We start from the raw sequence: 54,103 nt of genomic DNA, 5'->3' as shown, positions 1-54,103 counted from the left end.
TGCCCTGACTGTCTTCGGCTCCCATCTCCCGCTCAAGCACCTTTCGGCTGTTTCCGCCAGTCCTCGGCCTCTTGTCTGCCTTCGGCTCTTTCCGTGAGCCTTCGGGCGGCCTCGGTCCCTCTCCTCCACGTGACACGCCTCCGCCTCCCGCTTCCCCCACCCATCTCGCCCTTCCTCCGCCTCAGCCCCTGGGCTGGTCCGGGCCGAGCGGCCATTTTGTGTCAATTCCTCACTGCGGCGGGGGCCGGGCAGCCGGGGCACCTAGGGCAGCGGGCAGTCTGACAGTCAGCCTGTCTCCGCGGCCCGTTCCCTCTCTCCTTAAAATCCTTTTTTTTTTCTTTTTTTAAACCCCCCTCTCGCTCTCCTCTTCTCCCCTTTCCCCCCTCGCTTGCTCCAATTGCGCGCGGCCCGGGCTAATCACACCCAACCACCCACCAGTGTCCGTGTTCCCCGGGTTTCCCGCCCGCGGGTGTTGTGTGTGTGTGTGTGTGTGTGTGTGTGTGTGGTGTCGGGGCGGGGGGCGGCTCTCGCCCCGATGAGGGCCCCGCGTCCGTGAGCGAGGGATCGCAGGGGCAAAGGCTGTGGAGACAGCAGGCGGCGAGCGGCCCGCCGAAGCCTAAGGCCGCGCGGCCTACGCGGAGGTCGGCGCAGAGGTGATTCCGAAACCGAAAAAATATATATCCAACTCCCATTAGAAGCCCTCAGAGCTGAAGTGTGTCCCTCCCGCCACGCCCAAGCAGTCCTTTTTCGTGCATTAACGTCCCCTCCCCCCCAAAAGGAACTATGGAGGCCGCGCCCGAGACCCCCCCGCCGCCGCCATCTGAGTCTCCGCCGCCGCCATCGCCGCCGCCGCCATCAACGCCTTCGCCTCCTCCGTGTTCCCCCGACGCCCGCCCGGCCACCCCGCACCTCCTCCACCACCGCCTCCCGCTCCCTGACGACAGGTCAGGCCCCCGGCCGGGCCGGGACAGCGTCCCCGGGGGGGAGGAAGAGGAGGAGGAGGAGGAAGGGGGGCGGCCGCCATGTTGGGCAGGGCCGCGGAGGAGGAGGAGGAGGAGGAAGGCCGCGTCGGTGGGTGTCGCTCGCTCGCTCTTTCTCGCTTGCTTTCTCTTCCGGCCTCATGCGTTTACCCCCCCTCGCGGTGTTCGCCCGCTCTCCCTCGCTCTCGCTCTGTCTTTTTTGGGCGCCATGCTGAGGGGAAGGTGAGGAGGCGCCCCTGGACCCCCCTGCGCCCGCCTGCCCGCCCTGGGAAGGGGGCGCCGGGGGAGGGGGCTGCGGAGACCCACAGGGGTCCTGGCCGCCCCTGCACCCGGAGCTGGCAGCCACGGGCCCGCCTGACCGTCGCCTGGCTTCGGGGGTGGGGGAGGGGCTCCTGGACCTTTTTGGGGGGACCCAGAGCCACAGCTCCGCTCTTAGGGGCTTGGATTTGGGGGGGAAATCTCCCAGCCCCCCGGCAGTATCCTTTCTCCTGGGATTAGGTGCCCTGACCCTTTTAGCAGGCACATAGTTGGGGGGTCTTCGTTTCCCCCCCATTTCATCCTCCTCCTGGCGGGAGGGGGGCGATCCTTTGGGTGTGGGCACTTTGGAATTATTTTTGGCGGGGGTGTTTTGTAGCTATTCCCTAGAGGGCAAGCTGGGAGGGTGTACATCTTGAGCCTTTTTGAGGAAAGGGAGCCCCTATTTGTTTTTTGGGTGGAATAAGCCCCTCTTCCGTGTTTTTCCTTAAAGGGAGGGGCTCCTCTTGTTTTTTCTAGGTAGGAGACTTGTCGGCGGGTCCTCGGCTTTTTGGGGGGTTAAGATTGTCTTGGAGGGGAGAGGTTAACCTCCCCGTTTGTCTCTTCGGGCTGGCCCCTCTTTTGTGGTGAAACGGGGGTGCTCCCAGGGAGCGCCCCGGAGTGCCCCCCCCCACCCCCCGCCCCGGGCCCTTTTAGTAAGTGCGAAGTGGGCTCCCCTCCCGATCCCTGCTCCTGCGGATGGTGGTGAAGCCCACCCCGCGAGGACACTGGGCGAGGTGGGGGGTCCCCGGGTTCCCTTGCTAGAACCCAAGGAGGTGGGGTGCAGACCTTGCCCACGTTTTCCTGGTGGGGCCTAGGAAGAGGGGAGGAGGGGTGGGTAAAGAAGGAAGGTGGGTCTCAGGCAGCAGGGAAGTGAGTGTGAGAGGTGCTGGGGTGGCTAGGGGAGAGAAGGCACAGAGCAGATGGCTGCTGGGTCGCGGCCCGGGGAGCAGCGCAGGACTCTTCCCTGGCCTGGGGTCCCTGCCAGGCACCACAACCCCAGCTCCCCTCCTCCTCCCCCCCTTCGTTTCTCCTCCACAGACCACACTTTGCCTTTTAAAAGAAATGCCACCCACATTCAGAGACACAAGTGCAGCAGTTTGGTGAGCTTTGACAAAAAAAATATTTTTTTCTGTTTTGTTCTAATTAAATGTATCGTCCTGGGAATCGCAGCCCATCGCAGCCTGACTCCAGTCCAAGGAAATAAACAGATTAGCAAAGGTTTGCTGGCCAAGCCCTGGTTGGGTGTCCGGGCCCCCTCCCGGGGCAGGTGCATTACTCAAAGGTGCTTACACGCTTTATTCGACCTCTAAGGAGTTGTCTTATGTCAGAAGTGTGTCTTACAATGGGTTGGGATGGTAAGTAGACTCTTTTATTGAGTAATTCAGTTATGTCCCTCTTAATGTCCCTTTCCTGCCTGCCTTCCTCCTTGGCCTGTAGACCACAGTGATGCTTGAGAGACGGACTTTATCTGTTCAAATCAGGATTCTAACCCGGTTGAACCCTTTTTAGACTTGCACATCCTTTTCAATGTTTAATTTTTAAAATTTAACGTACACAGTTTTATCCAAAAAAAAAAAAAGTGTGATACTGTAACATGACCAAAACAATGTAAAGGCCATCAGGTGTGTGTTCCCACCCTCGGCACCCCTCCTCGGTTTCAGTCTGTCAGCCCTCATGTTAGAACAGAAGTGGGTACTTCCAGTCTGTCTGTAGGAGACGGGCTTACTTGAATTTGCTTGTGTGATAGTTGGATTCAAGTTAATGTCTTCTCCCTTCCCTGTTCCCCCAATTAGTTCAAGTAGATCCCATTTCCTCATTTGACTTCAATGTGTCTTACGGTGTCAGACGTTTTAGATTTGAGCAAGTCATTTGTAAAGTTACCGTTTAAGCACAAAGTCTGTGAGAACCGTGCCAAGCCCCAGCCCGGCCTGCCTCCGCCGCTCCTTTGTTGCAAAGCACATGCCAAAAGGTGTGAAAAAGTTGACGCAAAGAAAAAAAACGTGTTGCACTCCCAGCCCTGTCCGCGGGACCACCGCCCGCGCCACCCCCCACTGCCCCGTCCCACGTGTCCAAGGAAAGCAAGCAGCCACAGACATGACTTGCAGAACCAAGCACTGTACTGCCCATGTGTTTAAGCATAAGTTTTTCCGTTAAAAGCCAAAAAAAAAAAACAACACGCTGAAGCTCCCCCTCCCTCCTGCTCCTCTCGTCCCCTGACACTGTTAGACTAACACACGGTCCTTAATGCAAAAGGCCCTGGGAGCTTCCAGTTAACCCACGTTCCGGGGAGGTAATGTGAAACCTGCACTGAGCAGGCCACTTGTGTGGGTTTTTGTTTTTTCTGCTTTTTCCTATGTTCACAACTTAACCGGCCTGAGGTGGTCTTAGGTATGTCACCTCAGTTGTGGGAGAAAGATGGCTGAAAGCCACAAAGGCCTGCCCCCCAAAAGTGTCTGAAGCACCAGGTCCACACACTGGGTCCGCTGAAAACTAGCTCCCAAGTTTCCCAAGCTTTGTAAGTCATCTTCCCCAGGGAGCTGAGAGCAGAAGTTGAATGTTAGCTGAACAGCTTATTTGAGAATTTAAAGAGCAAATGTTAAGGAAATGGGGTTTCTGTTGAAAGTCATAATTTTAGTAATTATTCACTGAATTAAAAATGTTTCCCCAAACATTTAAAAGAAAATTCTCAGGCCCATCAACCCAAGGGGTTTTTTTGTTTTGTTTTGTTTTGTTTTTGGTGCTGGAAGGATTCTCATCCATGAAGTCCAAACCCTAGTAATTAAATCAACTACACTCTGATAATCATTGCTTTTGGAATGTCACAGTACAGCACTTCTCCCCTCTCCAAACTGATGTGCTTGTATTAAAAATCAAATTAATGGATGCTGCAGAAAAAAAAGGGTGTCACCCAGAGTATCTAACAGCAGATCTTGTACATTTGTAACTTCTAAATTTTTGTTTTCTCTGGATGAGAGGTTTGATTTGAAAGCAAAGTGAGAAATCTCGCAACAGAAATGTGACAATGGGCCAGCGGCCGTAAAATCCCTTTCTTTTCTGCCCTCTTTGAATTGACTCTGGGACAAAGTGATTCCGGGGAGGGGCTTTTGAATACCCAGGTCTGTCCTGTCTCCCAAGCAGTTAGTGGTTTATGATTTGCTCTAAAGGTTTTTACATTTTCGCTTCTTGACGAGCCAGAATGGTCTTTGCGTAAAGCTACCTGTTTCCGGAAGCCACTGCTGAGGGCTTTCCCCAGGCAGGCGGGTTGTCAGGGAAAGCCGTGCAGTACCTGTGGGGGCTTTGCTGGCCGCCTGGCAAGTTAGGGATGGATGCGAGGGGCCTGCAGTGGTGTGAGATGAATGGTCTGAGGTGGAGCCTTCTAGAAGGCCTCCGTCTCTGTTCCCTGCTGGCAGATCTGTAACCCTCTCCTATGGGAGAGAAGCAGCCACCACAGGGTCCCTTTTGTTCACACTGGTTGTCTTACAGCTTTTTTTTTTTTTTTTTTTGTGGTTCTGGAATCCCTAGAAACATATTGGTGGAGGCCAGATCCGATTACAGTAAATACCTCTGTGGTGACAATCGCTAATGAAACTATTTTCAGGTCTCTGTGGGGTAGCTTTAAGTGAGACCATATTCCCGACAACCTAATTTGGGTCCCTGTGGATGGAGCGAGTGGTCCTGATCCGCCAGGGGAGGCTGAGTGATGCAGGAGCTCAGAGCAAACAGTGAGCTGATAGGAGAAAAAAATGGATGATTGCTGCGAGACAATACCAGTTGATATTTGCTTGTGTGGCTTTTTGGTTTTTGTCTTTTAGTTTTTATTTGAGAAACAGAGCACAACTTGCTTTGAGCCAGGCCGAGGCCAGGAGCTGCAAACTCCGTGTCTCTCACAGGGTTGACAGGGTCCCCAGTACTCGAGCCGTGGCCTGTCGGGTCTGCATCAGCAGGATCCGCTCAGAAATTGCTCATGGGCATCCCAGGTGTCTTAGCGGCTCCACCAGATACCTCCTCCTAGATGACAGTGAATGGCGTCACCCGTGGGGACGTGGGGGCAGAATGCCTGTCTGGGGAGGGAAACACTGAGATTCCTAAGTAAAATCAGAGAAAGGCCAGGAAGGCTGCTGGCGAGTGCAGGTGGCTGGCAGGGCGTGCTTGGATGAGCCAGGGTGGACAAGAGCTGAGAGCCGGGTGGGGGCTGCATTCCGCGGCGGGGTCTTGTGGGTCTCCCTACCCAGTCTTGGCCGTGTTATTGTGCTTTTGCTGGTTAAGGTGAATGCGGTTTGGAGGACATTGTACCGGGCGTCTCTGCGTTGGTTTAGTAATGGGTAGGAGGGAGGTGGGCACTTTCCTGGCACAGCAGCCACTCAGGTGGCAACATGTGTCTACATCCAGTTATTGGATTTTTTCCCCCAAGCAGTACACGGGGCATTTATTTGCTCCTTTCTCCTTCTAGACAAATTGTTCCTAATAAGGAATCTTTCGTTGAGTATGCCTTGCCGTGCTGTTTGTGTGTGACTTGGTGACTCAGCACCCTGTTTGTCAGGCAGTAACATCTTTGTGCACACTGGAGGTGGCAACAGGATGTGACGGGAGAATGGGCTCTGCAGCCAGATAAGCCGGGGCCCCTCCCCCAGTGCAGCGGGCAGCAGGGGCTGCATGCGGATCATGCCTGTTCCTCAAGGTCCGTGGGTCACGAGCTCCTCTGGGACACCCACACAATGCTGGCATTCAGGGAATCTCTTCGGTTTCTCTGCTAGGGAGAAATCCTAACTAGAACTTAGGCAGAGCGTTCTGTCCACAGAAGAAGGAAGGGCGCCTATGTGAAAGCGGCCCGGCCCCCCTCACTTCTCAGGCCCTGGGCAGCCTGCGGAGCTGCCAGCGGCTGGTGGGGGGGACACTCAGCGGAAGCCATCTTGGGGCACCATCTTGGGCCTGCTCCGCATCCTTAGTAGAGATGCTAAGCAGTGCTTCCATCTGCAGCGGCATGGCCTGGCACTTGCTGTGCTCAGGCTTTGTTGCCGGAGGCTGAGTCATTGCCACAGCCTTGGAAGGCCTCCTGAGTCCTGCCTGAGGCCAGTCCGAGGCACGAGGGCTGCCCCAGCCCGGAGTGACTGCACCCTTGGTCGCTGGCAAAGGCAGGTGAGGCTCTGCTCCTTTGGCAGCCAGGCTTGGCTCGTGCTTTGCTGGAGCAGGGGATGTCTGTGTCCTGAGAACCTCACTGGCTGGCCTAGGGTGGTGCCCGCCTCTGCTAGGCCGCCTCTTGCCTTCTGCAGTCTCTGGCCTGGAGGAAGGCATCTGCTGCCACCAGTGCCGCAGCTGTGGCATCATCCGCTTATTAATGGGCACCTGCAAAGCCGCCGCCTTAGAAAGATGAATTGTGAGATTTGACTCTGCGGCCGGCTCACTGGCAGGCCTGTCGGGACCCTGTCACTGTGGTTGGCCAGGCTTGTGGTTCCTTTGTCCCAGCCATCCCTGTCGGCAGGCCCAGAACAGGACACATGAACTAGAGCCATACAGAGTAACCTAGAGTGCAGCTGAGGCCCCACTCTCCCAGGAGCCTCTCTTGGGAGAGGCAGGGTAGGAGCCAAGGGCAGCTGCAGACAGGGGGCTGGGCAGAGTGGATGGGCCAGTTACCCATCTAGTCACCCAGGTTCTTGGTCAGCTTTCTTTGTCTTTCCTAAAGGTGACAGTGCCACTTGTGTAGGATCAGCGAGGCACTGGTTCTGGGTTGCAGAGCTGGTGTGCACCAGAGGCAGCCAATTTGAGACCCCAGCACGGTGTCCACATACTGCCCCGCATCTGGAGTGATGGTATCTGAAGGCCATTTACTGATGCAATGGAAGTTGGTAGAAAAAGCAGTTACCTTAAATGCTTCTCTGTGAAATTTGTGTTTGACAGCAATGTAGGTGGAGCAGGGAAGTCAAGGTCAGAACGGGGGAAAGCTACCGGAGGTAGGATAGGAGCCCACCAGGCTTGATGTCGTTGATAGCCAGCCAGCACACAGCCTCCTGGTTTGTCTTGGAGACTGCTGTGGGCAGGGCAGCTGAGCCAGGGACGAGCAAGGCCTGTGAAGCTCAGATTGCGGGCACTGCAGTGGCATGGCATATAGGCGCGTGGCGTGCTTCCCCCACTACCCTGTGGCCACTCGTTATGGTGGCAAGGAGTTCGTGCACAGGGATATTCCAGCTAGAGCTGGTCGTGGGGAGGGTTGGCATGTGTGCCGGCCAGCATGGCTCCCTCGTCCTTGCACCCCCCGTTTCTTCCAGGGGATGTGGAGGGGCAGGTGGAGCCTTCTGAGCGTTAGGTGGAAAGGACTGTCATTCAGGAGGGGTATGCAAGAAGTGGCTCTCCTCACGCCCTTCTGCTGTGTCCCCCGAGGGCGCTGTGGACCCAGTGTCGCTTGGCTGATGTCTGCTGCAGGTAGCTCGATTCCTGCCCTCCTGATTTCCCTGACAGACACTAGGGCTTGGGTTTCTTCAGGGTTCCGGGCAAGCCCTGCCCCTGTACAGGGCAGGAGAGTGCCGACGGGGGACTACAGTGACGTCAGCAGCTCTGGTGGGTCTAGAGCCATCCCCCTCTGACCAGCCCGGACGCCATGGATGAACAGAATGAGGTTGCGACGGGGAGACCCGAAAGGGGTCCAGGTTTTTGCAAGTTCCTGGGTGTTGATGAAATTGACCTAGGAAGAGTGTGGCTATTGAGACTGCTAGGCCAGATTTGGGGAACCTGCCCTGAACTGGTCCCCGCAGGACACTGGGGTAACCAGTTGTTGCATGCAGATACTCGCCACTCTGCCTAGGACGTCGTTAGTGGTGTGTGGAAAGGAAATCTCAAGGGTCCTAGGCCGTAGGGTTCTTTTCTTCTTTTGTAAGGTTTATTTGATTTTTATTGGAAAGTGAGATATACAGAGAGGAGGACAGAGAGAAAGATCTTCTGTCCATGGATTCACTCCCCCAGTGGCTGCAACAGCCCGACCTGAGCTGAGCTGATCTGAAGCCAAGAGCCAGGAGCCTCTTCCAGGTCTCCCAAAGGAGTACAGGGTCCCAAGGCTTTGGGCCATCATTGACTGCTTTCCCAGGTCACAAACAGGGAGCTGGAAAGGAAGCGGGACTGTCAGGATTAGAACTAGTGACCATATGGGATTCCAGGCATGCAAGACAAGGACTTTAACTGCTAGGCTAGCACATCAGGCCCCATAGAGGAAAAATATTAACACTTTGGTTCAATTTATGTTGAATCAGATTAGTTCCTCTGAACGGTAAAATTAAAACATCTTACAGAGTGAGTGACTAGACCTTGTCCAGTGTCAGAATCAGGCCTGGGATGGGAGCAGGTGTGAAGGGGCTGCCACGGAGCTGAGGAGCAGACGCCAGGGCCTGCACTGCTGGGAGTGCCTCTGTGGGAGAGAGGAGGTCCCATCCGGCTCCTCCAGCAGTAGGCTCGGATCGGTGGTTCACTTCTAATCTAGCTCCCTGCTAATGAACCTGGGACAGCAGCCGACCATGGCCCAAGGATTTGGGACGTGCACGTGTGGGAGACCTAGAAGGATCTCCTGACTTTGGACCGGCCCAGCTCCAGCTGTTACAGCCATCTGGGGAGTGAACCAGTGGGTGGAAGATCTTTCTATCTCTTCCTTTTTCTATGGCTTTTTATTCAGTAAATAAATAAATAATTATAAAAAGATTGAGCAGGAGAAATCTACCATCTACTGGCTCACCCCCAACATTTCTCTAATAGTCAGGACTGGGTTGGGCCGAAGCTAGGAGCTTCATCTGTGTTTCCTTCAGGGGCAGCCAGGGCCCACAAAGGGCTTGGGCCATCTTCCGCTGCATCTCCAGGTATGTTAGCATGGAGGTGGATTAGAAGCGAAGAGGCTGCAACTCTAATTGGCTGTGCTGCAGGATGTTGTGGTTTAAATTGCTGTGTCATAGCTGGGTCCTGATCATTGTGTTTGGAAGCTACCATTCCCTTTGTTGAGTCTTAGTGGCCTGTGTTGGCTTTCATCTTTGCATTTATGTTTTATAGCCATGTGGAGGAAGACTGGGCTAGGTTGGTGCACATTGCCTGTGGAATGCCACATTCCTGTCTTAAAATTCCAGTGCTGGGTCTGTGTCACGGTGGAGGAAGTGGCCGAGTGAGGCTCCATCCATTGGTTCACTCACCATGTGGCTACAGTAGCCTGAGCTAAGCCACGCTGAAGCCAGGAGCTTTCTCCAGGTCTCCTCTGTGGTTGCAGAGTGCCAAGTACTTGGGCCATTTTCTGCTGCCTTCCCCGGTGCACCAACAGGAAGCTGGATGGGAAGTGGATCAGCCAGGACTTAAACCGTTGCCCGTATGGGACGTTGACACTGCAGGCTGTGTCCTAACTCGCTATGCCCACAGTGCTGGTCCCAGTTTTATTAAAAAAAAAAAAACTTAATTTACTTTAGAAGACTTGTTTTATTTATTACAAGTTAAGAGACTCAGAGAGAGAGAGCGAGGTTTCATTTCTGCTGGTTCACCCCCACGTGGCCACAGTGACCAGGCTGGAGCCAGGAGCTGCTTCCTGGTCTCCCGTGAGCATGGCAGGCCAGATACTTGGGCCATCTTCCGCTGCTTTCCCCAGGCCAGTAAGAGGGAGCTGGATCCTAAGTGGAGCAGCTGGGACATGAACTGGCATCCCGTGGGGTTGCCACTCCACGGTGCCAGTCCCACAGGGGGGTCGTTGGGGTTGCCGCTCCACGGTGCCAGTCCCACAGGGGGGTCGTTGGGGTTGCCGCCCCATGGTGCCAGTCCCACAGGGGGGTCGTTGGGGTTGCCACCCCACGGTGCCAGTCCCACAGGGGGCCGTGGGCACCCCACTCTCCGCTTTCTGGAATACTGTTGCATTTAACCTGTTCTTGGATGCTCACTTGTTTTCCTCTCCATGATAGTAAATTTCAGGGTAGGAGTTTTTTTGTCAGTTAACCTGTTGAGCAAATACATTTTTTTCCCAGTGTTTTCTAATTGTGTTGAGGGTAGAGGCCAAGGATCAGGCCTCTGGTGCCAGTTCTGCCTCTTGTGTGATCCCGTGGCCACATTTCCTCTGATCTCCAAACCTCACTTGGCTTGTCTGTGAGAGACTTACTGCCCGTTAGGGGCCAGGGCATGCAGAGGGTGTGTCACGACTCTCCAGTGGCGCCCCCACAGGAGCCCTGGGACTGAGGTGGTTGAGGAGGAGCTGGCAGAGGGTGAGGCCAGAGAGGGCTGTGGAGGCGCAGGTTGGGGTGCTGGGTGTCCACGGCCTCAGGCAGTCAGCCCTGTGGGGCCTCCCAGCATCCCCCCATGCCAGGGTTGGCCACCAGAGCTGCCTGATGGAGAGCAGGCCGTGTGCCCCGCCACCCAGCCTTGCGGTGACTATGGCTCCAGTCACCTCGCCCTCTGGCTCAGAGTAAACTCCAGATCTCATCTTACCTGTTAAGTTTTTCAGTGTGGGTCTCTGACTCAAGGATTTAAAATCCTCATATGTTATACCACAGAGCTGCAGTTACTCCTAACAGAATTAACATCTTTCTCCTCAGGGTTGTCTGTGGCTTGTCCCATGAGTTTGGGCCAGATGATGAGCCATCCGGCTGTCTAGCTCACCCCGAAGCATGGGCTGTTGGTGCTGGTGGCTGGGCTAGACTGGTTGGTTTATGCCTACATGTGCTCGGGCAGTGGCCATGATGCAAGCACGTTGCCATGGAGACAATGTGATGTCACAGAGTAAGCTGTGACAGAGAGAATGCTGAGTCGTAGCCCTTTGCTCTTGATTTGTAGTTGATGGACCTAGGTAGTAAGGACACTGAAAAGCATGTGCAGGCCCCAGAGGCTTATTTCCAGGATTTCCTGGCTCTGAAAACCCTTCAGTGGGGCTCCCCGAACGGCTGCCTCACCGCATCCTAAACCGAGCCGTGGTCGCGGCCTCTCAGTCTGGGGCCTGAGCTGGTTTCTAAGGACGGCTCCGGGCCTTCACTCTGAGTACACGGCAGTCCTGCAGGGTCAGCCCCGAGGAACCTAGGCCGCTCGTTAAACAGTTGAAGAGGCGGGGCCTCCTTGTAATTTTTGTCATTTTGTCCCCAGTTAATGGCCCATTCAGAGCCTACCCAGGCAATTTGTTGCGAGCCTGGGCAGTTAATGGTCGTAACCCTGACCTTCACATTAAGCTAGCCGCCTCATGGTCTTCAGGTAACAGCCGCTGCTCCCACCAACTCTGCTCCAGGTCTCCTGTGGGTTCTGCCACTTTCCCCCGCCAATTGCCTCTGTGAGCCAGGGGCGGCTGCCAGCCAGGGACCCTTGAAAGCTGTCAGGTTGCCTAGTGTCTCGCTGGGGCCTTTGTCACTTCCCCGGCCCTGGTTCTCCCTTGACCTTCCTTCAGGCCAGGCGTATGCCTGCTTCTGGTTAGAGCTGAGGATGGGCGATTCTGTGTGGGTTTTATCAACAGGATCAGTTACGAGAAAATGGTGTCACTGGCAGGCCAAATGACAGGCTTGTATGTTATAGTGTCCCCAAGGTTCCAGGGGGATGTCCCTCCCCCACAGAGCACACCTGACACTCCAGCTAGTTGAGAGTTGCCGTGTATATGTGGGCCTGGCCGCTGGTTCAGAAAACCAGCATCCACTGGTTTTTCTGCCGCTTACTGGGAGCTTCCCCCATCCTCTTTGCCCACACCCCATGTGAGGGATTTTATTCACGGTAGCTCACGTAACGCTTACACTGCCTCAGATAGGTGTTGCTGTCCTGTTCTAGGCTCATGTTCCAGACCAAGAGCATGCTCCTGGGGGGGAAGGCAGAGCTGGTGCAGTGGCTCAATGCCCCGAACATGCCCTGAGCCCCGTGGGGTTGACCCAAGAGGTGTTCCTTAGAATGGGCATCCAGCTCTGAACAGGGAGACCTCAGTGCTTGGCAGCTGGTCCCCTGGGAGGCAGGAGCCTGGGCTAACTCTCGGCCATGTCCCCCTGGGGCCAGTACCAAGTGCCCTCCCAGTGTGGCCAGTTCGCATCTCACGCCTCTGGGATGAAGCAGCCCTGCGCAGGCTGGTGCCGTGGAGTTGTGTGGGGAATGCGCGTGTCTCAGGAGGGTTTGGCAGTGCGGCTTGGTCCTCTTCCTGGGGGATTATGTCACACTCTATTAGGCATGTTTCCTGGGGATTTAATCCTACTGTGACGGGGATTCTGCTGGCAGCGTGAAGTGGCACTGCTTACACTCGGCTGCCATGCTGGGCAGCCGTGCGGGTTCTGCTCTGGCCCCCAGGTGGCTTGACATTTTTTCTTTCTATGAGTGTCTGAACAGAAGAGTTAAATTTTGTTTTCAGGCAGGCCATTTGGGTGGGCGTGGAATGCATCTCCTGCCGTGACGGGGTGTTGCTCCCCAGGTGAGCATGGGTAGAGAGGCTTGGGGACATGATGTGCCTGGGTGTCACAGCCCCAGTGACCCTTCTTAAATCAGCAGTGCCTTTGGAAAAAAAAAAATCCTTTGTGTATTTTAGTCTTTCAGGATGTAGGGACACAAAGTTGCAAGTGTTCCCCTCCCTGTTCCTGGGCTGCTGGGGTGGAAGGTGCCAAGCCCCCTGCCAGTCTGTGGGCAGATACCAGTGCCCTCCTTCCCTGCCTTGCTTTTCTGCCAAGGGCTGGGTGGGTATTGGTGACATCACTCATGGGCTGTTCAGAATCACCCGCTGGTGAAGCGGCAGTAGAGGAGTTGAACTTCAAGTCCTGTCCCTGGTTGCCTGGCCAGGACCACATTCAGTGATTGCGCAGGCTGTTCCCTGCCCTCATCTAGAACCCTCCGGGATGCTGGGGTGCAGTTCTCCTCGATGCTTGGCCTTGATCCCCAGGTGTTAGCTGTAAGAGAGGTCTGAACCAGCTGAGGCCTGCGCATAGGGGTGGACCCTTGACAGGAGTTTAGCCTGCCCTGTCCTGTGTGGGGCCTGTGTGGTTCTGTGCGCCATGGCAGCTGTCTGCGGACCAAGCTTCTGCTTGTTAGTGTCTGTCTTGTTGGGTGGGAGGGTTAAGGCCAGGTGCCGGCAGAGTTGTGGTGTGTGTGGCGAGCAGGTCACTCTGCTGTGTGAGGGCCTGCATGCCTCCAATCTATCCCTGGGTCCTGCCCCATGTGGTGCCAAGGCGAGCCTGGCCTGCCTACAGGATTCCCATCAGGGACTGGTGTCTGCATGGCAGCAAGTTTGCCACATCACTAATAGCCTTGCCCACCAGACTAAACCAGTTTTCCCAGTCAGGTGGCCTTCTCACTGTGTGTGAAGCCACACCCTGGCAGAGGTGCCTCCCTTGGCAGGAATGCCGCCCCCATCCTCATCCAGGGTTTGCTCTGTGTCTTTTTGGGCCAACCTGGTGCCACGATTGCATCATTAGATTTTCTTTCTCTTTCCTTTGGAGGCAGGAGGTATTATTTTAGTACTGCTTGCCGTAATTGGGAGAGCTAAATTTGACCTCTGCTCTGTGGTGTCCCCCGGCCTCGGCTGCCTGTGTTGTCAGTGGACCATCCTGGGAAGGAGAGGTCACGGGGAATCTCCTGGGGGCTGCTCCTTGAGGTCTGGGAGAAGGGCCGCCGTGGAGTGCCTGGAGGCCGCCAGCACACACGCTCTGCCCGGCGGAGCCCGTGTGGCCATTTCTCCCTTCGTGGCTGCTGCGAGCCATGCCTGCTGCCCACCTCCCTGTGGTCTCGGTTTCTGTGTGTGGCTTCATGTAGGTGGACTCGGAACGTTCCACCTCCACCTTGCTATGGTCGTTTGTGAGGAACTTTTTCAAATTGAAAAAGATTTTTTTCTCCCTCACCAACTCCTGCACTTGTGAAAACTGTGTCTGTGGATTTGGCTGACACACTGGATTCTTCTCCAACTGCTCCATCCTTAACCCTGTCCCTTCCCCACCCCCCACCTTTCCCCACAGGTATCTAGGTCCAGAAAGAGTCCTGGTGTAGTTGTATGTTGGGAGAACACTTCCCATTTGTGAAGTTTCCATGAGTTGGGCATGAGCTGCAGGGCTGGCAGGGGTACCTGCGGGGAGGGAAGGCAGGCTCGGTGTCACAGGAGGACCCAGCAGAGGGCTTAGGGGCCACAGCCAGGTCTGTCTGTGGGAACGTCCCGAACACCCTTGACTCCTGAACCATGGCCCCATCCTCTGTTAACAGCTACCATGGTCAGCTGCAGTGTGCAGGGCCCCTGTGGGGCTCTGTCTTCTGAAGAGGGGCTTTGTGCAGATAAACCCCTGTGGAAGGGGTGGGGGACGGGGACTACAGGTGCTCCCAGCTCTGGGTGCTGGGGCTCTGCACACGTGGGTCACTGGTGGGGCCTTTCTGCGCGCCTCTCCACACACTCCTTCTCAGCCAGGTGGGGCAGGAGGAAGGGTGTCCGTCCCCCGCCCCCCGTGCTCCCAGGGGTTATAGCTGCTGCCCATTACAGACAGGCCTTTGGTCCCCCTGGCCCCGCTCAGCCCAGGGCCCATGGGGTCTCCTCCCAGACCCGTGTTCATGCTGCTTTGGGCTTGCTTTGTAGGGAAGATGGTGAGTTGGAAGAAGGAGAACTGGAAGATGACGGGGCCGAGGAGACGCAGGACACCTCTGGGGGACCGGAGAGGAGCCGGAAGGAAAAGGGGGAGAAGCACCACAGTGACTCCGATGAGGAGAAGTCTCACCGGAGGCTGAAGCGGAAACGCAAGAAAGAGCGGGAGAAGGAGAAGAGGCGGTCGAAGAAGAGGAGGAAATCCAAGCACAAAGTAGGTTGGGGATGTTTGCAGGGCAGCGGCTGCTGCTGGCCCCAGGCTGGCACTGATGCCCCAGGTGGCCCCTGGCTGGCCCCAGGCTGGCACCGGGCTGGCCCTGGCTGGCCCCGGGCTGGCCTGGAGGGCCTGTTCCTAGTGTTTCCTCCCACCCTGAGTTGAAGAAAGGCCTTTAGATCTTTTTTAATGCTCCATTGCCACTGATGCCCCTAGGTAAGGTATTTCAGGGTGAGCACTCAGCCCTTCTGGCACATCTTGGCTTGTTTGTCTCCGGGCTGGCAGCTGGAGCGAGTGGCCAAGTTGGTGTGGTGCCCTGTTGTTGCAGCGCCACGCTTCTTCCAGCGATGACTTCTCTGACTTCTCGGATGACTCGGACTTCAGCCCCAGCGAGAAGAGCCACCGCAAGTACCGGGAGTACAGCCCGCCCTACGCGCCGGTGCGTGCAGCCCAGAGCCCTGCAGGCTTGGGTGTCCTTCCTAGCTCTGTTCTAGGGGACGAAATTCCCACCAGCTGGCTGAAGCTGAGGGTGGGGCAGGCATCTGTGTCCAGGCAGCTCGTGGGGAAGGGGCTGCTGCTGGTCCAGGCAGCTCGTGGGGAAGGGGCTGCTGGTCCGCAGGTGCTGCCTGTGCACTGCTCTTCCACAGTGACCTGTGGTGGGGAACGGGCAGGAGCAGCGGGAGCTGGGGAGCGAGTAGTGAGTGCTGAGTGCAGCAGAGTCAGGCCGTCCCCTCTCATCTCTGTCAGCATAAATCTGTTGAATTATTTGTTCTGTTTCTGTGCCATCATTTTTCTTCAAGAGAAACGTCACCCTGGTTTCTTAGGTTTTGGTAAGTCATGTCAGGTTATCAATAGCTTTTTGAGGCTGCTGCCCCTGGCCTGTGACTGGGTGGCACCGCTCACCCGCGGTGGCTGATTATGGTCAGATGTGGCAGGTGGCCGGAACTGAGCTCCCATGAGTGACAGGGAAGAAGGCACGTCGTGTGCTTCAGTTATAGACCAGAGCTCGTGTGCGCTTGTCTCTGTACAGTGTGTGCTTCCTGTTTTTCTGTGATGAGGAGGGAGGTGAAGTTAAGTGAACTTTACCTTTCAGAGCAGTGTGGAGCAGGCAGCCCCTGCACGCCCTGCCACCCGCTCAGTGTGGTGACCGGTCACCTGCTGGGCTCCACGGGTTATTTGCTGCAGACTTCTGCACTTCTTTGCTTTGGGATTTGTGGAATGGCGGTCATTAAGGACTCCCTATGGGCTGAGGGGAGCCGCAGCTCTGCCCCTGAGGCCGGCTGGGTGGTCCCTCCACCGAGGCAGCCCCTCGCAGCTAGCCCTGTGCAGTGTCCGCTTGGCCTACTCCGCAGCATCGTAGCTCAGGTCTCACGGTCCAGGCATGGCCTCGTGATGCTGGTTTCCTTTTCTTCGCTGTCAGCGTGTAGTGCTCCTTTCTGTGGCATTGTGGCTTCTTTCTTTCCTTTGCCACTCATCCTCTGTGCCTAGAGGTGCCACGCCAGTTTCGCCATCCACCTGCTATCCTGCCATCCATATGGGTCACCCATGCATGCCTCTTGCCAGCATGCTGTGGGAGGTCTCGTTGAACATGGCCGTCTGGCAGGTCACTGGATGCCGAAGTCCTGGGCAGATTGACAGAGAAGCACACCTCCTGTGTGCCAGGCCCCTTTCCTAAATGTGCTTGCTCTGCATCCCTGGAAAATGCCCCCTTCTCTCCCTCTTGGTCCATCTGAGCCTGTGAGGTCCACGTGGCTCAGTGGTCAGCTCAGATCCTTTCTGAAGAGTAGAAACACCTGGGCCTTGGGGAGAAGCTGTTGCAGAGTGGCTGGGACCAGGGACAGCAGAGGTGCAGACTGATGTGGCAGTTCAGGGAAGGGTTGGGTGTTTGATGGTCCCAGACCAAGGCTGTGGGGCTGGCTCACCCTTCTCTTCTGGCTTCTCCGGAACCCAGTCTCACCAGCAATACTCCTCATCGCACACCACACCTCTGCCCAAGAAGTCCTACTCTAAGATGGACAGCAAGAGCTACAGCATGTATGAGGACTACGAAAACGAGCAGTACGGCGAATACGAGGGCGACGAGGAGGAGGACATGGGCAAGGAGGACTACGACGACTTCACCAAAGAACTCAACCAGTACCGGCGAGCCAAGGAGGGCAGCAGCCGGGGCCGAGGTGAGCGCCTTGCTCAGGCAGCGCCTCCTTCCTGTGGGCCAGGCTCACAGGGCTCCTTTCAAGAGGAGAGAAGCCGTCATGTCAGGTTGTACTGGCGGAGGAGAGGCACTGGGGCTACACGCACGGCCAGGGCTGAGGTTAGGCACAGGAGACGGGGCAGGGGGAGGAACCCAGGCTGCCTACATGAGAGGGGCCAGCATGGCTGAAGGGTTGTTTTTTAGAATTCATTTCCTGGTAAGTGATGGGGGAAGAGCTGGACCTAGCTACTCTGTTATCTGGAGTAGGGTAATTAACCCCCCACGTGCTCAGCCTGACAAAGGTGTGCCTTTAGCCTGTGGACCGCCACGCCTCTGACCTTTGGATCTGAAGTGGGGTGGGGTGAACTGGTGAGTGCCAGTCTCCTGCCAGCCCCCCACCCCAGTGGCAGGGCCTCCAGAACCCTGCTTCCCCAGGTCTCTGCGCTAGGCTCTCGGTCTGGGTGACTGGCGGTCCTTGAAGCAGCTCTTAGTTCTTAGCAAGCTCCCCGGGATAGGCCCTTGGGCCCGCAGCGTGGGGAACAGCTAGGCCGCCGGGGCTGCCAGGAATATAATACAAGCTATACTGTCAGTTACATTGTCGGGTTCCCACACTAAGCGAAGGAAGAGGATGGAGCCTTGGGCCGTGGCTAAGACCCTGCTTAGGCTACCTCTGTCCCACGTTGTGGGGTGTAGGTTTTAGTCCAGCTTCCTGCTCAGGTATACACCCTGGGGAGCAACAGTGATGGCTTGCGTGTTTGGGTCTTGTCACCCACTGCAGACAGCCAGCCGGGTTCCGGGATCCTGGCTTTAGCTGTTGCTGGAATGTGGGTTGTTAATCAGTGAAAGGAAAATTTCTATCTAATTTTCAAGTTAAAAAAACTGAAAGGAAACATTTTTTAAATTAAAAAATTAGTTTAAAAATTAAAATTCATTTAAAAAATGTTTATTGGTAAAGCAGATAAGATCTACAGAGATGAGAGACAGAAAAAGATCTTCCATCTCTTGGTTCACTCCCCAAATGGCCATAACAGCCATAGCTGAGCCAGTGTGAAGCCAGCAGTTTCTTCTGGGTCCCCCACGCAGGAGCAGGGTCCTGAGGCTTTGGGCCGCCCTCAGCTGCTTTCCCAGGCTCATAAACGGAGCTGGATGGCAAGTGGAGCAGCTGGACACGCACCAGGCCCAAACAGATTGATTTTTAACAAGCTGGGCTATTAACCCACCCTGCTCAGGATCTTATTTCAGTGTAGTTAAGATAGACACAGGGCATCTCTTACATATTCTCTGTCCTGCTGTGTGCGTGCTACTGGCAGCAGCTCCTGGTTTGTCCTAGATGCATCTCAGATGCTGATCAGCCACCTGTACTGGTGGCTGCTGTGGTGGACAGTATGACCCTAAGCAGGCAAGTTGGGCAGGGCCGTGTGTGCCGTGGTAGCTGTGTGCCATGAGCACAGGACTGGGCCCTCGGGGCAGGGCTGCCAGGGCAGCTGTGAAGGATTTTGGAGGAAGGAGATGATTGGCTTCAGGCGCCCATGGGCTGCCTGCTGTCCCGCAGCTGGGTTCTGGACCGTGGGACTCACTGTGTGAATTGTGTTTAGGCAGCCGAGGTCGTGGCAGGGGCTACCGGGGCCGCGGAAGCCGTGGAGGATCACGAGGCCGAGGCATGGGCAGGGGCAGCCGAGGCCGGGGCAGAGGCTCTGTGGGAGACCACCCGGAGGATGAAGAGGACTTTTACGACGAGGAGATGGAAGTAAGGTTTTCTGCAGTCCTGGGACCGGGTCTGAGCTGTGTTGCGAGGGCTGTGGGAGGCTCCTCTGTGCTGAAGGTGCAAGGGCACCGTGGCTGTGATGCAGAGGCCCTGCAGGCCCCGGGCTGGAGTTTTCATTTCTGCTGTTGGAATAGGGAAAAGCTACTGAGGGCTTTGGGAAGGGATTGGAGGTGAGCTATGACAGACATCCTGTTCTGGAGACAGGTTTCAGGACTGTCCCCGAGAAAGACTGCCTCAGTGGCGGGGAGCCTGGTGGTTTGTCCATCCCCACAGGGAAGCATGCTCCACGTTTGCCTTCCTGCTCCAGCCTGACACTACCCCACACCAGCACACCCGGCACGCACTGCGGTCTGCCTCCTGGGTGGGGTCAAGGTGGTCAGAGGCATGCGTTTTGGGCTGCACAGCTGCCCTTGGGCAGGTCGGGATGTGTCCTTGGGGACGGTATTGGATGTCCCCTCCTGCCACTTGTCTGTCCTCTCTCCTGGGCTGTTCTAGTACGGAGAGAGCGAGGAGCCCCTGGGAGACGATGACTACGACGAATATTCCAAGGAGCTGAACCAGTATCGCAGGTCCAAGGACAGCCGAGGCCGAGGTGGGCAGCGCTCGGGGGCCAGGTGGGCAGGGTGGCTCCTGGGAAGGGCCAGCCGACTGACCCACTCGGTCTCCTCCGCAGGGTTAAGCCGAGGCCGTGGCCGGGGTTCTCGAGGCCGGGGGAAGGGGATGGGCCGGGGCCGCGGGCGAGGCGGCAGCCGAGGAGGGATGAGCAAGGGCGGCATGAACGACGAGGACGACTTCTATGACGAGGACATGGGCGTGAGTCAGCTCTTCACCCTGATCCCAGCTCTGAGACCACCCAATCCTTGAACCCTGCTCCCGTCAGCCCCCCATTAGCTGCTCAGGGTTAGGACTTTCCTGGGGCATCCTCAGTGTTCAGCGTGCAGTTTCAGCAGCTCCTCTGGATGCGTCCTTGGTGGCGTGCCTTTAGCCTGGAGTGGCTCACGGGAAAGCCCTGCTTCTTGCTGTGGGAGATGGGCTGGTAGGGCATGTGTGAGCAGGACCCTCTGCCCACACAGCGTGGGTCTGTTTCACACTGGGCTGCACCCCGACAAGGCCTGCCTACCCCTCCTCCCCGTCTCCTTGGGCTGGCATTCACTCAGCCTGTCCCCATTGTCTTCCTCATGCCCTTTCATCTAACAGGATGGTGGTGGCGGAAGCTACCGAAGGAGTGACCACGACAAGCCCCACCAGCAGTCTGATAAGAAAGGCAAAGTCATCTGCAAGTACTTCGTGGAAGGCCGGTGCACATGGGTGAGGAGCCCTCACCGTGGCGGGGCACCAGGGGCCAGGTGGCTGGAGGTGGCCCTGGGAGTGTGGGGGTGCCTGAGGAGCTGCCCTGCTCCCCAGTGGGGAGGGCCCACAGTGATATAATACATGTACATGCTTTTGGTTTTAGTGGGAATTTTTTTTGGGGGGGGTGCTGAATTTTCAGCTAAACCATATGATCTCAAACGTGTTTATGGAGGTTGATATTAATAAAAAGTTGGCAAGCGGTGTGTGAAAGCTTTCAGACAGAGAGGGCCTACTCAAACCTTGGCAGGGCCTTCAGTGCAGGCAGGGCCAGCTCGGGGACCTGTGCCGGGGAGTGCTGTGTTTCTCTGTTTAAACATTTGCTTGTTTGAGAGGCAGAGTGGGGGAAGACAGGTTTCTTGCCTGCTGCTTCACTCTCCAGATGCCTGCTCCTGGCTGGCTGAGCATGGATGCCAGGACCAGCACTGCGTGGGTCTCCTGTGTGGGTGGCAAGGCCCAGATCCTTGAACCATCACTGTTGGAAAGTTGGATTGCAGAGCAGTGCTGTGCCATGGGTTACAGGCCTTGCGAGCAGCAGCTCAGCGCGCTGTGCCAGCCTTGGCCCAGGCTGAGTGTTGAAGGACACAGGTGGAATTCAGTGTTAGTCAAGCATCTTAGCTGCATACAAGGCAACGGATGAGTATCTGATATAATTCAGGGACTTTTAGAAATTTGAAATTTTGAAACTTGGAGAAGAGAGGACAAGGGATAGCTTCTGTCTTCTGTTTCCGGCGATGGTGAATGAGCCCTGAGGGGGGAGGAGGAAGAGAAGGAGTCAGGGTCGGACACACCTTGGAGCTTCCACATAGGCGTGCTTGTGTTCATGGGATCCCGGGACGGTACCAGACTTGCTGGCTCCCCGGAACCTCCCATCTGTCCTGGTATCACTAGAAATTCTTGCCTTCTGTCCTTGTGGTTGGGCAGCGGCCTCCCATCTGAGGGCCTGGGCAGGAGATTGGGTGAGCAGTCTGAATTCAGGAATGTGCTCCTTGGGGTCACCTGCCCATGTCTGATGGCTTGGACATGCAGTGTTTTAAGCTGGACACATTCTCTCCCCAACCACGTCAGGGCGATGTTGGCAGGGTAAAGGAGAGGCTGGCTTAGGGCTCGGTGAGCAGTAAGAAAGCAGCCAGCAGTTGAGGAAGAGGAAGGAGTGACCAACTGCAGCAGAGGGTGTGCAGTGGGGGAGGGGGGCTGGTGCACCTTGCAGAGCTGGGCTCACATTGTGAGCAGGGCAGTGGGTGCACAGGCCTGCCCTTCCTGCGCCTGGAGACCCTGCACACCACCAGTGCCAAGGCTGCTTCCCCTGGCACAGCGTCCCGAGGGCTCGCCATCCCATCTCCTTCCCTTTCTCTTCCAGGGAGACCACTGCAATTTTAGCCATGACATTGAGCTGCCGAAGAAACGAGAGCTGTGCAAGTTTTACATCACTGGATTTTGCGCGCGAGCCGAGAATTGCCCGTACATGCATGATATCCTTGGGCAGCTGCGGGCGCCCAGTAGGGCCGAGGCATTCCTGCCCTCACGGGGTAGTGACTGTTCTCATCCTGCCTGTTCTCTGTGCACCTGTGGGCCCATCTGTACTGATGCTGCGCCCATTTCACAGCTGACTAAACTGAGGCAAAAGCCCTTGTTCTCCCTTGAGTACGCACTCAAGGCTGGTCCAAACCATTGCCTGGCTCTGGGATTTTCCACTTCACACAGGAGTCTCTGACTCAAGTTACTGCGAAGCACTGGGCACCCCGAGCAGATCTCCTCTTTCCTCTTCCCAAGTCCAGGGCAGTTGGAGCTCTCCCACAGGTGGGTTCCTTCCACAAAATGAAATATGAGCCTTAACGTGCCGTGAACGTGACTTCCCGTGTAAGCTGTACCACACAACTGGGAACTGCATCAATGGCGATGACTGCATGTTCTCCCACGACCCGCTGACGGAAGAGACGCGCGAGCTGCTAGATAAGGTACTGCCTGGGCGGGCACCGGGGCCAGGCGCGCACCATGGCTGTGCAGCCATCTAAGGAGGCAGTGGGACCGCAGTGCTCTGCAGACGGCTGGGCTGGCTACAAGGGTGTCTGGTCTCTGGCCAGGGCAGCTGTGGCTGTTTTTCGGGGTGAAGGTGGGAAGCAGTGACATAAGAGGAAGGCCTCCAAGATTTCACAATATATCTAGGAGAGGGGAGGGCTCTGTTCTGGGTGAGAGCTGTCTGCAGCTCGTAGTGACCCTTGGAACGAGATCTGCAGAGGAGGTGACCCCCCCGGTAAAGGGTCCCTGGAAAGCCTCCCTGGTGTGGTGCTGTTGCTGAGGAGCCAGGCCGAGGTGTGTGGAGCCCAAGGGCCTGACCCCGGCCCCTTGATGCACTTGAGAGTGAGTGGCCAAAGCCGTTCTCCTTTCCAGCAAAGCCTTCCTGCCTTCTAGAGGTCCAAGGACTTGGGGGAATGGGCGATTCTCAAGACGGAGAGAAGGAACACACCCCTGAGCCCCAGTTTCAGGAGTCGGTCCTGCTAACTGCTGACCGGAGTTACCTGGGAGGGCTTGGGGCCCAGGGAGCCCCACACAGACATCCTAGGGGAAAGTACTCACTGTGGCTGGTTCCTGGGCGGCTGGCTACTGTGTGGTTAAGTAGCCATCTATCTAGAGTCTGGAGTAGTGGAAGTAGACCTAAGTGGCAGAACCCGGAGTGGCCACTTTGCATTGGGTAGATCCGACAATACCTGGCCGAGAGTGCCCCCTGCTGGAGGCTCAGTGTGCACTCACAACTGGCGGTGTTCACAGACATCCACCAAGCCTCACATAGTTCCTTTTAAACCATGTCCAGTAGATAGAAACATAAGGTTGATTTTTCTTTTCCTTTATTTTGTTTTATTTACTTGTTTTTTGTTGGGGATAAGTTACATTACTTAATGGCAGAGTGACAGAGATGTTCTGTCTTCTGGTTCACTTCCCAGAGGCCAGCCTGGACATGGGCCAGGCTGAAGGCTGGAGCCAGAGCTCCGTCAGGCTCTGCCCTGGGGTGGCAGGAGCCCAAGCCCTTGGGTTGGCGTCTGCTGCCTCTCTACATGTGCATCAGCAGGAAGAACCAGTCCTCCGCTGGCTCACCTCCCTGGCGCCCCCAGCCAGGGCTGTAGCAGGCCGCAGCCAGGAGCCTAGAATTCCATTTGGCTTCCCACGTGTGTGACTAGGATCCAACTCGGGCCAGCTCCTTAGCTGCTGCCCCAGGCATTTACACAAGCAGCTGGGTTGGGGGTCAAGCTGACGCTCAGGCAGGGCTGCCCTCTGCACCACAGCAGTGCCTTCCCAGAGTCTGTTTGTCAATAGCAGACATTCGTGAGTCAGGACTCACTGCCAGGAGTCTTTCCTGCCTGCGGGAGCACACAGTAGGGCACTCCAGGTAGAAGCCAGAGGGATGGGGTGTAGCTGATGTATCAGACACAGAGAGGATGCCTGGCTTGTTTCTTGGCCCACCACCCCCCCCACGATGACCCTGGGCTGCAACCCCAGTCTCCCACAGTGATGAGAGACCCCCCAAGGCCGATGGCAGGAGGCTGGAGTTGGGAGTGTGAGCAGGCCTCGAACCCAGGGGCCCTGGGCAGGGTGTGACTCTGTTAGCCACCTCTGGACAACTGTGAGGCCAGACGCCTGCCCCCACCACACCCGGGAGAGTCTCAAAGGCATCGTCAGTCCTCCGCTGCCCCACGTGCGATCCCAGCAGGTGCCGAGCGCACATTCCCTGGGGAAGCGTACTAGCATCAGTGATGGAAAGGCGAAGTGCAGAGTAACCCTCTGGAGAGGGGCTGGGGAACTTCCTTGTCCAGACACTGTGGTGTGCTCAGGCAGTGGGGGCACGGGCCCCAGGGGGAGGCTGCCCCCTCCCTGCCTTTCTCTTTGGTTTTCTTTCCATCTTTCTAAATACAGCAGGGTTGAAGCTCACTTCTGGGTGAGGATGCAGACTAGGGAGCAGGTGGCCACACACTGGGGAGCCCCGCCTGCTTCGTCTGCTAGTCCCGTGTCCCCCGTTCGCTTTACTGCCAGTCGGCTGTGTGTGCACGCATGCATGTGTGCTGGTGTGTTCTTCCCAGATGCTGCGTGTAGGGGTGTGTGCAGGGGCATCTCCGCCTCGTGCTGTCTGCTGCTGGGCACGTGCATTGTGGGAATGCTCTAAATTGGTTTTTTGGTTTTCAGTTGAAGATCATTGATTTGTTTTCAGTTTGAGGCAGAAACTTGGAGTTTGTGAGCAATAGCCTCCTTGTGTACATGGTATATGTGGCCCCCACATCTCTGCCCACAGCCGTGGCACCGTACTTTGCTGACCTTGGTCCTGGCTGCTGTCCTGCTTTTGTAGGACTCGGTGATGTCTGTGATGGGGAGGGAAGCTTTGTATGCTGGCCGAGTCGGGGAGGTTTGCAAACGGAGGTGTGCAAACCAGTGTGTCGGGCAGGATGGCCCGGGCACTGCGAGGGAGGGCACTGTGGATGGCTTCAGTGACATGCCCAGCCGGAGCCTTGCTTCGCTCAGGCACCAGGCCCCATCTTCTGGGTGCAGGGCCGTGAGGGGTGCGTTCTGGGCTGACAACAGGAAGCAAGAGCAGCCCTAAGGCCAGGGAGGGAGCGTCAGGGAGTCTGTCCCCCGCAGAGGGCAGACCGTGGGGGTCAGGTGGGAGGGGAGGCTCGGGTGGAATCTGTGCCCAGTGCTGTTCCTGGTTAGTGATGTGCTCGGACTTTGCCTGTCCCTTCAGGCCTTAACTTCTGATGTACAGAGCTTTGTGGCGCTGTGGGGATGAGAGGGGAAACCAGGGCCACAGGGCAGGGTGCAGTAGGAAGGACAGCTGAGCCACGCAAGCGCCAGCAGTCAGCTGCAGGCCAAGGTTATAGTCAGACTGCACTCTGGATCCTGGCTTGGGGCTGAGGGGCTTGTGTGGCTCTGGGGTGATGGAGGTGTGGCCAGCTGGAGAAGGACGGGTGTTGAGTAAAGGAGCCCCAACCCAGAGTGGGGAGCACCGGAGCATGAAGGTCCGCAGGCTTGGCCCCAAAAGCTGTAATTCTGTTCCATTGCCTGCTGGCCTCCACCTACCTGGTGTGGGTGCAGTGGCCTGTGGAGCGCAGGCAGGAATGGAGCGACGTGGGCTTGGCTTTTGCTGCTGTGGCTCACCCAGAGAGAGTGTGCTGGTTCTTAGTGTGTGCCCAGCACTGGGGCTGGGGGAGTGTGGGCGGGTACTGACAGCCTATAGGGTTACTGGCAGAGCTGGCCTCGCCATATGGGGGACCCTGAATTGCTGAGGCGTCCACCTGCTGGATTGCCAGCCCACATTTCTGAGCTGCGTTAGAGTTTGCTGGGTCTAGGGGATCTGTGCTGCTGTTCCCCAGGCAATCCCAGGCTCGGGCTAGCCAGCTTGCCGGGAGGCGCTGGGTGACTGTCTTCCCCTGAGTGAGAGGGCAAAGTGTGTGGAGGATGCCCAGGGAGCAAGTCCTCTCCGAGGTGGGTCACATGGGAAGGCGTGGGAGACTCCCTGCCGGCTTTCCCCAGCGCATGCTCACCCAGGCAGCTCACCCAGAGGGTGCCCAAATCCCAAACTCATGAAAAAAAGCAGGTGTGAGGTGTCTGCACAGTGTAGGCCTGTGAGCCCTGCCCACTGGTTGGAGGTTTCTGGGTACCTTCCCAAATCCAGACCCCGCGAGAGCCTGCGGCTTCTCTGCGGCCCCACGGGGTCCTGACAAGCAGGTGCAGCTTTCAGTCACTCGGTGATGATCTGTGTGAACCCAGCCCTGCACTGGGTCCTGGGCATATGGCAGGGAAAGAAGGTGAGCCTTCCACAGGCGAGGCAAAGCTGGACATGTGGCAGGGTGCTAGGAGTGAGGACGGGGACAAGAGACAGGACAACACTGAGGTGACCATTAAAAAGAGAGCCAGCAGTGGGTGACCAAAAGCCACACACTTGGAGGAAGGGTGTCAGGTGGGAGGGACTACAATGTGCCAGCACCTGCTTAGATGTCTCGCTACACATGGTCAGGGGCTGAGTTTTATTGTATGTGAAAGGAGAGACCCTTAAAACTCAGCTAGGACAGTGGAATACTACTTGGTTGTCAAAAGGAATTGGGCACTATCAGATGACAAAATCTAGCAGAAGCGTGCCAGTCACGAGAGGCACGCTGTGGACAGTTCTGTGTCTGTGTGTGTGTGGATCCAGTGATTGTAGGCTGCAAGCAGATCGGTGGTCGCCATGGTGAGCGGGCTGGGACGCGGACTGGCTGCTTCGTGGGCACAGGGCCTGCGGTGGGGCTCAGGAACACAAAGGCGGAGGTCGCCGAGGACACACTGCATCTGGGATGTGCACTTCTGTAGAACGGCTTCCCGGGGACTTGGGTTGTGAAGAGGAGTCAGTTTTTGGCCGAGTGCTGTCAGAGCCTTGGGGCCGGCTCCAGCTCTTCCTCAGAAAACCCAGGTGTCCACGCTGCAGCGTGCGGGTCCCTCCCTCGGGGTCACCCCGCCACTCTCTTTATCCCGTAGATGCTGGCTGATGATGCTGAGGCGGGCGCTGAGGATGAGAAGGAAGTTGAGGAACTGAAAAAGCAGGGCATCAACCCCCTGCCCAAGCCACCTCCCGGCGTGGGGCTCCTGCCCACTCCCCCACGGCCCCCTGGCCCTCCAGCCCCCACATCACCCAACGGTAGACCCATGCAGGGCGGCCCTCCGCCACCACCGCCGCCCCCACCACCGCCCCCTGGGCCCCCTCCGATGCCCATGCCAGTGCATGAGCCCCTGTCCCCGCAGCAGCTGCAGCAGCAGCAGGACATGTACAGCAAGAAGATCCCTTCCTTGTTTGAGATCGTGGTGCGGCCCACGGGACAGCTGGCTGAGAAGCTGGGCGTGAGGTGAGTACTGCGGCCACAGGGCCTCCCTTGGAAGTTGGAATCCTGGTGCAGGCCCCGACTTTGGGTCCTCACCTCACCTCCTGGGGGCTGGGACCCAGCTGTTGTTCCGCAGCTGTTTTCACCTCACAGGCCATGTTTCTTCCTCTAGGTTCCCTGGACCCGGTGCACCTCCAGGACCAATGGGTCCTGGGCCCAACATGGGGCCTCCAGGGCCTATGGGGGGCCCCATGCACCCTGACATGCACCCAGATATGCATCCTGACATGCACCCAGATATGCACCCGGACATGCCAATGGGCCCTGGCATGAACCCTGGCCCGCCCATGGGCCCCGGTGGCCCCCCAATGATGCCCTATGGTCCTGGAGACTCCCCGCATTCTGGAATGATGCCTCCCATCCCACCAGCCCAGAACTTCTATGAGAACTTCTACCAGCAGCAGGAGGGCATGGAGATGGAGCAAGGACTCATGGGGGATTCAGGTATGTAGTGCACCGGGTTGGCACAAGGGCCACTTGGTTTTGCTGAAGGGAGTAGTCTGGGAGTTGTCATCTGTGGCCCAGGTGTCTGGAAGCATGCACCCAACCCCATCCATGTCCCACTGAGTGAGTGTCCCAGTATCGGAGTTGTCACCCTGTGGAGCAGGGCACTGTTTGCTGCCCAGCAGTCCTGGGAACATTGTCTCGGCAAGCCAGAAATCAGGAGTAGGTTTCTGTCAGAACTTAGGTGTCCTGACTGAAGCCACCTCCTTCCAGACAATTCTCAGCTTGCTAGTGTCAACCTGTGACTGCTTGTTCTGTCCCATGATTGGCCATTTTACTTGCTTCATTACTTCCTGTTTTGTCGTCAACTTGTGTATAAAATGCACCATCAAAGGTTATGGGGTCAGTCTTTGGGGAGGTGGGGATTGTGGATTTGCAGCTGTGCAGAGGTCAAAGTGAGCGAGGCGCCATGGCCTCGGCTGCAGCCGCCTCTCTCAGTGTGGGGGAAGCACGGTGGAAGTAAGTGAGTCAGCTTGTTCCCGGTGGCCATGGTTGGCAAAAGGGCTGAAGCAGTGACGAGCCTCAGACATGTGACAGCAGGCCGGAGCAGGCCGGGCAGGGCCAGCGTGTGTGCAGAGGACAGCAGCTGCTAAAGCCAGTTCGTCGAGCATGAAAGGCTAGGGAGCCTGGCAGGGCGGTCTCGCCACCATGAAGAGGGTGGGCATATACGAGGGTGATGGGTGCTGGGAGACTGGGGGCTGTTCTGTGCCATCCTGGGTAGGGAGGAGCAGGCGATGGCCCTGCCACGACCTGAAGTAGCAGGCTCGGGCTTCAGGCTTCGGATCCAGCGCTGTGAGTCAGTGGGAGCCCCGTGCGTGCTGGCAGGGAGCAGGAGAAGCTCAGAGGGTGCTGCGCGTGCCACGTGTGGGGCAGTGCTTCCTCTTTGGCTACTTGGAGTGTGGGCTAGTCAAGACCCTGTGGAAGCCTCTCACTCTGAGATTGATTGATTGATTGATTGATTTGAAAGGCAGAGACAAAGAGAGTGTGAGGGACAGGGAGGGAGATCTTCCATCCGCCGGTTCACTCCCAGATGCGCACATGCGATGCCGTTGCTACAGGCTTCACCTGCTATGTTACAGTGCTGCACCCCCCTTTTTTGTTGTTAAAATGTATTTACATTAGAAATGACTCCCATGTCATAAGACCTGCCATTTGAAGTATGTGGAGTTGGTTTTTACCATCTTGATGGTTGGGCAGTCTCAGGCTGTGGCTCTCCCTTGTGGGTCCCTGACCGGCCTGTCTCCTGAGCCCCTGTGTCCAGCTTCCACGTGGCCGAGGTAGCCTTTCACTGGTTGCCTTGCATACCCTTGTACATCTGAGGGCTGTTCGGCTTCTGGACCTGCGTTACGGGAGTGCTTTCCTGGCAGCAGTGGCCGCACACCATGCCCAGGCGGGAGAGTGGCGGCCCGGGTGACAGCTCCCACGTGAGGGATCTGCTGCGGGAGGGGCCTTATGGCTTCTTTTTTGTATATATTTGTTTTGTTTTCACTTTTCTTTTTTTATATTTATATTTTTAAGATTTCATTTTATTGGAAATGCAGATTTACAGAGAGAGGATTCTTCATCCACTGATTCACTGCCCAAATGCCTGCAATGGCTAGGGTGGGCCAGGCCAAAGCCACGGGTCTGGAGCTTCTTCAGGGTCTGCCGTCTGGGTACAGGGTCTCGAGGTTTTAGATCACGGTACAGTGCTTTCCCATGCCGTAAGCAGGGACTTGAATTAGAAGTGGAACAGCCAGGACGTGACTGATGCCCATATGGACGCCAGTGCCCAGGTGGGGGAGTACCCTGTTGACCAGGGTGCCACCACACCATCCCTTTTTCTTTTTTTAAGATCTATTTCTTTGAAGGGCAGAATTACACACAGACAGACAGATATCGTATCCACTGCTTCATTTCCCAAATGTCCATACCGGCTGCGGCTGAACAGGACAAAGCCGCCGCAGCCAGGAGCTTCTTCTGGATCTCTCACATGGATGCAGATGCCCAAGAATTGGAACATTCTTCCTTGCTTTCCCAGGAACATTAGCAGAGAGCTGCATTAGAAGTAGAACAGCCAGGAATTTGATCCCATGAGGGATGTGGAAAGGGTTGCAGGCTGTGGTTTAATGTATTAGGCCACAATGCTGCCACTCCTAAGATTTTTTTTAAATTTATTTTTATTATTATTTTTCATTGGAAAGGCGGATATACAGAGAGGAGGAGAGACAGAGAGGAAGATCTTCCGTCCGATGATTCACTCCCCAAGTGAGCGCAACGGCTGATGCCATGCCAATCCGAAGTCAGGAGCCTCTTCCGGGTCTCCCACGCGGGTGCAGGGTCCCAAAGCTTTGGGCCGTCCTCGACTGCTCTCCCAGGCCATAGGCAGGGAGCTGGAAGGGAAGCGGGGCCACCGGGATAGAACCGGCGCCCATATGGGATCCTGGGCATGCAAGACGAGGACCTTAACCACTGCGCCACCGCACCGGGCCCCTAAGATTTTTTTCTTTTAATAGGGCCCAGTACAACGGCTCAATTGGTTAATCCTCTTCCTCTTGTAAGCGCTAGGATCCCACACGGGTATAGGGTTGTGTCCCAGCTGCTCCACTTCCCATCCAGCTCCCTGCCTGTATCCTGGGAAAGCAGTGGAGGACGGCCCAAAGCCTTGGGACCCTGCACCCGTGTGGAGGACCAAGAAGAAGCTCCTGGCTTCACATCTGCTCAGCTGTGGCTGTTGCAGCAGCTTGGGGAGTGAACCAGTAGACAGATCTTTGTCTCTGTCCTTCTCTGTAAATCTGACTTTCCAATGAAAATAATAAAAAAAGAGAGAGATGTTCATTTTACCCCCCAAATGAACGCAGCAGCCAGCTCTGGACCAGGTCATGGCCGGGAGCTTCATCTGGGTCTCTTACATGGGTGACAGGAGCCAGGTCTTTGGCAGGGAGCAAGGGGAGCAGCGTCGTAGGGATGTCCCTGTCCTAGGCAGCGGCTCCACCTGCTGTGCCACAGTGACTCCTTCAAGCTGGCACCCCCTTCAGCCCCCAACCCCTTTCTACCAAGCCGGTCAGTGGAGTTCCTGGGGTGCAGGGACTGATGGCCGAGGACTGCGCCAGGGTGAGGTCAGAGCCAGGGTGGCAGCAGCTGTGGTTCCTTCTGTTTCCTCCTGGTTTTCATTTAGAGTGGTTGAGCTCAAGTGTGAGCTCCCGTGTTTCTTGATTGATTGTTACCAAGTGAGCAGGAAACTCCCGGCAGCAAGCATTTAGAGCAGACCAGGGCTGTGGCAGGTGGCGATGGGGGACCGAGGCCTGCCGCCCGCATGGGGTCTCCTTCCCAGAAGAGCCGTCTGTGTGTCTTTTGAATTCTTTCTTTGCATCTCACAACCACGTGTGCCGTGTTGTCTATCTCCTGTCATGCACCGCTTTTCAGGGGACTTCATTCTTGTCGCCGCCTTCGCCACCGTCGCTGCCCTGCTCCCGTGGAGGGCAGCCCGATTGGCTGTGTGTTGTCAGCAGGCTTGGGGCAGGGGGTGGAGTTGGCCCCTCGTGGCCCTCGACGTGAACCCCTGGTTCTTCCTGCCACAGAGGACTACGGGCACTACGAAGAGCTGCAGGGGGAGCCTGGGGAGCGCCTCTTCCCCGAGCACCCCGTGGAGCCCGACAGCTTCTCTGAGGGAGGGCCCCCAGGCCGGCCGAAGGCGGGCGCCGGTGTCCCCGACTTCCTGCCCTCGGCCCAGAGGGCCCTGTACCTGAGGATCCAGCAGAAGCAGCAGGAGGAGGAGGAGAGAGCGAGGAGGCTGGCTGAGAGCAGCAAGCAGGACCGGGAGAATGAGGAAGGCAGGTGTCCTCCCAGGGGCGAGCGGCGGGGGCGCCCCGGCTGGCCCGCTGGGCTGCTGCATGTCCTGGAGACAACTGCAAGTCAAGGCGGACCTGAGCGTGGCTTCCTGGGGGGAGGAGGGGGTGGCACAGGCAGCACAGCTGACTGCTGGAGCCTTTCCGGGGGGCCTTTAGGAGAGACCCTCACAGCCCCTTTTCCCCAGACCAAACTCGAGCTGGGAGGTCAAACCCTATGTTGCAAGAAGCCTGTATACTGATGATAGTCACCATGAGATTGATTTTTGGGGTTCCCCATGCCTGGCTGAAAGGGGCATGTGTCTACAACCTGAATCCTGAGGCCCAGGCTTGGAGCCACAGGAAGAGGGACCCGCAGTGCCTCCCCTGGTGCCCCGAGGGTGCCTGGGCCAGAGCCTGGGCCTGCCCACGTGGCCCTGCTTGGGTTCAGTACCTGTTTTTCCCTGGGACACGGTAGCCTCGTGAGGGGCCTGGGCCAAGAACCCGAGAACCCCTTACCCTGGGAGGGCAGTCAGTGGTTGCTGCTGTCTAGACTTGGAGGGAGAAGAGGGCCCAAAACCCAGCAAGCCACAGGGGGGTGGCCTGGAGGGTGAGAGGCGGCGGCAGAGCCTTGGGGAGCCCTCCCCGTGCCCAGCCCCATGCTTCCACACCCCAGAGCCCGGGAAGGGGAGGGGGCATGGCCCAAGTCTGAGAAGGGAGCGCCGAGGAGCCCTCTGCCCCAGGGACCGTCGCGGGGTCTGAATGATGTTGGGGCTGTGGTGGCCACTCATGCCCTCTGCCCCTCTGCTCTTCCTCAGGGGATACCGGCAACTGGTACTCGAGTGATGAGGACGAGGGCGGAAGCAGCATGACCTCCATACTGAAGACCCTGAGACAGCAGACGTCCAGCCGGCCCCAGACTGCGGCTGGGGAGCTGAGCGGCAGTGGGCTGGGGGACCCTCGCCTCCAGAAGGGACACTCCACAGGAAGCCGACTGGCTGACCCGCGCCTAAGCCGGGACCCCAGACTCAGCCGTCATGCTGAGGCTGCTGCAGGACCAGGCCTGGGGGACACGGGGCCCTGTGACCCCCGACTTGCTCGCTCCCTGCCTGCCTCCAAGCCTGAGAGTGCCCTCCATTGCAGCCCCGCAGGCCCAAGCAGCTCCAAGGGCTCTGGGCCGACCACCACCGAAGAGGAGGACGGAGAGCGGGCCCTGCGGGAGAAGGCTGTGAACATCCCGCTGGACCCGCTGCCCGGACACCCGCTGCGGGACCCTCGGTCACAGCTGCAGCAGTTCAGCCATATCAAGAAGGATGTGACCCTGAGCCGGCCGACCTTCGCCCGCAACGTGCTCTGGAACCCGGAGGACCTAATCCCACTGCCTGTCCCCAAGCAGGATGTAGTGCCCCCTGTGCCTGCTGCCCTGCAGGCCATGCCCACACTGGACCCCAGGTTACACCGGTCCACCTCCTCGGGGCCCACGAGTGCCCGGCAGCGCCCAGGTACCTCTGCGGACCCCAGCGTGCCTGGCTCCAACCTGCCCGACTTCGAACTCCTCTCTCGAATCCTCAAGACTGTTAATGCTACCGGCCCCTCCTCAACAGCCCCTGGCACGAGCGACAAACCCAGCGACCCCCGGGTGCGAAAGGCCCCCACTGACCCTCGGCTGCAGAAACCAGCTGACCCAGCGGCCTCCCGGGCGGCCAAGCCCAGCCCCCCTGAAGCAGCCTCCCCGTCCTCCAGCCCCAGCGGGGAGTCCTCTCCACCAGCAACGGCTCCCTACGACCCCCGCCTGCTGGCCGCCGGCGGGCTGGGCCAGGGCAGCAGCTGTGGGCAGAGCAGTGTGCTGAGTGGCATCAGCCTTTATGACCCGAGGACTCCCAACGCTGGTGGCAAAGCCACAGAGCCAGCTGCTGAGGGGGGTGCCCAGCCCAAGGGCACCGAGGGCAACGGCAAAGGTGCGGCCTCCAAAGCCAAGGAGCCTCCCTTCATCCGCAAGTCCGCCCTGGAGCAGCCCGAAGCAGGGAAGGCCAGCAGTGCCGAGGGGGGCACGGCCACAGACCGCTACAACAGCTACAACCGGCCCCGGCCCAAGACCACCACGGCCCCGGCCGGGGCCACAGCCACCCCGCCCCCCGAGGGTACTGCACCCCAACCTGGGGTGCACAGCCTGCCCGTGCCCACCCTCTTCGGGACCGTGAAGGCAGCACCCAAGTCGGGCTCAGGAAGCCCGTTTGCAGGCAACAGCCCAGCCCGCGAGGGGGAGCAGGACGCCGGATCGCTGAAAGATGTTTTTAAAGGCTTTGACCCCACTGCCTCCCCCTTCTGCCAGTAGTGCAAAGCGCTCTTTTCCACCCGCCCCAGGGTGCCGATCTAGGGCGCTGGAGCCGGGGATTTAGGGGTGGGGTGGCTCTGGGTGATCTTTCCTTTTTCTTTGTTTCTTTTTTCTTTTTTTTTTTTTTTTCCTGAGCAGTACTTCCTTTGAAGCTTATAAATTGTATGTAAACACCTTCAGTTCTGGTCAGTGCTGCGGGGCTCCTGGCCTCCCACTGCGATCCCACTTGGACACTGGAGCCGTTACAGGTCCACATGCCTCGGTGGAGGTGGATCCCCGGCCTGGTGCCCCGGGGTCTGGTGGGTTTTCTAGGCAAAGCTTGGCAACCCTTGGCGCTCACCAAAGGACAGCAGGCATCCAAGAAGGCACTGAGAGCAGCAGGAGCTGGAGGGGAGACTGAGGCAGGCCTGGTAGGAGTAGGGTTGAGCAGTGCCAGGACTGTGGGCTCGGCAGCATCCTTGGTGTCCCGTGCTGGGAGGCGCAGATTCCTTGGCACCCTGGGTGCTTTGCTTCCTGCACCCAGTGCAGATCATGCCCTGCAGCCTGCAGCTGGAGGGCCCCTCGGAGCCAGGTGGACCTTCTGTCAGTATTACCTGCCCTCCCCTGTCCTGTCCCAAGGGGTCTGCCCACCGCCTCAGTGGCCGCCGCGCCCCGGTGCCTGCACCGCCCCGGCGCTTGAGGATAGCTCAAGGATCCGCAGTGTGTCCACTCCGCCAGAGTCCTAAGCAGGGGACCTGGGACAGCTGTGCCCGCTTGACCCGTGGTGGGAGTCCCGGGGCTGGCTGGCTCACTGTGTGCTATGTGCTTTCATTTGTGTACTATTTCCCAGGGGGGCCTATGGGAAGGAAAGAAGGCTGAAGCCAGTTTGGGGTGGGTGGGCTACACTGGGGCCCTCCTTTTCCAGGAGGGGCGGGTATCTGTTGGCGCTGGCTCCTCCGCAGCCCTGCCACGATGGCTGAGGGAGGTACGTGTAGCCACAGCCCTGTGCACAAGGCCTGAGGAGGCTGGGCAGTGGGCAGAGACCCCGAGTCCTTCATGGGCGCATTCCCTGCTAACAGTGTGCAGAGGTGGGGGGCCCTCCATCGAAGACTTCCCTCCCGTTCTTCAGAAGGAAAATACAAGATCCCGAGTCATTTGGGAGTGGGAAGCTGGGTAGGGAAGGCCAGCAGGGTCCGTGTGCGGGGGTTGGGTCTGCGTGATCTGCCCGCCTGGTCTGTTTTGTTTTGAAGAATCATCAGTGAGGTTGTTCCCCAGCCCCCAGCTGGGCCACAGCCACGGGTTTATGAGATGAGTAAGAATACACGGTGTAGCGATGTTTGCGTTTTTTTTTTTCCCCTCCTTTTGAGATTTTTTTTTTTTTTTGGTTAAAAAAAATACTTTTTTAAAACCAAAATCTTTGGATGAAATAAATAGAAGCTGGAACCGTCCTCTTGGAATGTTCAGCCTAAGAACCTCATGGGACATGAATTTCCCCCAAATTCTCTTTTGCCATCAGGCCGAGCTTTTAAAGAAAAAAAAAAAATTGTTCTCTAACCAGGATTGTAACAAAAGTGTAAATACTATTTCAGAGTTGAAGTTGATGGTGCAAATATGTATATAACGTACTGTATTTTTACAATGATCGTCGCATGACCCTCTCCACCCCCTTTTTGTACTCCATATCTGTCTTCCAGAAATGTCACCTGCCTTTTCTCCTGTGGTCTCTTAATCCGATAATTGTATTACTGCCATTAAAGGATGCAGTTATTTTAAAAAGCCTGTTGCTCGGTGCCTGCGCCGTTCCCACCGTCTCCTGTGCCGGGGTTAACAAAAGGGTACTGGGACCCCACTTCCTGTGGCCGCCCCAGGAAGCACCCCTGGCAGCTGTGTCCACCCATGAGCTCATGATGGACAGAGCATCGAGCCCCCTTCCCACCTGGCAGCTCGGGGTTCTCTGTGGGTTGAGGGGCGTGCTTCAGGACCCAGTCCAGGGCTCGGGGTGGGGAGGGTACATATGCGTCTTGGCCTGTTTTGACCTCCGTGTTAAACAGTAGCCTAGCAGCTAAAGTCCTTGCCTTGTATATGTCAGGATCTCATCTGAGTGCCAGTTCATATCATGGCTGCTCCACTTCCCGTCCAGTTTCTGCTTGTATCCTGGGAAAGCAGTAGAGGAAGGCCAAGACTTTGAGACCCTGTACCCATGTGGAGGCCCGGAAGAAGCTCCTTGCTTCAGATCGGCTCAACTCTGGCTGTTGTGGCCACTGTACTCATTACCACGGATGGAGTGACTGGAGATGTGGTTATGGAGGTCAGAACTGCCGCGGTGTGATGGCCATATCCTGCAGCCAAGCCAAGAGCAGACAACGGGGCCTACTTTCCAGGCCTGTGAGCCGGAGGCACCTCCCAGAAGCCCCTGGCAGACTCCCTGGGCCCCGTCTGCCTTGGACCCTGGCAAATGCTCGTGGTACAGTCCTGAGGCCAACAAAAACAGGCTTGGAGCCAAGCTACTTGGGTAACGGACAGCTAAGCCCCGAGGGAAGCCAGCAGGGTTGGCATCAATGAGCACTGGCCTCACCAGCGTCTCGGCGCACTTGGCGTAAGTACTGTGAGGCACTGGGTACCAGCAGAGAGCCGTTGGCTGGGATGAGCACAAGAGGAGGGCGGGCCGGGCCTGGTAAGACTTGCAGGACATGTTGGGGGTCGGGGTTGAGCTTGAGTTAGAGTAGGGTGGTGATAAAGCTCATTGGGGTGCAGTCCAAAACCTTTGCAGCCAGGGCAAGATGGGGGACAGGGAGCCTGGTGGGACGAAGAGGTGGGCAGGGGTGCAGAGGACAGGAGCTTGGTTGTAGGGCTGGAGGTAGCAGGGGCCAGTTCCCTGGCTGAATGGGCACAAACAGGAGTGATCTAGCAAGGGTGGCTTGAGACCCAGAGCCCTGGGCACCAGGCCTGGGAGGTGTCTTTCAGAAAGTTTATCCTTGAAGCCAGCGAGGAGTACGTGTCACTCAGCATGTTCAAGGCACCTCAAGGAAGACACACAGAGACTGATGGAGGACAGCAGTGGCCCTGGGCATCAGCTGGTAAGGGAGGCCCCTCGCCTGGCACCCGGACACAGCCAGCTGCAGCCCTCTGCCAGCCTGTCCATCACAGTCACTGATGTTCCAAGTAAGCCTCAGGCACCAGGTGGCAGCCCAGCCCTCAGCAGCCGCATCCTCGGAGGTCAGTATCCACAGTTCCCTTCACCTGTGTTTCTGGCAGGATTTCCATATTGTGAAACCTTACCTGTACCTCGGGTGGGCTGTAAGACGTGTGCACCTGAGATCCAAGCCCCCATCAGTAAAACTAGAATGTTCCAGACCACTTCCTGTCCACCCAACTTCCAGGGACAAACTCTGCCCTGGGGTTTCCCTCTCAGCATCTCGCCTGCATTCGAGTTGGTGTGTGGGCCAACAGCTGGGTGCTGTCTTCACTGGGCAATACCCCGCCGGACAGATCGGCTGCTGAAGGCTGCTGAGGGCGCTCCCAGTTTGGGGTGATGGTGAATGAAACAGCCATAAAGACTTGCTTTAGTTTTATTTTTTATTAAAAAAAAAAAAGACTTGTTATATAAGACATGTAGATTTCTTGTATAGATGTAGATATGAAATTCTCCAGGGTCAAAAAGTAGGCTTGAGATTGTTTTTATCAGAGGGTATATTTTATTTTATTTTTAATTTTTTTTTTTAAATCATCAACTTTTTTTTTACTTTTTTTTTTTTTATTGCAAAGTCAGATATACAGAGAGGAGGAGAGACAGAGCGGAAGATCTTCCATCCAATGGTTCACTCCCCCAGTGACCGCAACTGCCAGAGCTGCGCCGATCCGAAGCCAGGAGCCAGGAACTTCCTCCAGGTCTCCCACGCCGGTGCAGGGTCCCAAAGCATTGGGCCGCCCTTGACTGCTTTCCCAGGCCACAGGCAGGGAGCTGGCTGGGAAGTGGAGCAGCCGGGATTAGAACCGGCGCTCACGTAGGACCCTGGCACTTGCAGGATGAGCAGATAGCCGCTGGGCCTGAGCCACTGGCGTCTTGAAGGATTTGTTTGCTTTGATTTGGCCTCTTTTGGCTTCTGATTGTTTTTTCCACTTCCTGGTTACAAACCGGTTCACTAGCCAAGAATTTAAAAAATGCATCTCAAATATGTTTCATTCCACTGAATCCCATCACGTGCTTGGCACGGGCCCTCACTGCTCCCCTTTCTTCCAGCTCCACCAAACCCCAAACCCAGGGTCTGGCCCATAGGAAGGCGGGGCGTGGGGGGTACCTAAGGTCAAAGCCAATGGGCAACCTCACCAGGACCCTGGTCTGTGCTCCCCGCACCCCAGTTGTGCATGCTCTTCCAAATACACTAGCTGCCAGGTCAGAATTTCCCATTGGCTCTGGTCACAGTGAAATTAAAGCATCAAGTTCCCACCACGGTGGAGAAGCCAGAAACTGGCTCCATCTGAAGGTGCCCAGCACACCCAGCACGCGCCCAGCCCAGAGGTTCTGAGTGAAAATTCCTGTGGAGAGGAAGTTGGGCTGAGCTGTGCGTGTGCCTTCCATGGGCAGGTCCCTGGTTGGTCCATCGCTGTGTGTGTGGCCCTCCTTTGATTGGCCAGCATTCTTTCCAGACCTTTCATGTTGGCCAATTGGTCTCCCTCAGTCTAATGGTACTGCCTTTTACCTTAGGGGCTGGATTTCCTGGACAAGAAACCTCTTCATCCCAGCTGTAGAGAACTGCCTAGGTTGCCCTGTACCTAGACAGGTGTGACACTGCTTGGAGCAAAGCAGGCACTAGCTGACTGGCATTCTGGGCTTGGTTCAGGCTACCTCTGTGTAACCATAATTTTTTTTTTTTCTTTAGATTTATTTCTTTTTTGTTGGAAGGTCAGATTAACAGAAAAGGAGAGACAAAGATCTTCCATCCACTGATTCACTCCCCAAGTGGCCACAATGGCTGAAGCTGAGCCGATCCAAAACCAGGAGCCAGGAGCCTCTTCCTGGTCTCCCACGCAGGTGCAGGGTCCCAAACCCTCAGGCTGCCCTTGACTGCTTTCCCAGGCCACAAGCAGGGAGCTGGATGGGAAGCGGGGTTGCTGGCATTAGAACTGGCACCCATGTGCGATCCCGGCGCATTCAAGGCAAGGACCTTATCTGTTAGCTATCACGCCAGGCCCTGCTTATGTGGTTTTGATAAGTCTGAGATGCTGTTGATTTCATTGCCAGCTGGATCTGCCACAAAGCCCAACCTTCCTGTCCTTACTCTGGCTCATGCAGGTACCAGTGGATACAGTCGGTTAGACCAACCTGGCTCTCACCCTAGCCCAGCTCACATGCAGGCCACCGGGTGTTGTAGCCCTGCCTAGCCTGGTTTGCCCCCAGTCTCACATTCACCAGCAGGAGCAGTGGTCCAGCAGCAGATCCCCCGCAGCTCTCCTATTGGGCTTGCTCCCCATCCTGGGTCTTACGTGTGCTGGTGGGAGCTGCAACCCAACCTGGCATGGCTTACCTCACCTCGGCATCCACCAGCATGTGGCTGAAGCCTGGCTTGGCCTGGCCTGCCCCAAGTTCCAGCTCATGCTGGAAGTTGCAGCAGCCTAGCCCAGCCTGAACTACCTCCTAGTCATGGCTTTAATTTGAACTGGTTGGCATTGTAGCCTAATCTAACCCATGCTGTACCCCATCCTTATTCTCACATCTGCCAGTGGTTGGTATAAACTGGCCCAGTCTGGCTTGCCCCCAGACCTGATCAGTGGGTACTGTAACCTGGTGTGGTCTGTGCTGCTCCCAGTCTTGGTTCTTGTGCTCACCTGCAGGGACTGTGTCCTAACAGAGGAGTTCCCCAAGCTCCTCTGGTCACTTCCTTCTCACAGATCTCGCACACTCTGGTGGGTTCTTGGGCCAACCTGACTTGGCCCACTTCCTGTCCTATCAATACAACGCTCTTGCCCAACCAGCCCACACCCATTCTGTCTCGTACTGTTGTATCCTATAGCCCAGCCCTCCCTGTCTACTCCCAGACCTAGCTCTCGCACGAGCCAGCAGGTACTGAGACCTAGCCCAGCATGTCCTACACCCACTCTAGTTCTTGTGAGCACCAATGAGTGCTTGAGCCTGGCTCACTCAGGCACATCCCAGTCCCAGTCTACATCCATGCCCAGGGATGATGCAGCCGTGTCCAGCCATCCCCATTCCAACTCTCAGGCTCACTAATTCCTAGGGCTTCCACATGGATGAAATGACTGTCACATGCAAACTGCACCTGGCATGGCACTTCTGGCTACAGGGAAAGCCTGTAGGAGGTGTTGGTTGGTACAGCGCGCTTTCCACCTGTCCTGGGAGGGAAAGTGAAGGACAGGCTCCATAGTCGCTCACCAGCAGGTGACAAAGGCACGGTGAGCCCAAAGGGTCAGACCCCGCACCTGTGTCCCTAAGAACAGAGACCTGAACAGTTGTCAATGCCACTGAACCTTGGACATGACTGAGGTGTCCTACGAGGGGTGTCCAGTTCGGTCACTGCTGTGTCCTTACGGCATGTCATCAAGCCCGATGCTGTGGCATGGGGCGAGGGAACTGGCTGGGAGTCAAGGGGATTTTATTGTTATTATTATTAGACTCTACGTCTGGTTATACCATAAATAATATGGGATAACTGCCTAGGAAAAAGACTGGTCAGGAATACACCAAAATGCTGGAAGGAACCGTTCGTTCGTGGGTTATTCATGACTTTGACTCTCCCTTCTGAGCTATCCGGGATTTTGCAGCCAGAGTTTTTGCTTTTCAAGTCTTTGGAATTAAGACTACAAGTTCCAGAAGACAGTACGGCTGCCGGTTGCCCGGGACTGCATTGTCCCGGGCGAAATGATCTCTGGGATTTGTAGTCTAAGGGAGACAGCAAGGTGGGACGCGCACTACCGGCATGAATAACAGAGGAGGGAGTCACTGCCGTCCTGACCAATGGGCAGTGCGAGCCTGGCCTGAATGGCGGACGTAAAGCCAATGGACTAAGCTCTCGGTTTGAGTGACGAGGGTTGCAGCCTACGAGGGGTTTGTGGGGCAGGGCGGCGCGCAGCGGCCGTAGTGCGAACCATGGGAGGCAGCTGGTGGTGGGCTCGGGCTGCCCGCCTGGCTCGACTCCGCTTCCGGGGGTCGTTGTTGCCGCCTCAGCGGCCCCGGAGCGGGGGCGCCCGGGGGTCCTTCGCCCCGGGCCATGGGCCTCGCGCCGGGGCTTCGCCGCCCCCGGTGTCCGAGCTGGACCGTGCGGACGCTTGGCTCCTCCGAAAAGCGCATGAAACAGGTCTGGGGGCTGGGGCGCGTGCGAGGGGGGCACGGGGACAACCGGGCTGCCGGCGCGTTCGTGAGCAGTGGGGTGCACCTGGTGCAACGAGCTGGACCGGGAACGGGGCCCCCGTCCAAGGCGCAGGGAAGCGCCGGCTGCTGGGGGATCTAGGGAGGAATGGGGTCCGGGCTAGCGGGGCGCGCAGGGTCCGGAGAGGCGACCCGGGCCCGTGCGCCCGCCTGCAGGGAGAGGCTCCCAGGGAGAACTCGGTGTGTCAGGGCTGCTTGCCAAGGGGTCGGTTCGGAGTGCAGAGGCGACCACTCTTGGAAAAACAAAATCCGGAGTGTTGCTCCCCTCCTAAGTATGGGGGGGAGCTGGGGGAGTCCCGGGATTGGAAGAGCCCGCAGCCAATGGAGGGGAAGCTCTCCGCTGATTGGCATCGGAGACTGAGGGGCGGGGCCCCGAGTGTGGGGGTCCTGGATGGTGGGTCAGGCGCGCATGTAGGATGTTTGGGGGGGACAGCCCTACCCCCCCCCACCCCGCCACCCACCACCATTTGGCCACTGAGTAGTGTTTTGTGGTCTGGGCCAAGACGTGGATGGCATGGGTCGGCCATCCGAATAGGACACGGGGATGGAAAGGGAACGTGGAGGCTGGAGAGATTCTTGGGGTGGTGATGGGGGACAGCGGGAGGGCGGTCCTGGGGACCCACACGTGGGAAGGGACGTGCTGACCTCTCGGATCGTGGCTGCGGTGAATTGTGGCGCACGGGATGCCACTAGAGGGTTCCGGGATAGAGAAGGGATTTGGTAGGATGGGGGTTCAGTGCGGTGGGGTGGAAGGAAGCCGCGCAAGCCTGGGGGGCCGGGGTGGGCTGGTGCTGACGCCCCTCCCGGCCCCCGCCCCCCAGCCTTCCTCTCTTGGTTCCGCAATGGCCTCCTGGCGTCGGGGATCGGGGTCATCTCCTTCATGCAGAGCGACATGGGCCGGGAAGCCGCTTATGGTGAGTGTGTGTGGGGACTTACCCTGGCTCATGGGGGAGGCGGAACCCCCTGCCCTGTCCCACCCCTAAATGCAGGGTTGTCCCTCGCGCCCCTCCCGCTTCCTATGGGCACCTGACCCCCCTGGGCGGATCCCCAGTCTGTGGGTGCCCTGCCTCCGTCCCATGCCTCCTCAAGCCCCTGGCCCTGGGCGTCCCCTGACCCCTGCCTCTCCCGCAGGTTTCTTCCTGCTGGGCGGCCTGTGCGTGGTGTGGGGCGGCACCTCCTACGCCGTGGGCCTGGCCGCGCTGCGGGGTCCCATGCAGCTGTCGTTGGGGGGCGCGGCGGCGGGCGTGGGCGCCGTGCTAGCCGCCAGCCTGCTGTGGGCCTGCGCCGTGGGCCTCTACATGGGCCAGTTGGAGCTGGACATGGAACTGGTGCCGGAGGATGACGGGACGGCCACCGCCGAGGGCCCCGATGAAGCGGGCCGGCCACCACCGGAGTAGCCCCCCCACCCCGAGCGTGGACCCCCTTGAGGACGAGGACTGAGACATTAAAATCTGACTCCTGGTGCGCTCCAGACTTCCCATGGTACTTGCCACGAGCGGGGGAGGCCGGGCCAGCGGGGCCGCAGCGGCGCAGGGACGAGGCGGCAGCCCTGGAGATGGAGCCGCGGCGCAGGCGGCCTTTAATGCGCGCTCGGAGGTCCCGCCCGTGCCCGGGGCTGCTCTCCCAGGCCTCAGTCCCCCTTCCGCTGCAACCTGGCAGCCGCGGGCCCTGGGTATGGCAGGCCCAGGGTCGGGTAGAAGGCTTCCGGGAGCCCGGGGCCCGGGCCCAGCCGCTGCAGATGCGGGTACACGAGCCCCAGCTCTGCGGGGCCGTAGCGGATGGCGCCGGGCGCGCACAGACTCCGCATCACGGGCGGCGGCAGGAAGCCCGCGTGCAGGAGGGCAGGTGCTGGGTCCCCTGGTGGAGCCAAGCCCCAGGGCCGCATGGGGACCTGCTTCAGGGCCCCTGCACGGATGACGGATGTGAACTCGGGGCGCGGCAGCAGGGCGGGGCTGCCCGCGGCCTCCTCATCTCCACTGTCCTCGGACCCCGTGGTCACCTCCTTGGGGCTTTCCTCCATCTTGATGCATTTGCTCTGGGACTGGGAGGCCTCCTCTTTGTCTGGGGGGGCAGGCTGCTTCCCTTCCACTTGGGGAGCCGACCCTGGGAGAGAAAGAATCCAAAGGGCGCTGTACAGACCTTCCCAGGATGGAGTGAAGTTCTGGATCCACAGCTTCTGATGTCCTTGAAATGAGGCCAGTAGGGCAGGGCGTGGGGTTTGTTGGCGCAGTCAGCAGCCCCCTTGCTCACACCACCCCCTCGTGGCCTCCAGGCACGCACACCACTCTGCCAGCTCCTTCGGTGGGTCCCCCTGGCTGAGGTGGGATGGGGCTCACCTGTGGGCTCTGGCCCTGGGCTGGACACGTCCTCATGGGTGGCCGGAAGCTGGAAGGCGTCCAGGGGGGCTTGGTCACCCTCCGCTTGGCTGGGGACAAGATGATGGGTTCGGAATGTGGTGTGTGTGTGTGTGTGTGTGTGTGTGTGTGTGTGTGTGTGAGCCACCCTGCCTGTTTGGGCAGGGGAGGTGGGGGGACCCAGTGGGTTCCCAGCCCACTTGACCCATGCTCTCCTGAGGCTTCCCTGGGTGTCCCCAGTGGAACCTCCTGCCCGTGGCACCTTCTACACCTGTTGCTCCACCAAGGGGTCCAAGTCCACACCCAGCAAGGCTGGAGACCTGGGCAGCAACAGCCCTTCTCCACCCCGGGCACACCGAGGCATCCTGCTAAGATTTAACTTTATTACACTTGGGATAAGAAAGCCTTCCACAGCCCCACAGTGTCCCTGGCCTGGCGCACTCTGCTCTGCCGCCTTCTGCTGGTAAGAGCCCACCATGGCGTGCCCGCGCCTGGGACAGCCTCTGGTCAGCCAGGCCATTGCCCCTGCCCCCCAGCCCCCTCACGTTCTCAGAGCCTCCCGGGCTTGGCCTGTCCCCCCACACCCCTCACCTGAGCACGTGGCTGACCCATAGCACGTGGTGCTCCCCGGGGCTCTTGCCACTCCCTGCCACAGTGGCCACTGACTGGAGCCACACAAAGCCCCCAGCTCGCTGCAGCCAGCGGTAGTAGCCGGTCACCACCTGGCCCTTGTCCAGCACTGGGCGCAGCAGCCCGGAGCAGGAAAGAGACAGGAGGGGCAGGGGTGAGAGGTCAGGGAGAGGAGGCAGTGGGGCAGGGCAGGGTCGGGGGAGGGCAAAGGCAGAGGCACAGGGAGGATTTGGGGAGCCATGCTCGACACACACACATAAGAACCCCTCCCTGCTCGGACTCCCTGCTGCCCATGCTGGGCTGCACGAGGCCCCGGGGGATGCGCCAGGGGTGCAGGGGTGGCTGGTGGAGGGGTCTCACGCTCCAGGTGGCTTTGGCGGATCCTCGTCACGTCCTGGCCGTGCACGAACTGGTAGCAGCTACGGCCCACCAGCTCTGAAGGCCCCAGATCCATGTGGTCGCTGACTCTGGGGGCGGTGGGGTGGGGGAGAGGAGTCCCAGGTGCCGCCACCCAACCCCAAAAAGCAGGGATAGCTCCACAGCCTCCTGGTGTTCAGGGCCCTGCCCCTCCTCCTGACTCCGTCCAGGGGGCGCCCATTTCTGCCCTCCACTGGCCCAGTCCCCAGCCCCGGTACCTGCTCTCACAGGCAAGGATGGTGAGGCCCAGGCTGAGGCGGAAGACGATCATGTGTCCATGCAGGGGGAGCTCGGACAGCGGCGCGGGGGGCAACGTGTGGCCGAGGGCCACCAGGCCCAGGGCGCGTGCCCGGAGGCGCCCCGTCACATGGATGACCTGCTGGCGATGGGCGTGGTTGGAGGGGCAAGGCGGGGCCAGCAGGAGTGGGCATGCCAGGGGGCCATGAGGGGTTCACCGCACCCACCTTGTACCCAGAGGCTTTGACGTGCAGCCCCCTCTTGGTGAGAGTGGACTTCATGCGGACGAAGAAGGAGCGCTCCTGCGCGCGGCTGGAGGGGGCCGCCTCCGTGGGGCTGGGCTCTGGGCGGACAGCAGGACCGCTCAGGCTGCACAGACTCAGACACGCCGAGCCTGCAGAGCCAGGGGACTGGCCCGCGCTCCCCGCAGGCTCACTGCTCGGTACCCTAACCATGGCCTGAACCTGGAGACAGCCCCTCCTCTAGGAAGGCCTCCCTGACCACTCAGCAGGAGTAGCCACCCTATGTGGGGTTCCCCAGCCCTGCCTGTTGGAATCTCGGGCAGAGCTGGGTCCGTCGTGGTCACCCCTGTGTCCACAGTACAAGGAAGAGCAGCAGGTGCAGGCCCAGAGACCCCACCCGCACAGGTGCACGGGGGTTCCCGACAGCACGTTCACAGCTCATGGGGTTGTGCTGTGGAACAAACCCAAGGCAGGAAAATCCTACTGCCGAGTTGGCTTCACAGGCCCCCCAAGGCGGGGAGTGGAAATTTCCACGGGGAAAAAGGGTTTGCAGCGCAGGGTTCTGCAGCCCAGAGCGCGGCTGTGTGGCCCAGGGCCAGGAGGCAAGGCGCTCGCGCAGAGTGGGGGCTGGGGGTTTGCGTGGAGCGCAGCTGTACCCCAGGGCCGGCCTGCAACCCTCACACCGGGGGGCTTCCATGGGAACCAGACCTCCCCAGCGTACCGGTCTCGGCCGCATCCGCCGACGAGGAGGAAGACGAGGAGGAAGAGGAGAGGGAGGGGGGAGTGGGAGGCCCAGGCGTCGGGGCGCGCAGCCCCAGCTGCTCCAGCACCTCCGAGTGGTCGCCCGGGTGGATGTAGTCGAAGACGCTGCTGCCGGTCAGCTCCACCTGCCGTTCACAGACGCGAACACATCAGGTGCACCTTTGTAAAGGTCTTGAAGGGGAATGCTTCGTCCCGCTTCATCCCAGCGCCCCTGTCTATGCTTTAAAGGGGTGGGGGCGGGTGGTGCTGGACCCCCTCCTCCACTTCCCTCTCCTGGGCAGGCATGCAGGGTGTCCCAGCAGGCAGGGAGCTCTGAGAACACGCAGTAGACGATTTCAAACTCCTTAGTTGGAACCTTCGCTCAGGCCTCCCAGTCGGGATCACTCGCGTTCTCTCCCTGCCCGCCCCATCCTTTCCCCAAGGATGCAGTCCCGCCCAGCTCTCCTCTCTGGTCAGGCGGCTAACGGTCACTTCCAGGGCCTCTCCTCACCACAGGCTCTGCCCATCCCGGTCTCATGCCCTGCCCACCGGTTTTCCCAAGTCTCTACGTAGCCAGAGGCCAAAAGACAGAGACCCGAGATTCCGTGTCTGCCGAGGTGGCCACCTGGGCCTAGGGTAGCCGAAGCTGCAGGCTCCGCACCCCCAGCCTTGCGCTGCCCTCCTTATGTCCCGGCCTCCGGCTGCAGAAGCTGGGGCGGGGTCAGGGGCTGAAGCCAAGGGCAGGATGTACGCCTGCCAGCTGAAACAAGTCAGCAAGCCTCAACTACTGGCAGCAGCAGCCAGGGACCTTGCAATGGCTTAGGGGAAAACAAGTGGACTTCTGGTCAACCCCTCGCTAGCAAACTGACCCTGCACATGGACTGTACTGGGGGGCTGGGTGGGACCCTTCCAACCCAGTCTGTTCTTCATGCTAGGATGGCACAGCCAGGGGAGAGAAAGGGCACCTGTGAGCCCAGGGGGGACCCTTACCTGCGACAGGCCCAGGTAGATAGACACTGTTTCTGAAATGTACAGGAATTTCCCATCCTGGTTCAAGGCGAACACGAAGCCGTCCAGGGACTAGAGAGTGGGCGGGGCGGGGGAGCTGGTGCTGAGAAAGCTTGGGGAGTCTGTCACCCCCAGGCTCTGCGGAGGGGAGGCCAAAGGGGCGCCCTCACCTCGCCTGCTCCCAGGGTTGGGGGAGAGGAGCTGCTGCTCACAGAGGCGGCCACCGGGTGGCAGCAGAGAGCAGCAGGCAAGGGCCTCACCTGTAGGATGTGCCCCCCCAGCTGCTCACTTGCAGGATGTGCCCCCCAACTGCTCACCTGCAGGATCTGCCCCCCAACTGCTCACCTGCAGGATGTGTCCCCCAGCTGCTCACCTGCAGGATGTGCCCCCCCAAATTGCTCACCTGCAGGATGTGCCCCCCCAAATTGCTCACCTGCAGGATGTGTCCTCCCAGCTGCTGCTCGAAGACTTCCGAGGCCAGCGCCGCAGGGCCCCGGCGGCCTGGGGCTGTGGGCAGAGGGAAAGAGAAGAGGCCACATCTCCCAGTCAGCTTGGGGTGACACTGGGCAAGCCAGGAGCTGCAGGGCTGTCCTGGTGCAGTGGCTTAAGCTGCGGCTTGGCATGCCCGTGTCCAGTTGCTCTAGGCAGAACCCCACCTCTGCTTCCTAGCCAGCTTCTTGCTAACGCACCGCGGCGGCAGCACTCGATGGCTGAGTGCTTGGGCCCCTGCCAGGAGTTCCTGGCTCCCAGCATCGCGTGCCCCAGCCCTGGCCATGGCAGCCAGCTGAGGAGTAAGCCAGTGGGTGCAAAATCTGTCTCTCATCAAATAAACAAGTCTGTTTTGGTACACAGGAGCTTTTGAATGTAGTTTTTTTGTTGTTGATGTTCTGAATTCTCTCAAGATTCTTGGTACATTAAAGAATAAAGAAATAGGTGGCCCAGCAGGATGGCTCAATTGGCTAATCCTCCCCTTGCAAGTGCTGAGATCCCATACAGGTGCTGGTTCATGTCCTGGCTGCTCCACTTCCCATCCAGCTCCCTGCTTGTGGCCTGGGAAAGCAGTCAAGGATGGCCCAAAGCCTTGGGGTCCTGCACCTGCGTGGGAGACCCGGAAGAAGCTCCTGGCTCAGCTCCAGGCATTGTGGTCATCTGAATGAATCAGCGAATGGAAGATCTTTCTGTCTGAATTTCTTTCTGTATATCTGCCTTTCAAAAAAATAATTTTTTTCCAAAGAAGCCACCCGGGAGGCTGATAAGCACGTGACAAGATGCTCAGGGCATGAGGTCTTAGAGAAACAAAAGCCAAAACCCTGACAAGGGGCCAGTGCTGTGACATAGCAGATAAACCAGCATCCCATATGGGCACCAGTTCAAGTCTCAGCTGCTCCACTTTCAGATTGGTTCCCTGCTAATGTGCCTGGAAAAGCAATGGAAGACTACTTGGGGCCCCTGTACCTTTGTGGGAACCTTGGATAAAGTGCCTGGCTCAACTGTGGTCACTGGGGAAGTGGATTGGCAGATGAAATATATCTATATACACTTTCCAAATAAAAACCCTTAAAAGAAATTCAGTCATAATGAAATGCCACTTGTCTTTGGGGAGGCTGGTATTAAACTTGTTTGTTAGCAAGAGGACCTAAAACAGGCACGTAGTAGGGTCTTGCACTTGCTGGTGGCCAGTCAGCCATGGGCCAGGGGCGTGGGCCTGCAGGGAGCTGCAGCGTAACCTGGGGCCATCAAAGCAGGTGCGTTTCAGGGCCGACTGCCGTGATCACTGGGACACAGGGCTGTGTCATTGTCCTGCGGGTCCCGGGGTAGGGCGGGAGGGCAACATTCTGGGGGTGACGGGGATTTTCTGGCCTAGATCACGGCGGAAGGCTTGCACAGCATCAGTTGCACGTTTTCAAGTGATTCACATTCGGTAGAATTAACCTCAGTTAGCAAAATGGGATGGGCTGGTCATACATACGACGGGGAGCAACAGCGAGGGCCAGGCGGAGTGTCAGCGAGGCTGAGGGTCAGGCCAGGTGGGGAGGAGAGAGGGTGAGCAGAGAGGAGAGACAGAGCCGGGCCTCAGGCTGGGATGGACCGAGTCCCTCCAGACCCCCCGACAGGAGCCGGGCCTGAGGCTGGGGCGGGCAGAGACCCCCGACAGGAGCTTCTGTAACCCTAGATCTGCAGAAAATGGGCCTCCCTCCTCAGGGAGACCCAGTCTGGCACAGCAAGTGGGAGCCAGGTGCTCTGGGGGACTAGAGGGCTTGGAGGACTCCTGGGCCCCTGGACACCTGCTCTCAACCAGGCAGGGCACCAGGCCTTCCCTGGCTACGTGCCCGCCCCTCTAAGCGCCTCAGCTTCCTCGTGTCAGGTGGGTTTGCAGGAAGTGTCACCCCCTGGCAGGCTCAGCACCCAGGCAACTGGCACGCAGAGGGCTGGCGGAGGCACCCAGCAGGTGCAGCCACAGCCAAGGCAGGGGTGGATCGGGATGACCATTGTGGTCACCAGCGGGCCTGCGACAAGCTGCCCCTGCCACACCAGGGCCCCATCTCGAGCCCAGACCTCCTTTCTCCATCAGCACCCCATCCCTTGGCCGCCTCCAGCAACAATGACTGGGGGGAGTGATGGGGACCCACCAGCCCCGTGACAGGCACGAACAATGCCGCCAGCTAATTGTTGCAATTTTCCCTTGTCATTTCTGCTAATTCCTTCATTTTCCCGCTCACAGGATCAGCCCGGGTCAGACAGAGCAGCGGCAGCGAGCGGCGTTCATGGGCACGTGGGTACGGGGGTGGGAGGTATCGAGGGATCAGGAACCTGGCCCTAGTGGCAGCGACCACAGGCTGTGTCTCCTGTCGCTGCCAGGTCAGCAGTAGACTCTGTGCCACCCCTAGAGTGACCCCTTCTCTCTTCCCAATCCCAAACCATCACTCATTCATTCAACAAACACTGGCCAAGGGCTTCATCCCAGCAGGAGGAGGGCAAAAGGGAGGGGCAAGGCTTCGTCCAAGGTTCCAGGCACTCCTAGCTCCACCCCTGAGCCCAGACACCTAAGGAGTAGATTTTGGAGGAGGGAGCCCAGTAAGGTGCAGGCCTGAGGGTGGGGAGCTGAGCATGAGAGGGAGGGGCTCTGGCTTAGGCACCTCTCGGCTGCATCTGCAGAATGGGCACATGTGTGGTACACAGTAGGTGCCTAATCCATGCATCCTGCAGCAGTTCCTGGTACTACTGCCAATAACTGGAGTGCCTCTGTCCTTCCAGAAAGTTCTATGACATCCCCTATCTGGCATTCACTCCCAAAGGACCATCAGCAGGTCTCAGTACATATCCCAGATTGCTGGCAGCCTGGCCCCTGGCACCCATGACCCAGCCACACCTTTGCAGAGGCCCTGAGCCTGGGGTGGCCCCAGGCTGCAGGCTGTGATGGGGACGGGAAGTAAGTGTGTGTGTGTGGGGGTGGGCTATGTGCTGGGGACAGGAGGAAGGTGTGAATGTGGTGGGAGTGTGGGGACAGGCAGGTGTCCTGTAGGGACTAAGGTGCTAGGAACGGGGATCCCGGGATGGGAATAGCCTGTGGAAAGACCAAAGCGGGGGGCTGCCAGTGAGGGGAGGCAGAGAGGAGAGGTCCCCAGGAGAGGAGATGAGGGACTTACAGGTAGGGTTGCCAAGCCCCACCCCTGGAACAGGGCGAGGCTCGGGCTGTTCGCTGGGGCTGCAGGTGTGGCCCCTGCGGCCACGGGTGGGGACTCCAGCTAAGACACTGTCCAGGGTCTCCCCTGGCACTCGCATAGGCAGGTACAGCGCCTCGCTCTGGGAGAGGTGCCTGCACCCCGCTGCCCGCCCCAGCAGGTGTGCGCTGGAGACCACCCCTGCTACCTCGGGCAGCCTTGGGGGTCCCGCCAGGTATTAGGGGGCTAGACGTGGGGACGGACGGGGAGGGGTTCTCACTCAAACCCTCTTCTCCCCTCCCTCCAGCCTGGGGACAATAGGAGCGGCTGTTCGGCTCCCCCACCTCCCAGCACATGTTGAGTAATAACAGCAATCAGCCGGGCGCTAATGCTGCATTCTCTCCCCGCCAGTCAATTCGCCTAATTACCGCCTGGGAAGCCGCATTATTTAAATTTAAATGGTGATTTATTGCGAGTTTAATCAATGCTATTTTCTCTGCCCCCTCCTGCCCTGGAGCTGGGGCAGCCAATGGGACCCCAGCCTCAAGCTCAGGGCAAAGCAACCCCTTTGCTGTGCGTGAGGCTCTCACCTGGCCACCTCAGGGGGCCGCAGGGATAACGGGGCCTGAGTGATAACCGGCCAGGCAGCACGCTGCTGCCTGTGCGCTTCACCTTTCCCAGGGCCAGCGCCCCACTCAAAACAGCAGGTACTTAGCTAAATGCCAGCCAGCCTAACAACAGCCCAGCAAGGGCGGCGCTGCTAACCACGCCTCGCCCCCGCCTCGCCCAGCTGACCTGCCCCTGGCTCTCTGGGGTCTCTGGGGGTCTGTGGCTCTCAACAGTGAGCTCCAGGCAGCTTGGTGCGACCCCTGGATACAGTGCACCCAACCCCTACTGTTGCCAGGATCTTGCTGAAATCAGAACCTATGAAGTCATCTCCGCCTCTTGCGCCCCTTCCAACAGACTTGGAGAGCAAAAACCGCCCGGTGGGGCACCCTGAACCCCAGGCACCTTCAGGGACAGGGCTGGGCCAAGTGGCACGGGCAGCTCGGATCCCGGCTCCAGGGACGCCCACCCGCGCACCCCACCACGCCCTTGCCCACACCCCCCTCATCTCAGAGGGTGCCAGGACCCCCGGCCCTCCCGGCCCAGGCCTGTGCACTCACCCAGGCTGCCCGGTGGCGCTACGGCCCGCAGCCCCCAGGGCGGCGCCCCCAGGGCGGCAAAGCGCCGCAGGCGGAGGTAGGTGACGCTGAGGCGCACGATGGACGCCTTGTCCAGCTGGCTGGAGATGGCACCGGGCAACGGGAGCAACTTGGCCAGCTCGAAAAACTCCAGGTTTTCCTTTCCGCGCCTGGAGCGCGCAGCGTTGCGCGACTTTTCCTTGCGCTGCGCCTGCAGGCTGGGCGGGCGATGCGGAGGAAGCGTCAGTGGAGGGGCAGTGAAGAGGTAGGGGTGGACCCCGCCTCCTGCAGGTGGGTGCCCACCTGAGTTCTATGGCCTTGGGGCTACGTCCCCGGGGTCCTTGTTTGGGGAGGGGAACAGGCAACAGAATTGGGGGGGACAGGGTGGCTGGGTACGACATTCGCCCTCCCCAGGGATGGGGACTGGAAGATCCCTGGGGTCTCCGCCTGGGGAGGAGGGGGGCGTCTTCATGGGGCGGGGCCATGGCCGGGGGGCGGGGCTGTGCTCACCAGGGTCCGGGCGGGGCCTTGACCATCAGCCCAGGCAGAAAGTCCCACGGGATGCTGGTGCCACGGCCTCCCCCGCATCTGCCCTCGACCCCGCCGCCACGGCTGGAATAGGGGGTCGACATCTCGGCGGGGCTGCTTCAGGTGGACGCAGAGGCCCGCGCCTCCTGTGGCGTGAGGGAACCGCTGGCAGACTTTGCAGGTAAACTGAGGCCTCGTATGGAGGTGGGGTAGGGATAAAGGCGGGTCCCCACGAGGGGCAGGCGCGGGATGGGGACTCAGTTTCCCGTTGCTCGCACAGACCGCAGCTCCCACCCTGCCCGGGCTGGGCTGGTGTTCTCGGTGTGGACGTGCCCCGCCGCTGCCGCCGCCGCCTCCCCCGCGCCGCCCGCCAGCGCGCCCGCCTCACGCCCGCGCCGGGCCGGCTCCCGCATACCAATGGGCGCACGCGGCGCGCATACGGATCGGACCGGCCCGCGCGTTGCGTGCCAAGCATGCCCAAGCCGGGCGGGGGGCAGGTGCGTCCGCCTCGTCCAGCGCCAGCCCCCACTCCCACCAAGCCCACCCCATCGTCCTTCTCCCGGCATCAGCCACGAGCCCGTTTTCCTGGCTGGGCTGGTGAGGTTGGGGAGGAAGTGGCGCAGGGGCGCAGGGGCAACGACCCCACCCCAGCCCCTTGGGCGGAACCACAAGTCCTGGACGCCAGCACGACTTTATCCCTGGAGACCCTGGCCTCTGCCCGAGGCCATCCCTGGAGGTACCAGACAGTCGTCACCCCTGCTTCCCGGGGTCTTGATAGCCTTTGGACCCGGGACAGGCTTGCTTGGTCTTTGGTCTTCGCTTTGCACCCCGCCCGCCCACGGACAGCCGCAATCCGGTCACCCCCCACCTCTCACTCCTCCAGGACGCAGGAGTACCCCCACCCGTCGAAGCCCCGTGGGTTACCTGGCCGTGGGGTTGGCTCCGGGCGCGGGCGCGGTGGTGCGGGGCTGCCCTGGAGGCGCCGAGGAGGGGGCGCTCCATAGGCCCCGGGACTCGGGAACACGGCCCAGCGCCCAGCCTCTGGCGGGCGGCGCGTGGCCACCCCGGGCCCTCGCGGACTGGGGAGCCGCGCGCACGTGGGAGGCGCAGGTGGCGGGGCAGGTGGGCGGTGTCTTCCGGAGCCCCGCCTTCAGCCCCACTCCCTGCGCCCCGCCTGGTACCTGCCCCTCCCGACTGTCCCCCACAGGCAGGGTCTGGAGCGCCCCAGAGAGTGGGAACCGGGGTCCCCAGCAGGAACTTCAAGATCAACTCCAAAGTGGTCCCAGGGAAGGGCGCAGGGAGTGACCAGTCTCGTGGCCTGGTGTGGCGGCAATGAGCTCCCTGTCCCCAGGGGAATCAAGTAAGCGCTCAAAGCTGGGAAGTTGCGCCCATGAGTGTGTGTGTGTGTTTCTAAGGACATCAGCATTCTCCTACTCTGGCACCTTTAATTTATTTACTCATTGAAATGCGCTCTACTGTGGCACCTGGGGGTAAGCTGCTTGCAACAATGGCATCCATGGCTGCCTGTTCGAGTCCCAGCTACTCCACTTCCCATCCAGCTCCTGGCTAGTGTGACTGAGAAAGCAGTGAAGGGTGGTTCCAGTGCTTGGGCGCCTGCCACCCACGTGCAGTCCTGGCTCTGGCCTGGCCCGGCTCTGACTGGCACAGCCATTTGAGACGTGAGCAAGTGGATGGAAGATCGGTGATGCTTGCAAGTAAATAAGTCAATTGTAATTTATATACAGTTTGTTTGAAAGGCAGAAAGCAAGAGCAAGATCATCCATCTATAGGTTCACTCCTAAATGCTGGCAGCACCTGAGGCTGGGCAGGCCAGGAGCCCAGGACTCCTGCCGTTCATGTCCCGGCTGCTCCACTTCCCATCCAGCTCC

General features: G+C 58.7%; 3 protein-coding genes across 6 annotated transcripts; 2 read left to right on the top strand and 1 right to left on the bottom strand.

Annotated features, from left to right (window-relative positions):
• Positions 1–308: 308 nt before the first annotated feature.
• ZC3H4 (zinc finger CCCH-type containing 4) lies at positions 309–35,603 on the top strand. Of its 4 annotated transcripts, XM_040977864.1 has the most exons (15): positions 309–653; positions 779–944; positions 14,782–15,001; positions 15,330–15,440; positions 16,953–17,175; positions 18,788–18,939; positions 19,453–19,549; positions 19,631–19,770; positions 20,155–20,265; positions 21,665–21,776; positions 22,153–22,262; positions 26,803–27,167; positions 27,316–27,647; positions 31,268–31,519; positions 32,332–35,603. In XM_040977864.1, the coding sequence occupies exons 2-15, from the start codon at positions 784–786 to the stop codon at positions 33,846–33,848; spliced, it is 3,903 nt and encodes a 1,300-aa protein (XP_040833798.1). In that variant the 5' UTR covers positions 309–653; positions 779–783; the 3' UTR covers positions 33,849–35,603. The 4 variants fall into 4 exon arrangements, with proteins under 4 accessions (XP_040833798.1, XP_040833800.1, XP_040833799.1 ...); XM_040977866.1 differs by lacking the exon at positions 31,268–31,519; XM_040977865.1 differs by lacking the exons at positions 309–653; positions 779–944 and adding an exon at positions 1,051–1,202.
• Positions 35,604–40,893: 5,290 nt separating this feature from the next.
• On the top strand, positions 40,894–42,682 carry TMEM160 (transmembrane protein 160). Its single transcript, XM_040978264.1, has 3 exons — positions 40,894–41,140; positions 42,033–42,125; positions 42,343–42,682. The coding sequence occupies exons 1-3, from the start codon at positions 40,933–40,935 to the stop codon at positions 42,606–42,608; spliced, it is 567 nt and encodes a 188-aa protein (XP_040834198.1). The 5' UTR covers positions 40,894–40,932; the 3' UTR covers positions 42,609–42,682.
• Positions 42,683–42,841: 159 nt separating this feature from the next.
• Positions 42,842–52,318, bottom strand: NPAS1 (neuronal PAS domain protein 1). The gene is made up of 11 exons (XM_040978263.1): positions 52,197–52,318; positions 51,669–51,904; positions 47,274–47,347; positions 46,823–46,912; positions 45,813–45,978; positions 45,077–45,192; positions 44,831–44,988; positions 44,556–44,662; positions 44,157–44,304; positions 43,548–43,636; positions 42,842–43,314 (listed from the first exon to the last, which is right to left on the bottom strand). Exons 1-11 carry the CDS (start codon positions 52,316–52,318, stop codon positions 42,842–42,844), a joined length of 1,779 nt encoding a protein of 592 aa, XP_040834197.1.
• Between the last annotated feature and the right edge of the window lie 1,785 nt (positions 52,319–54,103).

This window comes from Ochotona curzoniae, unplaced genomic scaffold (genome assembly GCF_017591425.1).
Source record: "Ochotona curzoniae isolate NIBS_2020 unplaced genomic scaffold, NIBS_Ocur_1.0 contig_2861, whole genome shotgun sequence".
In the NCBI taxonomy this organism is placed as follows: domain Eukaryota; kingdom Metazoa; phylum Chordata; class Mammalia; order Lagomorpha; family Ochotonidae; genus Ochotona; species Ochotona curzoniae.
The sequence above is the reverse complement of the archived record's forward strand: the minus strand, read 5'-3'. Positions and strand labels throughout refer to the sequence as shown.

Excerpts from the sequence above, each read along its gene's own strand:
- ZC3H4 (XM_040977863.1), top strand. The coding sequence starts at position 7,373 with ATGGCATATAGGCGCGTGGCGTGCTTCCCCCACTACCCTGTGGCCACT. Across the intron at positions 15,441-16,952 it reads ACAGCCCGCCCTACGCGCCG|TCTCACCAGCAATACTCCTC; the intron begins GTGCGTGCAGCC and ends TCCGGAACCCAG. Across the intron at positions 21,777-22,152 it reads GAATTGCCCGTACATGCATG|GTGACTTCCCGTGTAAGCTG; the intron begins ATATCCTTGGGC and ends CGTGCCGTGAAC.
- TMEM160 (XM_040978264.1), top strand. The coding sequence starts at position 40,933 with ATGGGAGGCAGCTGGTGGTGGGCTCGGGCTGCCCGCCTGGCTCGACTC. Across the intron at positions 41,141-42,032 it reads CCGAAAAGCGCATGAAACAG|CCTTCCTCTCTTGGTTCCGC; the intron begins GTCTGGGGGCTG and ends CCCGCCCCCCAG. Across the intron at positions 42,126-42,342 it reads GGGCCGGGAAGCCGCTTATG|GTTTCTTCCTGCTGGGCGGC; the intron begins GTGAGTGTGTGT and ends CCTCTCCCGCAG.
- NPAS1 (XM_040978263.1), bottom strand. The coding sequence starts at position 52,318 with ATGTCGACCCCCTATTCCAGCCGTGGCGGCGGGGTCGAGGGCAGATGC. Across the intron at positions 51,905-52,196 it reads AAGGCCCCGCCCGGACCCTG|CCTGCAGGCGCAGCGCAAGG; the intron begins GTGAGCACAGCC and ends TCGCCCGCCCAG. Across the intron at positions 44,989-45,076 it reads TCAAAGCCTCTGGGTACAAG|GTCATCCATGTGACGGGGCG; the intron begins GTGGGTGCGGTG and ends CATCGCCAGCAG.